Source organism: Acomys minous, assembly GCF_964271855.1.
Source record: "Acomys minous genome assembly, chromosome: 2".
NCBI lineage: Eukaryota > Metazoa > Chordata > Mammalia > Rodentia > Muridae > Acomys > Acomys minous.
The window spans coordinates 107,369,463-107,441,551 of NC_140484.1; positions in this window are offsets into that span (position 1 = coordinate 107,369,463).

Here is a 72,089-nt window from a genome sequence, read left to right on the forward strand (position 1 = left end):
TCTCAATGGGAGGTCATTTTGTCCTCAGAGACATCTGCCAGTATCTGAAAACACTCTCTACTGTCACGCCCTGGGAATAAGGAGGGCACTTCTGTGGAGAGAGATTTGGGGTAAGGCCCATGATGGACATCACAGCTCCCTATAATGAGGAATATATCTAGCTTCAGGCATCAAGAATTCTGAGGTGGGGAAGTTGTGAGTGACCTTATGTATTTTCATGGTTTGTTTGTCTAAAAGTCCATGGATAAGTTGCACTGGGAAGATGACTCAGTTTCTAAAATGCTTGCCATGCAATCATAAGGACCTGGGTTTGGACCCCAGGGCCTACCTTAGAGAGTGAAGCACAGCAGCACTCACCATCTATCCCTGCTGCTGGGAAAGCAGAGACAGGGGTTGCTGAGGTTTGCTAGCCAGAGGGTCTAGCCAGACCACTGAGCTCAAGCTTCTGGGGAAGACTCTATCTCAAAAAGAAAAGACGGACACAATAGAGAAAGACACTGACCTCAGCCTCTATAGCCTCCATGTGCCTGACCACACACACACATGAATGCATACGCACACATATGTGTGCACAAGGGAAAGTAAAATCATATACACAAAACTTTAGAAACAAAGACTGAAAAGTGAGATATTTAGAAGAGCCAGGCAACCGTTCCTTCAGAGTGTTTACTCGTTGTTAGAGAGTTTTCTGTCTGGTATCCAGAACATTTCATTTTAAGTTGTTTTACAAGTCATTAACTGTCCATAGTAGTTCAGCAAGGGCACTCCCTGTTGCTGTATCGTGTAGGGAAGATCCCAGAAGAAGATGGACGGAGGAGCCTCTTCCAGAGCAGGGTGTCTGTTGCTCTAATGTCCTGGGAATGCATGTTTGGCTCTTCCCCAAGGTCCTTCGTTTTTCTAAACCTTTTTTTTTTATTAAGAAGAAAAACAAAACAAAACAAAAAAATGCTGTTGTCTTACAAACAAGTTGGGAATCAAGTGTACAGAAAACCATACTTTCACCGTAAGTTGTCTTTAGATCTGTGACTCTTTCTACTTGTCTCTCTTTTCTATGTCTCTTTGTCTCTCTATGTCAGTTACTGTCTCTCTGTCTCTCCCTCTGGTGTGTGTGTGTGTGTGTGTGTGTGTGTGTGTGTGTGTGTGTGTGTGTGTGTGTTTATCTGTGTATCTTTGTGTGTGCTGGTTCATCAACCCATGTATGTGCATGTAAAAATCAGAGGGTTGAAATCTGGTATATTCCCTTATCACTCTTCACCTTATTTTGAGACTGAGTCTCTCTCTCTCTCTCTCTCTCTCTCTCTCTCTCTCTCTCTCTCTCTCTCTTTCTCTCTCTGAGCCTAATGCTCACAGACTCAGTTACACTGGCTGGCAGGTGACCTACCAGGATCTGCCTGTCCCTAGCTTCCAGCTCTGGCATTATAGACACACACTACCCTTGGCTTTGCAGGTAGGGGCTTGGGCTCTGAACTCAAGCCCTCATGCTCAGCAAAGGCTTTAGCCACTGAGCCATCTTCTCATCCCTTGAGATCCGTTCTCTCTTGTGATTAGTCCTTTTCCTTGTCAGACTGGGAACATTTATAAAGTTGAGATGAAGGAAAAGTTTAGTCCCAAAGCCCTCTAAATGTTTGGATGCTTTCTTAAGAAGGCTAAAAAGAACACAAATTAAAGACAGTTATAAATCTTATTCAAACTGTTCACATTTGACTCCATTCCAGGAAGTCTCTCTCTCCTCTCTCTCTCCTCTCTCTCTCTCTCTCTCTCTCTCTCTCTCTCTCTCTCTCTCTGAAAAAAGCCCCGAGAAGGAATGAAAGATATTTTATTTTTTCTCGTTGATTCTGGCAATCCTTCACTCCTACACGTCTGAGTTGTTTTCATCTTGCCAATTACTTTGCTATTTGTGAATGTGGCTACATGGCTTACATCAAGAGCGGTGATAACTCATGCTAATTATTCAGTTTGTGTATTAATGTTTGACAGGAGGAAGAAGAACCTTTTTTTCTTCTTTGATTCTGGTTATAAAATGAGGAAACTTGTAGACTTTAAACCACCAGGAGCAGAGTGCTTATAGAGCGCTCACCTTCACTGTCTGATGGACACAAATCTGCGTCAGCTTGGGTGTGTCCTGTCCCTCTTGCCTGGTCTGTGGTTTTCACTCCTTGGGTATCTGCAGTGTTCCTACAGCCTTGATACCTGCCTTCTTCCATTCTATTTAACATAAATTTCTACTCAGTTGGAAGTTCTGATGGTCACTCAGTATCCCTATAGAAATTTGTAATGTAAATTCAAATTGGTGAAAAACATGCAGAATGTCCTGGAAGTTCAGGATGATGAAATGGGATGGCAAAAGATACATACTGATCTGTAATGGAATGACCTGGGCTACGGAATGGAACAGTGAGTCTGGCTGAGGAGTAAGGGGTGAAAAACCAAATAGCTTACATTTTATTTAATATATAGGAATGTTTGCGGTGGGTCTGGAGTAACACTGAAGAACTTCTCTCTTCATTTCATGCCTCAGAAGGGAAATCCTTCTTTTCAGTGTTGAATGGGAGACACACACACAAAAGTACAAGGAAGTCATGTGGGGGATCAGACATTGTCACAAAACTCTCTGAAAAACAAAAATAGCTCTCTTTCCCAGCAGTTCACAGTGAGCATGAGGCTTACCATAACCTACACTCACCCAAGGACTCACAGAGGGGTCTAGGCAGAGGGGCCTTTGGGCCATGAAGAGGATATGGGCACAACTTTGACATCATGTTGAGATCAACGTTTCCTCTTGCTTGCTATGTTAAGTCTCTAGTCTGGGGTGTGATCTGTGCCTTAGCAGTGGAGAGCTTGTTTACCGTGAGTAAGGCCTTAAGTTAGAGCATCTCAGAATAGCAAATGAAGAGAAGGCAATAGGAAGGGAAGGGAAAAAGGAGAAAGTGGGCAGGGAGAGACAGCCCTCTGCTGCTCTGTCAGGTGTAAACCCATGATGTATAGCCACATGATTCAGTTTCTTCTACCTGGTGACTGAGCACTTAATACGCATGTTACACTTGTGCTAGAATTCAGAATATAGCATTACAGTGTATATGGAAGCACAGTATAAAGCCTGGGAAGTAAACGTGCCAGATAACACACTGTTCCTCCGACTCCTCTTCCAAGAAGCTGATTACCCCCATATTGAGACACAGATACTGGTAAAAGTATCAGATCACAATGGGAGCTCCCAACTTTTTTTCAGTGCTGCCTCTGTCTCTTAAGTGTGGAGATTGTATGCCACTAAGCCTGTCCCACACTATTAGGTATTTTTAATGGGATCATTTTCACTTCTGTTTCTCGGATGAATTCCTTCAATAAATTAGTGGCAAAGATGAGCCTCGGAATTTCGAAACTAAAACTTTGCCAGTGATGATTTTAGCTCTTTCAGATTGTTCCTCTTCAAAAAATACTCAAAACACCAATTGACAAGTTTAATATGTAAATTCCCTTGGGAACCATGATTCCTTCCTCTATTCAGAAGTCAATCTGAAAATTATGGGAATGTAAAATAGCAGAAAAGTTGAAGGGCAATGGTCCCTAGCCAGTTCCTATATTTAATATACTTAGAAGAGACACGAACTCCTGCAGAAAGGAGGTATCAGCTCAGCTTTGAATATCAGCTGCAGGTTTACTTTCCACATAGTTTAACGGACAGTGGGAGAATTGAGGCAACAGAGAGAAGGTAAGTTCCAGAGACAGTTTTTTTTTTTATTAACCCTAAGGGCTGAGTTTGGCTTCTACGTCGTCGTTTCTTTATGAGCTGGGCGCACAAAGAGGTTACAAAGTAACCTTGGCATCCTTTACATCCTGCCTTAGGTCTCTCAACGCATCTGGCTGTGCGTCCTGACAGAAGGAGATTGATCCTGAAGTAGATTGGTCCAGAGAAGAGGGTCTCTGCGAGCACTTTCACTATGGACTCAGGAGTCTAGCATGAGCCTGGTGACTTCTCTGCCTTCTTCCTGCCAGAGCCGCGGAGCCAGGAGCCAGGCTCTCCACACTCGGGCATCCAGGGCTATTGCAACAGCAACGTGTTAAAGCGCCACAACGGAGGATTAGGATAAGGAGACCAAAGGACTGACCTCTACTAAAAATAAAACTTGGCTCCCCTTGGGAATTCCTTCGCAGATTGTGCAAGCGCGTGTAGAATGCTTCAGGGACCAGCATATTTTCTGGATGCTTTTCCTCCCCCTTCACCAACAGCCTTGGTGGACTCTGCTGTCCACACGGAAGACCACAGCTGTTTTGTTTGAACAGGCTGGTCTCAAAGTTTGAGCTCGCACACAAAAGGCTTATCACCGACACCAGCCTTTCTCTGACAGCTGTTTTCTTTCCCAGCCCTAGGGCTTTGGTTAAAGGAAGAAAAAAAAAAGGGTGTGTGTGTGTGTGTGTGTGTGTGTGTGTGTGTGTGTGTGTGTTGAAGAGAAACCGGGTTATCAGTATACTCCAGTAGATACCCGTCTTGAAGACTTTCACACACCCCTAGACACACCGAAAAATTAGTTTGATAAACCTTAAAAGCTGGTGTGGAAGCAAAGCCCAAATTTGCTGCCTATAAAAGAGCACGAGATTTCAGTAAATTACAAGGGCTGCTTTGCACGGAAAAGCCCTCCTGTGATCATGAATTTGCGACAGTATCCCGGTAGCACTAGGCTGCCTCAAGGGAGCCAGCGCCAGGTATGTGCGTTCTGCATCCAGGAGAACTGATAAAATCAGGGTCCTGTCAGCTGTGTAAATTGAGAGGAAGAGGCGCCTTCAACGACTTCCTTCAGGAAGGTTCATGGGTTTTATTTTTGTGCTGGTGAACTGCTCCCCCTGGTGGTCCGCAGCCGCCATGTTCACAGAATCATTCTGCAGGGACCAAAGGTGCAGGTATAGGTAAATCCTCTGGAGAGCCCTCATCCATTCCAGCAAGATTCCTCCAGTGTATCATGGAGACTTTTTTTTTTTAATCTTCCCACCTTGTCACTTCCCCTGTCTATTCTTATTACCAGTGTCGTGTTGATTTGACAGACATGGGAAATTCTCCTTAGGCTCTCTGTTTTGTTTATTTCCCTTTAAAAGCAAATCTGGACATTTATTTATAAGAGGAAAACTACCCACAGGGGGGACATTTTATTGCGACATCTCTGGTTTTCTGTACTTCCTGTTCACTTCCAACTCCTCTCTCTCTGAGGCAGACATCTTGATTGTGGATAATTAATGCCACGCAGCTCCCTGTTGTATGTATATGCTGATAAGCTTTATGAATTCCCGGAGACCAACTTTCTCCCATTATTATATATTTCAGTGCTGATGTAAACAGTTCATATTGCGGTTTTCATTAAGGAGGTTTCCTGTGTGCCTTGCCGATGCAAGGACAGGTGATGAGGTTGCTGGGGCAGAGGTGATCGGCTATGTCTCTCTCACTTTGGAGCAATTCTGCAAAGTCAAAAGGCAGCCCTCCGTTCGAACACTTTATAAGCTAAATAAGAAGGAATTTTCAATATTTATTTAACAAGACATACTTTAAATAACCTACATATGTAAATAGAGTATTCTTAGCCTGTACCTTACTGCCAGGTCGGTTCTTGTGTTCTGATATATAATTAATTACCGGCTTATTCCTCTGTAAACCAAAGCAGGAAATAATTCAGAGATGCCAGGTCACAGGTGCCAGCCAAACTCTACTACCTACTTGTCAGCAGGATCTGCAAAAGAAATAACTGAGACAGTAATGTCTGAGGTGCCCGGTGTCAAATCTGCCTAGCAGGCTGCTTCTTATTCTCATTTGGTTGTATTCTCCCGATGTCTAGACTTCCCTTGAGTGCTACCTAGGTCAGTTGTGACATGAACTACCACGTGGCTTCCTGAGATTGAATTCAGTTCATCAGAGTTTTCAGCAAGCACCTTTATCCGCTCAGCCATCTTGCCAGTCCTTACATCTAGTTTTTGAAGATGTAAAATAAAGTGTATTGTTTTTTATGTCCATCATGTCACAAGTATGCTCATAAAGAAAAAAAAAAGACTAAATAAAATATTAAACTCCAACTCTGTAGAGTAACTTACCAGCTCAACATTGGCCACTGTGAAAACCAACTTGAAATAATTTGTTCATGCCACAAGGACATACCAACCCATTGAGTGACAAATCTCTGCTTTCAATATTGGTCACACTTTCCAACACTCAGCCTTCAATTTGCAGTGGATCCTTTTTGCTGTACTGTAAAAATTGATACTTTAAAACTTCGGGAACATAAACTACAGGGAAAAAACAAAGAACTTTGATAGTTTTGGATGGAATGACCATCTTGGGTACAACATCCATGCCTTCATTGATATTGTTTCAGTGGTTAAAATATGCATCTTTTCTATAGTTAAGAGAATAGGGCTTGTGAAATATGAATTACAGCAGCTTCTCAAGCGAGTGCTGTGGAATTACCAGAAGAAGGAAATAAGGTTAAAGACGGCTGCCCAGTTTCTCTCTTCAGTGAGAACTGTGAGGTGGAGGCTAAGATTATGACTTCAGTGCTAATCATAGAGGCCTCAAGAAATGTCATTTAGGGATTTGACTTGGAAGTCTATATTTCCCCATAACTGAGATGGTATGTTTTTGTTTTGTATTTTTTTTAATGATATATTGATTAGGTTGACATATACAAATCAGTAAAGAAAATTACCTCTCTGCTGAAAATAAATGTTGACAAAGCTAGTTACAGTGGCACAAGCTTGTGATTCCAGAACTCTCAGAGGATCACAACACTCAGTGCAACCTGGGGTTCTTAACAGAATAGGCACCACATCTACAGAAGAATAAACTGCGACAAAAAATGCTTGGAATATTCAAATATTACTGTGGTTTATAGCTCTGATTTTGTCAGTGTTCCTGTTAACAGTCCTGTTGAGGGTGGAATAGAATCCTTTGTTCTGTTTCTTGTACTATGTATAGATGCCATACTGGAAGTTTATATGAAACACACATAATAGGCTTTTGAAATGTAGAGAAGAAAGTCAGACTGGCCTGGAGTTTCAGGATACCAGGACAGAAGTGAGGATCTTGAGTTTTCTTGTTCCTTCATTTTCCTGTGAGAACTACATCTCAGCTTCAAGGAAGCCAGCATCAAGATGAACCGAGACAAGATGGTTTCTTCTGATTGTCTCCCCGCTCTTTCTCGGCCTTCCTCTCTGTTTCTCTCCTACAGGTATCAAAGGACCAGGAAATTAAGGAAGAAAGAAAACATTTAAAATATAACTGCTTTACCAAGCCAAATGCATGAAACTATGGGAGGATGCCCCAGGAGTTTATGTGGGGAGCAGGAACTTACACTGACACACAAGATCCCCAACCTTGGCAATGTGGAAGAATACACATGTGGAGCCATGGCAAGCACATCTGTACCTCCCACGTGGGCCTACATCCCAGCGCTGCTGCAACAAACAACACCTTCCTTTCCTTTACACCCATCTGTCAAGGAGGCCACCGAGGGCCTGGGCTTCTAGTCCTAACTTTTATTCCCTTTCCCCAACTAAAGTGGTCTTGAAGGAATACAGTTTTTTTTTAAAAAGGGAAGTTTAAAGAACTCCATAGTACTGTAAAAATGACTTCTCAATGACCAGATTCCAACAAAAACAATAATATCATCATGTCTAGAGCAAGAATTAAATCAATCTGCAAAAACCAAAACTACAACAACAACAAAAACCAAAGCAACAAATAAAGCAAACAATCTATGACATAAATGCTAACATTTTCTGACCAAGATTTTAAAGCAGCTATTATGGAATGGATTGTATAAGCAATGTAGGCCTCGTGAAACTAATTAATATAAAGGAGGGAGGGAGGGAGGATGGAATGGAGAGAGAAGGGAGGAATAGAAAATTTTTGTCCTAACAAAAATAATAGATACAATAAGCCAGTTAGAGAAAGTTTGAACTAAAAAATGCAAAAATCAGCATTAAAACGTAGCATTCAGGTTCTGCAGTAGAATGGAAGATACAAAGGACCACAGTGACCTGGAAGCCACAATAATTGCCCATCTATAGAAAGTACAGAGACCTTTTTCAAAAAAGTGGCCTGAAAAAAAAATGGACAGACATTCAAGGATCTCCAGCTATAACAAAAGACCTGGCATATGCATTATCAAAGAAGAGTAAGGGCTTGAAAAGTTTCCCTAATAAATGGTGAGTGAATCTTTCTAAACTTGGCAAAATATATATATATCATATTTATATCACAGAGTGAATTTTACTGGAATAAATTCAAAGAAATGCACACCAAAAGACATCACAGCTAAACTGTTGTGAACTGAAGACCAAATACCCACATATCAATAACAATGGCTGAAGGTGGATGTGTCCACCTAGACGAAGGACTCCAGACACGGAAAAATAACAGATGCTAATTTTGCAATGTTCACTGTTCCATTGATCCATTCATTTAACAATATTGAGACAAGATAGAAAAGACGAAGAATTAAGACGGAAGGAAAAGTGGTTGTCAGAGGACAGTGGAAAGGGCCCTGAGGATATATTACACACACAAAAAAAAAAACAACAATACTTCTTTGGACTTTATAAATCTCAATAATGGATAGACTACACTTTTGGCAAGACCTCTGGGAAAAACTGGGCAAAGGAGTAGTTGATAGTCTTATGACTACATAGTAATCTATAACGATCTCAGAGTTAAAATTTAGTTTGGCTCTTAATAAGCTAAAGGTTCTACCATTCTGGTCTCACCCCCCAGTTTGCTTGTCATTTGGTTTATATGCAATGTTGGGCAAATGTTCAGAGTCTCTTGCAAGTTGAGTGGGCATGGACAAGCTCTGCATTGCCTACTTTACAATGTGTGGCCAAAATGCTGAAAATGAAATGATGCTTATGAATGTGCTTAACTTCTCCAGCACTACAAGAGAAACTCTCATTCTTCAATCCTTCAGTAGGCTAAAGCAAACTGTCCATCTTTGTCTCTCACTTTCCTTGCCATGGCTTCCTAAACTCAACGTAAGAACCCCAGCTGCCACCCCAGCTGCCAGCCCATCTAGTCTCTATGATGGGCAGCTCTTCTTCTCTGTTACCCACATTCTCATCATTTTATAACTGAAGACACGTTAGTAAATAATACGCCGAGAAGATAAAAATCTACTTGTTTAGAATACCTAGAAAATAGTTAGTAAAAGAAAGATTTTTTTTTTGCTAATTTTCCACCACAAGAAGTCATTGCTATTAAACGCATTTGTTTACTCATTCATTTGCTTGGTCATATATTCATCTCATTTTTTATTCAACAATAAATACCCCAACCATTATTAATGTAAATGGTGTGCACTAGACTCCAGGCAGAGGCAGATGAATAAAACACCATAGGTCACAGGAAACATAGGAACAATAATAAGTGGAGTATGGTTCATGATTCTAGATATGAAAGTGTAACTGAAGACAGAAAGGGAAGCATTTAACTATGGACCCAACAGGAGACCTAGAAAAGTGCCAATAGCAGCAACTTGCAGGGCCAGGCACAAGCAAATTGCTATGGTGGGTTATGCAAATAATTATTCCAACCAAATAATATCTATTTCTGTAATCAACGCAGTCTAATTTAGTCTAAATTCCAGAAGATCCAGATGATCCCCAGGTAGCAGACATTTTTATAATGTCACTCGCTTCAGTTAAATCCAGGGTTACCTCTGTTACTTCGGTGTTTGCTTGACCTGACATAAATGTCATTCTTTCATCTTCTCTCACTTTCTCTTCTTTTCTTTCTAGCACTTTCATAACGTGAACATGCAGTTGATGGCTTACTGTGTTTATTGCCCATCTCCCTCTATTAGCAAAAGCTGGATACAGTTGACATTGTTTGTGGCTTTACCCAGAGTCTATAACATTTTCTGGTACATATACTTTTTAAAATGAACTATAAGGACAGTGTGAATTGGAGAAATAGCTATCACATACACAGGAAGTGGATAGAGAGTAGGAACAGGCAAGAGAAGTGGCCCAGGAAAGAGAAGAACCCTAGACAAACAATGGATCCAAGGGGCATTTCCTGTGGAAGATGATCCCTGGCCACTTAAAGCGGAGATGCTCAAGAACAGGTGTATAGCTCAGAAGTCAGTCTGACCGGGTCTGAAAGAGATTCATCAGAGCTATAAATAAAAAGATCTGCAAGAATACTTTTCTAATCCTGATGAAAATCTGAACAAAGATGTGACATATTTCAATACCATCCTGTGGAAAGAAATGGAAACTCAGCATCAAGTGGGTTTGCTTTGCTTTATTTAGTAATAAGCCGAACAATGAAGGGCGGCCAACCACTAACATGTAGGTTTCAATAATTCATTACGATTCTTAGAAAAAGTGAAAATATGATCTCACTTTTCTCATTAAAGCTCCCTTTCTGATGAAATGGTTGGATATAAATTAAAATAATAAAATAAATTTAAATTTATATGTGCAAAATTAAGACATTTCCAGAAGCTAAAGAGATCTTGGCAGATGTATCTGTCCCTTCAATACTAGTGCCTCTGTCTCCACCTGTGGTCCGCTGCCTCTTGATTGAACACCTTGGCTCATGGGCCATTCTTTATGTGAAAAAAAATTGCACAAGCCCATTGTAGGTCTCTTCTAATTTCCATTTGTGTTCCATTATTTGTTCAAAGCTCAACATCAAATTAAGCTATGATCTCATTACAATTTCTAGTGGTTAGTTTTATTACTATGTATTGTCCAGCTGAACAAACTCTCAATAAATAAGGAAGGGTTCATCTGTGAAAGCCTCTCAGTGTGAATCTTCAACCTTTTCGGAATTTGCTGACCTAGTAGTGTGTGTGTGTGTGTGTGTGTGTGTGTGTGTGTGTGTGTGTGTGTGTGTGTTGTGAGCGGGATGTGTACACATGTGTGCTTATGCCTGTGGAGGCCGGACTTCAACCTCAGGTGTTTCTACAGATAAGCCCATATTGCTTATTCAGAGAAGGCATCTTCCTGGGCCTCCACAATTAGACTAGGTTGGCTAATCAGCAATCTGCCAGAGTCCTCCTGTTTCTGCCTCTAACAATGCTCCCAACTCTACCACAGCCTGCATTTTTACCTTTCTTCTGAGGATTGAACTCAACACATGATGCTTTGCCACAAGCTCTTTCCAGATGGAGCGATCTTTCCTGCCCCTTGCTAAGCCGATGTTAAGCAGAGTTCCCCTGTCCTCATTCTCTCAGCCTGATATGATTTTGATGGAAGAGGTAAATCTAATTAAAGGCACAGGGGAAATGGAAGCTGTTTTCAGAGTTGGGGAGGCTGCCTCTGTGTATCTTTCACCACTGATTGGACTTGCAAGATGGAAAATTCCATCGACTGCTGGGCAAAGTGCTCTCAATGTTGTGGGAACATCTGCTTTTCTTTGTGTAAAATCTTTTCTGCAGGGTGAGTGAAGATTTTTATTCTAATTGAATTTGTAGTTAATTTGAGATAAAGAAGAGACTGTTTTTGTTTTTTTTTTTTGTTTTTGTTTTTTGCTGATACTGCTTAAATCTAGAGTCCCAAGCCCCTCTGCTCAAAGCTCACTTTTACTCAATAGAACTCTAAGTAACCGGTGGGCGGTTGGTATTTTTAGGACAGTAAGAAAATTCCAGATACATTTTATTCCTGATTGGGCCTTTCAAGTCCCCCAAGTGAGAGCTGGAAGGACAGTCAAACTTCTAACTTGGCATACTAAGCACTAGCGGACCTTGGCTTAAAGATGACTTGCCTTCTTGCACATATTTACCTGGTATTATTGGATCATAAGGAGTATATTTACAGTACCAAACCATGTGAGGAAACTAATGAGTTGAGCTATCCAATATTTTTGCAACACTTGCTAAGCAAATTAATAAATGATTCATCAAAAGCAAGAATGAAACATTCAGCATGTGAATTTCCCAGTGCTTTGGGCAGGACTTCTACATGATAGCCTTTCAGCTGTCAGCAGTGGCCCCTTGAAAAGCAGGGGCTTCCTGACTTCACAGTTTGGAATTTAGCAAGGGCAAAGTATTTAACTATGATTAGTTTGTTTTTTATTGATAAGGGAATAGATGGCCTTCACTTTAAAACATCATTTGGGTCTCTAAATGAGAAGCTAGAATTAGTACTGAACTAGAAGCTGGGCTCACAACCAAATTTGGGACCTTCACAGCTCATCAGGTAGTTGGAATCTACCTCAGTCCCTTTTCAGGGTCACTGACCAAGGGAATTTTCCACCCTCTTCACTCCCCAGAAGGTCAACAGAAATGAGAACATTTTATTATATCAACATTTCAAAATGTCCTCACCGTGTGTGTGTGTGTGTGTATGTGTGTGTGTGTGTGTGTGTGTGTGTGTGTGTGTGTGTGTGTGTGTGTGTCCTTGTATAGAGGCCAGAGTTTGATGTCAGGCATCTTCCTCTCTCTATCATCACCTTATTTTTCGAGACAGCATCACTCACTGAATCTGGAGGTAACCAATCTGGCAAGATTAGTGGGCCAGTCATCCCCAAGGATTGGCCTGTCTGGTGCCACTGCACTAGTACCACCATGTTTGTCTTTTATGTGGAGGTGGGAAACCTGTATTTGGCTCTGTCCTCATGCTTGCATAGTGAGGTATCTCCTAGACCACGGTTGCCTCCAGTTTTAAATTTATCATTTCTATACAAAAGTAGACCAAAGCTGAGATTTTCATTGTATATGTTTTAGGATGTTGCTCTGATATCCCAAAAGTTAGCTGCCTGCTGTCTACACCCTTTGCTCTCCAGAACACGTTTATCCATAACTGAACTTCTAACAGTCTATTGTGACTTTCATAAACCCACTATTCCCAGTTATCTGCTATCTACTCAGCAATTCAAGATAAGAAAGAAAGTGACTAACTTTTCATTGTTAAAGTTCAAATGGTTTTAATTACCAAGTTTAAGTTGTTATACTTGGTTTCATAGAAAAAAATAATTTTTTGTTGTTTGGCCAAAGTTCTAAGAAATTACAGACAATAATAAACATTGATAACAACAGTTCAGATTGAATGAAGTAAAAAGGATGAGGGCTGTCTCAGAGTGAAAGTGGATTGCTTCCAACTTTTCTTTATTATGGGTAATACTTCAATATACAGACATAGAACTAAATTTTTGAAGCCATGTCTAAGGCTTGGAAGGCCATTCCCTGGAAATAACTGAGCCAGGAAAAGAGACATTGCTCATTGCTGCACATGAGAGAGTAAGTCTACATCACCAGAATGATGTGAAAGCCAGACACAGTAGTACATTTATGTAATCCTGGTGCTACCAGGGTGAGATGGGGCGTGGAGGCAGTCGATGCTCTAGAAGCTCTTGGACCAGTTTTGCCTAAGATACAGAGCAGGGAACAACTAAGAAGAGACTCAAGTAACATGGGACTTGAGGAGTGACATACAAGGCTGAGTATGTGTGCACATTCTCACTCACATATAGGAACATCACCATACATGTACAACACACACACACACACACACACATACACACCAATTCTTTAATTTATAGCTATACTCTGTGCTACAGCAACTTTTAGTAAGTCCTTATGATAGATGGTTTTGGTAACACATGTGGATCTTTGGCCAGACTCAACAAAGATCTATCAAGTCAGAGGAACTGAAATGTGCTTTCTGTGTTGGCCATACCTTCTTCTTCTGACATCCATGGCAGGGGCACATGCCTTTGGTGGCTGGTCCCATGAGGATGAGTCACAGGATAAGTGCAGTTACCCCAGTCCACAGCCCTTGAAGCTAAGCCATGGCTGACCAGGAAATTGTGAAGAATAAAAACAAACCACCAAACAACAAGTAACAACAAAAGAAAACCAAACTGGCAAATTTACTTATATACAAAAATACCTATATTTACATCATCCAAATTTGTGATTTTTGATCTGAGAAAAATATATCAGTCCTATACACACCTCAGCCTAATCTCATCACTGGAAATATTCATCACTGAATGAAAAGGGAGGGATAGTCTCACAAAACAAACCAAATCACAGAAACTGAGTACATACAAAACACACACACACACACACACACACACACACACACCCCCACACCCACACACACACACGAGGGGGGAGGAGAGGCTCACTCACACATATGTCTGTACATGCTCTTATGTAGTGATTATATCTGAAGAAAAATAAGCCAGTCATGGCATGCCTATGAGACATTTCTTTGACTTCCCCTAAAGTTGATTATTTCTGATAAAATGAATCGAGGCCAATAATTTCCCCCTAGTTTTTGTTTATTTGTTTTGTGTGTGTGTGTGTGTGTGTGTGTGTGTGTGTGTGTGTGTGTGTAATTATTTCTATGTCACTTACATTTACATGTAACATTTTGGGTGTGATAATTCATGACTTTAACCCTAGCATCACGGCAGGCAAATCTCTGTAAGTTTGAGACCAGCAGGATTACATAACAAGTTCCAGAGCAGCTAGTGCTACATCATAAAATCCTTTCCCCCAAAATAAAACAAACAAGTGAAAGCCAAATATACATATTTATATATTGGCTGCTCAAAAGTTGGAAATACTTTTCTAATTTGATGAATGTTTTATATTACTACTAAGAGCTGTTTTTTGTTTAATTAAATTTTGTTTAATGGGTCACTAATATTTTAGAATTTTCTTACATTTTAATCTTCGCACTGAACCATAATTTTTTTTTTTACTTTCTTTGAGTGTGTCATGTGAGAAAGGGGCCCATCTCTGTCCCCCAGTCTTTAAACATGTATCCACTCTATGTGCATAGTTAGGCAACATTTCTAAATCATTGTAGAATCTTACATTGTAACACTTAGGTGACTTACTCCACTACTGTTGGATAATGTTCAGCCACGAAGAACTCATCTTAGTAATATTAAATAGTATTGAAATTTAGTATGAAGTCACTTTCAATTAAAAAATTAGATAACATCTAAGCTAGGCCATAATAGGCTTTGAGTACACTAAACTCTAACTACCTTTATAATCTATTGAACAGCATAGAAACTTGCAAATTATGGCGTTTAGACATGGGATCTTTGGGAAGTGATTAGTATCAAATAAGATCATGGAGTCAAGCCCCAATGAGTGAACCCTGGTGGCCCTACAAAAAGAGGGAAAGAGAGCAGAGGGGACCCACATTTCTGCTCTTTGTCTCCTATAGTTGGTGCCTTGTGCTTTCATGGAATTCTACCAGAGGATGGTTCCTGGAATTAGTGTCTTTTTAACATTGGACTTCCAGAATTGTGAGACAAAACCAAACCCCTATGCTTTATAAGTTATCTTGCCTACATGACATATTATAGTAATAGGAAACAACCAAACAGAATACGTAATGCATAATCTCAGCCATCCCAGCCTTCAGAACCATGACCCAAATCAACTAGTGTTTATAACTGAGCCAGCCTCAGTTAGTCTATTACAGTCACACAAAGCACAAAAAGACAATAGGTAGAGAACACCAGGCTTTCTTCATTAGCCACAAAATCACAGTGCAGACAAGGTTATGAGTTAACAAAGAGCAGGAATTAGCTTCTGCTCCTCCTGCTGAGTCTCAGAGTAACTCTACTCTAAGCGAGTCTTAATCATGCCAGTGAAGTTTAGTGTTTAATAGACACAACTTGTTTGCTGAATCTGAAACTTTTATTATAAAGGGTCACAAAAGGTTTAAAGTCACTTCCTTTACAAGCCACAAGCTCAATTTGAATTTGCACTGTTCATTTTTGAGACGACAAGCCCCCTTTTCTCTCCTGAAGAGAAAGAGGTTAGTTCATTGTCACTAGCAGTCAGAGAAATGACCTGCCCTAGAGAAAAGCTCCATCTTCTAGAACAGGTGACTTCCAACTTCCGACCCTTCTGCCTCTACTTCTCAAGAGCTGTAATGACAGGTCAGTGTTATTATATCTGACTCATAGTATGCATATGAATAATTATGAATAGTGACAGATTTTAGCTGAAAGCCCTCTTTACATTTAGACAAAACTCTGCTATGAATTATTCGTTAGTGGGTTACTCAACTAACAGTGTGCTCCTGATAGCTTATGAGAATATTTAATGTATCTTATCAATAGTACATTGGGCTAATATTATATTTAGAAGAACTGAAAATAAGCACTTTGACTTGGGTGAGCATGTTATGGTCACATTGTAGTGGGGACATGGTTCAGTACTTAACAGTAAACAATAGTTACCTTAAGAAGACAGGAAGAAATGTATCCAGTGGGATGATGTGTTAAGTGATAGTCCTCTGCAGATATTATAGACACTGCTCTGGAATATTTTGACAGAATCACCCCTTTTAACCAAGAAGATGGAAAGAGGAATTCATGGAGAATAACACTGAATAACTATACTCTTTAAAAGAAATCCTAGCTGTGCTGGAGACTGCTCATCAAGAGCTTGTCCTGAAAGCATAAGGATTTGAGTTTGGATCTTCTTCATCAACATTAAAAAACTAGGCCTGATGGTATTTATAATTCCAGTATTCAAGAAGTCAAGAAGTAGGGTCAAGAACATCTCTAGGGCTTGCTAGCATCGCAGCCTACCCTAGTCTATGAAGACTTCATCCATTGACCTAAAGCCTCTTTATATGCACACATGTTTAAAGGCAACTACATGTGTGCACATACCTAAACACATACACACATATGCATGCGCACACACACACACACACACACACACACACACACACGGGAGGGGGGAGGATAGCAGATATGTTTAAATCTTCTGGACCTATGCTACGTGAGAAAGATTCTAAGTTTGTGACTAGTTTGTCTCATTTGTAGCTGGAGGAAGCCCATGTCACACACCCGGGATCCTTTTAGGCAAGAAAATACATCTCTCCTTCCTTTTTGTTTTTGTGATTTAAGGACATTTTTGAACTGATTTCTCCTTGACTGTGAAAGCTGTCTTAATGAAACAGAAGCAACGGTAACAGAATAGAGATGATTCTCAGCAAAAAAGAATTGAGAATTTAGCAGGGCATGGTGGTGCATGCCTTTAAGCCCAGCACTTGGGAGGCAGAGACAGGTGGACTGCTGTGAGTTCGAGGCCAGCCTGGTCTACAAAGCTAGTCCAGGACAGCCAGGGCTACACAGAGAAACCCTGTCTGAAAAAAACGAAAGAAAACATTTGAGAATTTGCTGCTATCTTCCAAAGGAGAAAACAGTAGAAGCCACCACGTGGGAACACATAACCCAGAACTTGTCTCCTTCCAGCCCCCAGTAAACTTAGATGAAAACACAGGCCAGTCCACCTTCCAGGCAGTTACTGCTCTATCTTCACAGACATCTACGCCTTTAAGAAGCTTTGCTTCTGAGATTTTTTTTTTTACTTAAAAAAAATTACAGCATTTCTCTTTTGAAATAATTAAAGGGAAAGGAAGTCTAAGGAGAAGCAGAATGACATTCAATATTCCCTAATACCCTCTTGTTGCTTTAGGTGATTGGTATGCTTAATTAGGAGGGTCCTGGGTCTATCACCCAGCCACCAGGGCTTGACCTGAAGGCAGGAAGGAGCCGGGTGTAACCTGACCGGGTGCAGGTGTGTGCCTGCAGGTCAGAGGCTTGAGAAAACATGTGGCTGCTTGTATGCCTCTCCCCTAGCCTGCCCAGGCCTTTAACTATGGTAGTTGTTTCTTAGATGTCCACATTCTGCCATGTTTAAGGGATGCCAGCATGCTTTCTCTAGATTAAGATTTTCAAGTAGGGACAGGAAGTGCACGAGGTGAAGGCAACTTGCTTAAGGCCATGGAGTGTACGAGGGCAAGGGAGAGAGATTCGTGCTCAGCTGCTCTCTAGTTACTGTTTAGCTCTGTCACACAACAGGGTCAGGTGTCAAGGGACTCTCAGAACACTGGCAGTAACTGTAATAATTTATGGGGACTAAAACTTAGTCTCCCTTTACAATAATGCCTTAGTTTTTTATATACCCTTCCCTGTTTCTCAGCTTCTTCCCGTCCCCCACTTCTTCACAGGTTAAAACAAATTTGACTTTATAATCTAGCATGGTTCCTGTGTATCGAGGACATGGTGCTGAAACACAATAGTAAGTGATTTTTATCTGTGTTTGTTTCCTATCCCATGGGGAGGCTGACAGACAGAAAAACAGGATAGATAGGGAGACGTAAAACCCCTCTAAATATATAGCATGAGTGGGAAAATAGTGTCTCCCCTACAAACAATGGTAGAGTTGATTATCCACGAGTGATCCAAATATTTTCAGGATACATGCGTGCATGCACATGCACACACACACGCGCACACACACACACACAGATTATCTTATTTGACATTTTCAGAGAATTTGTCATTTTTTAAAAAATAAAATAAAATTATTTGCATTGTGAATATTCAAATAATTTGCAGGCATCCTTCTATTTTTTTTTCAAACTGTGATTCTGCTTGTGAGTCAGCTTTTTATCACTAACATGGAGGCCTGTTTTGTTGTTGTATCATTGGTGGTGCGTCGGGGAGGGGATCCTGGACTCGTTCATGCTTTTGAGCCTTCTGCTATGTAGCTAGAACTTTATCCCTAGAGCCTGTCTTTATTATAAATATGAATAGCAAACTCTTTTATCCTAAGCCCTGATACATTGACCATATTGATCTATCTCCTTTGATACTTATTTGAGCAGCCTCAGTGTTGCTAAGGCATATACACTGCTTTGGCTGAAACCTTCCTGAACTCCAATGGGTTGTCTTACTAGGACTCTTAGGAAGAGCTGTTTCTTGTTCTTGCTCCTCCTTCCTGGAAGGTTCAGTAGAATGAATGTACAGGGACACTTGGGACATTGAGGTTGGACTGCAAACTCACATATTATATGTGAAATTAGGCCAATCAATTGGCCCTAGAGAACCTTCATTTATATAAGAAGAGAATAAAATATGGATGCTTGTGGCTGGAGAGATGGCCAACACTTAAGAGCACTTGTTGATGTTGCCAAAGACTGGAGTTCAGTTTGCAACACCCACGTGGTAGCTCACAACTATTTGCTACTCCATCCCAGGGCACCTGATTACTTCTTTTAACTTCCTGTGGAACTCCACACAGGTGGTACACAGACACATATGCAGGCAAAAAGTCCACACACATAAAATAAAAATAAGGAAAAATGTAAAAAATACTTAGCAAATGGGTTGATAATAGAAAAATGCATCATGGAAATAAATGTTCCAGTGTAGGGTTTCCAGCTGACTGCATGGTGGAAAAGTGCTCATTTCCTTGCGCTTTTTTTTCTGATGTGAGAACTGACCTTTACCTTCAGGAGAACACTCACTCTATCCATGTGGGTGGTGTGACACTTAATTCTCAGTGTGTTCTTCACTGCATTTGGGCTCACCTAAGAGACACACCTCTGAATGTGAAAATGAGGCTGTTCCCCAAGAACGGAGGAAGGAAGACCCACTTTGATGAAGTAGCGCCATTTCATAAGTGAAACAGGACCAAAAGGGGAAATCAGGAAGCCAGCTGAGTACCAGCATTCACTGTCCTGCTTCCTAGATATGGGTACCAATGTATCTAGCTATTGCCCACTCCTACTGCTTCGCCGCCTTTGCCTTGGAGGACTATACTACCTCAAACTGTGAACCAAAGAAGCCCCTTCTCTCTTTAAGGTGCCCTTCTGGGTTTTTCCCCCACAACAATGAGAAAAAATTAATACAAGTGATTTCCTTCCTCTTTCCTTGGTATTTTTCCCCCTTTGAGAAAGTGTCTTACTCTGTGGCACAGACTTGCCTGGAACTTCTGTTTAGTCTAATCTAGCCTCAAACTCATGACAAGCCTCTTCTCCTCTACATCCTCCTCTTTCACAGGACTCTCAGTGTGGGCGGGCTTTAAGAGTGTATACCCTCCCCTACTTCCAGTTCATCTTCTCTGCTTCCTGCTTGCAGCTTCATTCTCCCACCACCTTGTCTACCCCCCCCCACCCCCCCACCCCCTGCCACAATGGGCCCATCCCTCAGCAACCATAAGCCCCAATAAGCCCTTTATTCCATAAGGTGATTTAGAAATGGTGTTTTGTCACAACAATGAAGTAACTAATACGGATGCATGGTGACTAAACTTACCAACAGCATCTAGTGCTCAGATTTACAGGAGGATTTAGTACCCTTCATAATTCACTCAGGTTGCTTTCTTTGCAGCTGTGGTCAATTTTAACAATGTTTGTTACAAATATGGAGTCTCTGGCCCCCAGATTATTATTACAATGTTAACTCTCTCTGTTTATTTGGGGAATTGAAATTTATCTATTGAAATTCCATTAGTTAGATAAGGATCTCATGTGTGTCCTAGTTATGATTGTCTTTATGTAATTCTATGTAACATTGATAAGCCTTTATCTTTTAGTTTATCTACTCCCTCATCTTCTTTCTACTTCTGTCACAATTATAGCCATTACTGTCACTTTATTAAGAATAATCACTTGGTTCTGTTTTGTCTGAAATTAATACAGATCTTCCTTTTTCTATAGTTAAAATACTTCTTGCTCATAGTCTGATTAACAGGTTGACCCAAATGCACACATTTCATGAAATAAAATAATTGCTATAGTTTGGATGATGAATGTTCCTCTAAAGGCTTATGTATTAAAAGGATTCAGTTCTCAAAAGAAAGAAAGAAAAGAAAAAGAAAAAAAAACCAGCCCGGTAGTGGTGCATGCCATTAATCCCAGCACTCAGGAGGCAGAAGCAGGCGGATCTCTGTGAGTCTGAAGTCTGCTTGGTCCACAGAACAAGTTCTAGGATGGACAGAGCAGCACAGAGAATCCATGTCTCAAATGTACGATCAAGAAAACAAACAAAAGCGTGGTTCTCAGGGTAGTAAATCTGAGAGATAACAGGACTTCTGAGAGATGAAATCTAGTGGAGGCTCTTTGGTCATTGGGTCCACACCCATAAAGAGGATGACCTTCCCTTTGTTGCCTCTTTTCCATTCCGGTCATAAGATGAGCCCTACCAGGTTATCCTGTCAGATATGCTACCCCCAACAAAGCATAAACATTGAGGCTAAGTCTTCCAAAACTGGGGTCTCCTATAATGAGAGCCAAAGGGTAACTCTCTATTGATTATCTCCAATATCTATTTCTACAACAGAAATCTAACATAATAAATTTACTCTAATGGAAGCTGTGCTCAAGTATATCATACATTTACACTGTTAATAAAAAATATTTTCAGTTTCTGTATTGTTTTCATCCATAATTCTGTCCAGTAGAGAGCTGAACATGAAATCATCAGTGGCTACTTGCAGAATACTCTTTGGATCTAATACGCATGCGCATGTGCGCATGCGCGAGCTCTTGGAAACATGTAAAAGCATCTTTTATTCTCCTTGCTTAATTGTTGTCTGGGAGGCTTACTGCCTCCTTCTGCTAACCTAGGCTTAGTCATGGAAGCGCTAGCCTCCGTCCAATCTAACATAGGCCTAGCATGTTTTCAGTTTCTGAGACTTACTGCTTAATAAATTCACTTTTACTTGTTCTTTCTGAGCTCTGGGCTGGCTGGTTTAACTCAGCTGCTCTGGCTCAAGCTTTTCTCCCAGCTGATTTATTTAATCTGGCTTCTCTCTCGGCCTGGAATTACTCTGCTTGGCCTCAAATTAACTCAGCAACCTGCTCTAATCTTCTGGCCTGTTCAGACTTCACTTGAGTTCTCTTTCTGCAACTCATCCCTGTATTAATTACTGTCCTGGTAAACCTGCCTCCTCTCTGAAAAACTGTCTCTTAAGTAGCTTCCCTTTCCTCTCTTTTCTCTTCTCTTCTTGTGACAGTTGAACATGTCCCATTCTGTCAAATCTTCTCTGATATGTCACCATTTCTGACACTCAATTAGACATGATTTTCAAACATGAGTGCTTTCTTCTACAAACTAACTTTACCTGCGTTTCAGATTAAAGGCATGTACCACCACACCTAAATCTAAGCTTTTCTTTATCTGTTACTTGCTCTACACCAGACTGGCTTTGAACTCCTATCTGTTTGTCTCTGTCTCCTGGATTAAAGGCATATTTATATTCCAGCTGGATCACACAGAACTAGGTCTTTGGATGTGATCTCTTGTCAGCTGGATCACATAGACCTGGAAGATCTTTGGATGTGATTTCTTGCCAAGACAGTCATGTTCTGAATTAACATTCCTCTACACGCACATGTTCATACAACATAAAACACACACACACACACACACACACACACACACACACACACTCATACAGAGGTCTGATATTTTAATTTTATCTGAGATTGCAAGTAACAAAACAGTTTGGTTCAATTAGGGAAAGAAAATCCCTCGGTTCTTAACATAACCATCTAATCTGTAGCAATCTATCTTCTCTACATTTATTTAGAGAAACCTTGAATGCTGGTGGGAGTGAGTTTGAGGATTAGTGACAAATCTCTACTATATTTCTTCGTCTCCACTTTTTGTGGCATAGGGGTTTCTTCTTCTTGCTTTCCTTATTTGTCCTCCTTCCATGTCTGTAGGTGACCTATTTACTCCTAGGAACCTTTAAGTTCCTGTATAATGCCCTGCCTTACAAAGTTTCACATTTGTGTGCCTAGAATTTGCTCGATTTTCAGTGCCTGTGCTTGGCACCTGTGAGGTCCATTAGCTTGGAAATTGTCCCTGCAGTGTGCTGGGCCACTTATTCTACTGGCTTAGCACCACCCCCTTCCATTTCATGTTTCCTTTTGAAAGTCTCATTACTTTAACATTGAACTTTGGCAGCTAACCCATACATTCCGCACCTTGTCTCTCAAATGTCTTTCTGCCTGTGTGGGTCACATCCTGACAGATGGACCGCTCTTTATTTCCACCATTCTCTTTTCTCTGCACACAGCATATATTACCTTTCTAGATGCTTCTCTGCCTCACAAATGCTTAATTTTTCAGAGCACATTGTTCTCCCTTCACCCGTTACCTTCTTCTCATATTCCTGTGAGAACAGCAATTGGAGAGTTTGTTTTATTCATTTTCCGTTCTGTCCATTTTCCTTTCCATTTGCTTCTTTGTGTGTTTGTGAGGTTTAGCGCTTTGTTATTACTATTGTTTTTCCTCTGCATCAAAATAGTACTTAGTTTTCTAATTATATTCGTCTGTCCTTATTGAAAAATGAAGTATACTAGGTTAACATAGAAGCTCTGTGCATAGAGTGGTGAGGCTGGTTGGTGGGTTTTCAATTAGGCCCCATAGGTAAAGACATGACATTGCGAATCTCTCCCTATAGTCACAACCTCTCCCCAGCTCTCCAGTTTTCCCTAGATAGCTCTACTTCTTTAGATAGTGATGTCTATCACACATATAGGTACATAATACAATATGTATTTATTATATGCCCAGAAAGCACACTGCCCTGACACACATGGAGTTATACTTTAAAACATGAGCAGACATATCCCATACCCCTTTGTCAATGGCTGTCTCAAGGTCCTTTAGATATATTTTGGATTAGACCTAATGGTTGTAGGTATACAGAATTTATAGTTAAATATCTTGTTAAAGAAATGAGGAATTGAGTTAAGAGGTGTGTTTGCATATGTGAAAGGAAGAGCAGGGTGCCTGCGTTGTGCATGCCGGGGAGCAGGGCTTGCTGATTGCTCTCCTGACTCACCGCCTTTCCTTGGGGCCCCAGGAAAGAAGCACCCTAATTTTGGCTCCCTTCGCATATATTTTTGGGCCGTGTCTTTACAGTTGGCTTAAGAATGGTGGAGTCTCCTAAACAGTTTCTGCTTTTACAAATGAGGAAAAAAAAATCTGGATTTCTGGTGGCCTAGGTTTTGGAGACTTACATTTGTCTTTATTCCTTGGCAAAATGTATTGTATATTTGAGGGTTCAAGATGATTATGCCTGTGATCAGTAAGCTACCCTGAACTAGAATTAATATTTAATTTTGGAAGATTTTCCATATTACTTTGATTATTTGGCAGTTAGCACACTTGTTAAAACAATAAGTTATGAAATACTTCCTAGGAATTAAAAAAAAAAAAGATACCAAATCCCAGCACTTGCAAAGTTCAGCTTTATTATGCTCAAGTCACAAGGCAGTTTATTTTCCTTTTAGCAAAATATGTTTCTACTATTGTATTTTCTGGAAAGAATTAATTAATTAAGGAATGATTAGTAATTAAGAAAAATTATGTCCAAAAACTTCATTCTAAACCCTACACAGACACATCTTTCAGCTCTCTTTTCTCAGTTCCTGTATATCATAATAGGGATTTCTTTGAGTTCATCCTATTTGGGTCTATTTACTTCAAGTTTGCCAGATAAAAATAGCCAAATCACTATGAATGTAACATTTATATAATTCCTGAATGTTTCATGGTTCTTCCTGCTGTGTGGAGTTTATTTTATTTATGTATAATAATATAAACGTACATGTTAAAAAGAAATATAATGAAAATGTGGAAAAAACAAATCTTAGCCATTTATGCAACAACCCATTTCTACAGAAATGCTGAGACGGTGTTATCAAGACCCATGTTTCTTAAAAGACAAAGTCCATCTTTGGTGAACAGTAAACCCAGACCTGAAAAATCTCTCAAAATTTGTATAGTGTCATTGGTTTGCTCTTTGATCACCTATGGGCACCTCTGTGCAGATGCATAAAATATTCTAGAAGGATGGTTAGACAATTCTAAAGTCAGACATGAATATGATGCCAAGAAGTCTTAGATCTCTGGATGTCAAAGGGCATGACATTTGACATTTATCTACATATGCCCAGAGTCTGATCTGCTTTACATAACCACTTAGAAGTATGGGTTAGGATTTGGGCTTTGAATTTTTCTCTACGGATTGCTGAAAAGGAAAAAAAAAACCATGTTTATGGTTCTCAGTCTGGTAATGGCAGAATCAGGAGAAAACTATGGAGTATAAATGAGGAATTCAATCCAAATCATGATTTTAAAAGGGGAAAAGAAATATGCTTCACTGATGTATTAACCCCTCCAATGGAGAAAAGTTTTTGTTTACTTAAAATCTAAAAATAAAGTATCACCAAATGAAGACATGAACTCAGAGGGGAAACAGGTTTAGGCAGAAAATTGAGGTGAGGCCTGACTGTTGCTCTAAGACTTTTATCATTCATTATTCTTTCTGCAAAGAGTTTGTAGTCCTGAGATTAGCATTTGTTATTTTCATATGCTCGAGCATTTTTGAGTGCTATTAAGAATGCCCATAGAAAATGCAGGTCACATGGACTATTTAGATTACACTGGCTAGGCCATATTTTTGAAACCTCTCTTCTATTTTTTTTTTTCAAGCTGAAATTTTGCAGGTGGTTGAGTGGTAGATGCAAACATCACAATGTGAATATGAGCCAATTAACCAACAACCACATTTTATGAGGTTGCAGCCACCTAATTGTTTTGTGTCTGCAGCTAATTATTTCTGGGAGATATTTCTGCATATGGAAAAGGAGTCTGTTATTATAATTGAGTGTATACAAAACAGAAATTCTGCTGTAAGTACATCAAGGGCACAGATCACATCTTCTCTGTGTTTTATAAACTTCCATAAATCACTCTGGGCCCATGGATTCTAAATGAATATGAACCACTAATGGTGATATGATTCTAAAGTTTAGAAAACAAGTCAAAAGGCTGGCTGTGGTGAATAATAAACATGATGCAAAATATCGACAAATTTCTAAGTGGTGTTGTTCTTAACTCATTGATGACTTCATTCCTCAGTTTAAGTTATTTCTGAGATAGACATATGTACTCTAATAAGTTTAATAAAGTTTGAAGTTGATGGCCTTAATAACTTGTCACTCACCCAAATAATTGGGATGCTACCAGGTTTAACCCACAAGGAACACATTATCTTAACCAGCACCTCTCATGCTAAGTCCCAAACTTACCCAATTTCTGCTTTAAGGTAAAAATTTAGAGGCAGCATATGTGAAGAGAAAATTTACCTATTATAATGACCTATGCATTGCTGGGCCTAAGGGAGCTCTGACAAATTAATTTTATGGCAGGAGCGAAACTTGTTCATATAAATTGCTCTGTCCAGACAAAGCAGTGGGCAAGTATGCAGTTTTATGCAGATAGGTTTTATTTTTGTTATTATTGCAGCTGCTCATTGATATTTTAATGCAAGTTTTTATTGAGTTATGCCCCAAGGCTCTTTAAATTGAGGGTTCAATTATTTCTAAAATCTAATAATTAAGTAAATTAATGAGCCTAGTCAGAAATCTGGCAACCTGATTGTAAGGACTACACAAGAAATATTAAATGAGCTAATTTCTCCCATTTTTACTGGAAGATTTTTTAAAATATCCCAGACTGTGCTGTGTAGAGATATGTGAGGAAAGTGTCATACTCACAGTCCAGTTAGTAGAGGAATAAATGTATGACAGAGAGATAGTTTAACACCAAGGTGGATGTCTCGGCAAGCCTTCTGATCTAAATTATCCCCACACTTAAACAACTTTGAGTTTCACCAAGTAAATTTTCTAAAACACAGATGAAGGCGATGTTTATGTCTTTTTTCTTAATGGTAGTGGATGAACCATGATATAGACCAAAAAAGATGACTGTCATTGTCCCTTGAAAAACCATACAATTTGGTCGAAGTTAAAGAAACCAGAAATGTTGACTTGGACAAGGATCATTAATAGAGTTTATGCTAAGTTTCCCAAAATACATAAAAAGAGAACTACAGCCATATACCGACTTAACAATGGCATTCTTTATGGATTTCCCTCTTTGTGAGGCAATGAAACCAATACTCCTTTAATACAAACCATACTTCAATATTTGGGATTTGGTGTTTCCTTGCCTTAGCACGAGGCTCTCTCAGCATGCTGGGAGACATCAGGTAGCCAAGGGTCATAAGGGGAAACAACCACTCCTCTGTGCTGTGTTGCTAAACTATGGTGATTCATGCTTGAAACTTATATTATACTCACCTTACAAGGAGTTTATCAAGACAGAATGCCAGTTTAAGTCCAGAGCACCCATGTTCTACATCCACAAGTCTTCCTTTTTTGCCAGTTGGCTGCTGTGGTGGTTAGAATAGATATGGCCCCCATAGATTCATATTTTTGAATGCTTGACCCCCAGGGAGTTTCACTATTAGGAGATAATGACCTTGTTGAAGTATATATGGTCTTAGTGAAGGAAGTGTGTCACTGTGAATGCATGCTTTGGGTCTCTAGGCTCAAGCTAGGCCTAGTATGGCATTCACTTCCGTTGCCTGCAGACGAAGATGTAGAACTCTCAGCTCCTTGTCCAGCACCATGTCTGTCTACATGCCGCCATGCTTCCTGCCTTAACAATAATGGACTAAACCTATGAAGCTGTAAGCCAGCCCCAGTTAAATGTTTTCTTTTATAGGAGTTGTCACGGTCATGGTGTCTCTCGAGAGCAATACAACTCTGACTAAGACAATGGCCATGGCTTTTCCCTAGCTCTGAAGGTCTGGTTTTCAGAGTCCAGTGTAAAAAAAGAAAGTGAGTTACTTCTGCCAGTTTTGGATCCCAAGTCATTTGTATTTAACCTCAGTTAGAGTGCAGTCTTCTAAGTCAGGGTACAAATCCTGATTTTGGCTTTGGGCTTGACAACCAGATTTCTGAGTCTATAACAAATAATGGAGCCAATGGGTTTACAAAGATGAAGGCTCTTTCTTTCTTTCTTTCTTTCTTTTTTTTTCCTTATAGATGTCTATTCTGTGATCCGTTAGCCTTGTTGCTTTGGATCTACAACAAGAAAGCCCATTAGAGAGTGAGTGTGTGGTAGAGTAAAACCAGTCGCCTTAAGATTTGGATACGAAGAAAATAGAGGAGGACACTGGAGTTCCAAGTTCTCCTTCAAGGGTCCTGTCCTTATGACCTAAAACTGAGTATTTGGCCTAAACTCCCAAAGTTCCCATCAACCCCTAACACTGTAACTCTGTGGGAAACACCTTCAGCAATGTTCTTTGTACAGACATTTAACATCCAACCTTTAGCAATGTCTTCACATTGACCTAACTGCCTGATCTTCTAAAGAGAATTCAACTCATATTCCCCTGAGATACTCTTATGCATCTCCTGGGTAGCTTCTCAGAAGGCCTATCTTGCCTGATCCATACCTAGAGAAAGGAGAACTGTTGGGCACTTCTTGATGCTTTTGAGCAGTGCCTTGATGTTGTAGTTACCTATGGCAACAAACTTTAGGTTTAATGGGTCACATTATGTTCTTCTAGTTCCATCACAGTGTAGAGAGGCACACGCAGATTCAAAACTCTGAATTCACTCAGCTAGAAAGAGCATGCGGGGAAATAAGGATGGTGACCTGACGGCAAAGCCCATATTGATTTCACGATGACTTCTTTTCTCACTAATTCACATTCAAGATTAGGAATAATTTTTAAAAACACAGGGAAAAGGTATAAAAGGACTTTTATCCAACATAATTTGGTGAAGTTTAGGTGTGTTTGTTAGTCATATAAGACATAATACGGAAACTGGAGTTCCAGGGCATTGTAAGTTTTTTTTAAAGATTTTATGGTCCGTACCTGGTTATTTATCAGACAGCAAATAGTGCTCTGTTCTGAAGATTTCCAGTGAATAAATTTAATGCAAAGAAAAAATTTATAATAAGGAAACCAAACGGTGAAGCAGAATGAAGAAAATTTAAAAATCTTCTTGTACACACAATAAAAACTGGGGTCTAGAGTCTCAGTTAACACCTTTGTCTACAACACATCAATCTCAGAAGTCTGCTTAGAGCTCTCCTGTCTCTCATCCTTCTGAATTTACTTTGGTGGTTGTAGTGGATGGGCTAGGATGAGTGGACTGGTATGGCTACCCTGCTGGGGAAGAGTAGGCCTTTAGCTAACCCTGTCAATTAATAACTCTGTCTAGTAGAGGTATGGCATCAAGCAGAGAAGAAGGCTTGTTGTAACAAGGTCATTCATCTGAATCAGAAAACGTTTACTAGGTGTGTAACTTAGGGGCTTGCTTCACATTCTCTATAAAACAGGGATAGTGTGACTCATCATTTTAGTGTCAAATTAAACAAAACATACTTCCAGACACATTTTGTGAAAAGGTGTTTAATGAAAATTTTCTAAATTCTATATTGCTGAGTTCTATACAACCTGTCTTTATGGTAGGATGATGATGATGCTTGAGACAATAGCAAATGTACCATGATGAATTTCATGTCATTGGGTATGGGATGCTTTGGCTGTGTTGCCTCTGTGGACCTTGTAGGCGAAATGATGCTCTTTTCTTTCCCATGTGGGAGATACCTGTCATGGTATGTGATCTATCGAAAACTGACTACAGTGGCTGTTTTCATATTTGCCATAGATCTGGCAAAAAAACATGTCATTATTTATAAAATTGAAGCAGCTTCACATAGTTGCCTAGACTGTCTAGGTAAATGTTCCCTTGGATGGTTGACAACACTAGCCATGGGATTTCCATTGTAGCATACATAGCTCAAAGTTATACTTAAAGCTTATTAGTGGAGAGTAATTCCTGGTAAGAAATCTCTGAGTATAATTTCTAGCTGCCATTGACCTCAATTATTTTCTCTACTCTAGTGAGCCATTTATAGTATAGACATGGTAGAGTTTACTTGCTTGGTAATTTAGATAGATTGACTATATTTTATTTTTTATGTTTTTGGAATACATGAATTTGGATAAAATTTTCACTATGATTAAGGATGACAACAAAAATAGCTTATTATTTCAATAATTAGTGTTCATTTAATCACGTCCCAGCTCAATGCCGCATCTCACTGATTGGGGAAGATCATGCACAGGCTGTCTGTCTTCCACTTCAAAAATGAAAATTAAATCTGAGTTGCACTAGTAAGCATTTTGCAAACAAAACACAAAAACTCTAAAACATAAGGGAAAGGATTATAAAGTGAAATACTTTAAAATTTAGACTCTCTTCTTCTCAAGCTTTTTCACCAAGTCGAAGAAATCACAGAAAAAAAAAGCTTACAATTATCCACAAGACAGATTGATCTGAAAATGTGGGTCCAGGGAGTTCTTCACTTGGGGAAAGAGCAAGTGGGCTGAACTCCTAATGTAAGAAAGACCTGGAAGTTTAGAACCAAAGATCATGGCAGATTCTAGAGATGGACAGTTACTGAGAAGAACTGAGTAGAGTAGTCTGCCCATTTAACTAGACTGGATTTTTGTTAATAAGTTATTGGCTGTGGGGAGAAAGAAACTCTACTAAATATCAATAAGTGTTTTTTTAGTAAATAGATCCTGCAGGTTCCTTGATAAGATCAGACTAAATAAGTCTAATAGACTCCATGTTCAAGGGTCTCATCAGAAAGACGTAGGTGCCTAGTTCAAATGAGGCCAAAAGGAAGGGATGTTATTATATTACAAGACTCATTGTCAGGCTATATAAATGGTTTCTAAAAACCAAAATAGGCACTTTTGAAGTAATCTAATTTGACAATTGAGGAGGAAGCTTTAATAATCATATCACAAAAGTCACCAAATCACTAAGAAGTGCAAAATTTTACTCATAAAATGTAGCCCTCAAAGCCTCAATTAACAGAGAAATAAAAATGAAAACACAGTATTACATCATCATGGCATTACTTGGTGGTGAAACTCATCACCCTGTCAAATGCCATCTGACAACAGATGATAAAGGCCTGGGACAACTTGAATTTGAATAGTCTGGTGAGGAGAGTGGAAATTAGTACAATCAATTTGGATAATCTGTCAGTCTCTAGAATGACTGTGTATGTAGAATAAATACACATACATGTTCATGACCCTGTACTTCCAATCCTAAAGTTTCACTCAGCAGAAACCCATCAATGTTTTCCAAAGTCCACAATCCTTTCAACGCTGCTAGCAATAACTCTTATGTGGAACAATCCAGATGACTGTCAACAGTGGAAGAGTGATAAGATAGTATGTTTATTCAGCATTTAATCCCAGCACTCGGGAGGCAGAGGCAGGTAGATTGCTGTGAGTTCGAGGCCAGCCTGGTCTAGAAAGCGAGTCTAGGACTCTGTCTCAAAAACCAAAAATAAAGAAATAAAACATAAAGTAAAATAAGAAGAACACAAAAAGCTTTCCAAACATAATGTTGAAAGAAAAAGCAATTCTAAAGTAATGCCACAAATTCCTTCATAACATTGCAGAATTCAATGGCATGTAGAATCATCAAAAATAGTGGTTCATTTTGAGGAGTAAATGAGTAAGAAAAATAGCAATGGGGTGTCCCAGAGTGCCTGCCATGTTCTATATCCGCAATGGCCAAATTGCAGCATACATTGGATCTGTTTTGAAATCATGCAAAAAAGCATATTTTAATCCAATAGATTTGGTGGGGCATGTCTTAAGGTTATTGTTAACTGCTAAACTATCTCTCTAGCCTCAATAGTGTTTTAAAGGGAGCGTCTCTCTATGTAACCCTGCCTAGGCCTGAACTCACTATGTGGACAAGGTAGGCTTCCAACTCACAGATTTCCTTCTGCCTCTCCTTCCTTAAAGGCATGTGCCACCACACCCAGTTAAGATGTGGTTTTGTTTTTGCTTTTGTTTTTATTTTTGTTTTAATAGGTACAACTTGAAAACTGGACTGGGTAGCATTGCAGCATCCGTGCAGCAGCAGATGGTGTTGGTCCTTTGAAGATAACAAGAATGGCCATCTATTATTAACTGAATCTATGCCCAGTTCTTGGTTCAAATTCCAAGGCAAATGTTGTCAATGACCTAGCTTAGAGAGAGCCTGTCTTGCCTAATTTCTTTAGTGTCCATCTGAGATGGAGGTACCCTCTCCAGATGACAATTGATGCTGTGCGCAGAAGTCAAACAAAGGGAAGAGTCTTGGGGCTCCCTTTTGACGCTGCAACAGCCTTGTAGCTGCCCTCTATCACTGCAGGAGAGGGCTCTGCAGTTTCAGTAACTTTTACAAACTTACCCCCTTTCCTGAGCTGAATTGCATGACAAAGAGCCCCTATATGGTGGCAAGTTAGAAATAGCCCTAGGCCTGAATTTATATGTGGGTTGATATGGACAGCGTGATTTACACTGGGATGATGTAATACTTGCCAGTAGAACTGTGGGAAGGGTTTGGAAAGTAACAATAAACAAACACTCTCCTTACTAGAAGTGATGGGCGTTCTTCCTTCTATTTTTATTCTTCGGAGAAGCATCAATCTGATGTAAACATGGGTTGCTTGTAGAACATTTTGTTTCTACTGAATTCCTTTAGAGGTGTGAGTAGGATGTATCATGGGAGCCCTGCTGTTCAGTTTCTTAAATCTCTTTGGGAGTGGCGATGGAAGTTAGTTGTCGGCCTATGCTTTAAGATATTCCAGCAGTTATTAATTTGTAATGATGATCAACTGTGTCTTTCCCACCCCTAAGAAAATGTGGGAAAGTGCTTGGGATCCATCTGGGTAGAAAGCACAGGCGAGGCATGAGATCATTATCACCCGTGACACATTGAGGTCATGTTTCTTCCACGTTTTCTAAGTTCCACTGAACCAGGGATTGTTAATGAAGGATTTCCATTGGATAATTTTGTTTTTTCTGTTTCAAGTTTCAAGATGACTGTCTGGATTGTATTAGCATTGCAACAATTTACCCAAGAGGGTTTTGTTTCTTAACTTGATTGGAAAGGGGAGTGAAGAGAGTGGCTGTCTTTGTGGGAAACAAGATTTCTTTTAACTCCACTGTTGTAAATGTGTGTGCAAGAAGTTTGAGAAGCCTTTCTTTTTTTCTCCTTTAATTTGTAGTTGAGTTTGTTTTGTACTCTTCAATCTGTGGTCTGTATAAATTGCCATAATCATATTTGTTAGACAGACACCAAAGTCAGCAGCCTTTTATTATTCAGAGTTACTGTCAGAGAAGCAAAAACAGTAAGTGACATATTAGAAACAATCAAACTCTTGATAGAAGAGAGGAAAATTCAGTTTTGAAAGGTGGATTTCTTTTGGCCTTGATTATTTATCAACACCTCATTTAGCTTTTCAGAACTCTAGTGCTACGCTCATTCTGTTACAAGCTTTTATTCTTTTGATTCGTGAAAATGATTTCAACGTATTTGTTTCATCAAACTGACAAAAAATAGCTTTAATAAATTCAAAAAGTTCCTTCTTTCCATTAGATTTTATCGTATTTTTTAAGAGCCGGTCCTCTTCCTTTGGACCTGGTGGCATGAGTGATCAATCTTCACGTCCCTTGTCACCTCTGTGTTCTGCCTTTCAAGTCAGTGAACTCAGAAGTGCATATTACTCAGCCCCAACTCACTGTTAGTACTGTCATATGTTGATGTCCCTATTTACATTTTGATGGAGTCCAGTGATCGTGTATGACATGAGAAAGTCAGTTTTCTTACATATAACCAAGTTGATTTCTCTGAGAGATGGTTGTTCAGTGTATTCAACTAGACTGCTTCCATCTCATCCTCATCGAGTCTCTGGCCATTCAGATGTGAGCAGCTATGAGAAAATGTTTAGTATCCTCAGTCTATAATTCCAGAATGAACTATTGGTGCATAGGAGAGTTCTCAGTTTCTTTGCCAATTGTTGTAAGAAAAAACCCTGGCAAAAACAAATTAAGGGAAAAGGGATCTTTTTAGCCCATGGCTACAGAGGCTACAGTCCACCACTGCGGGAAAGTTTAGAGGCCATAATCCAGAAGAAGTTGCTCTCTTTACACTCACACTCAAGAATCAGATACACAGCTTCCTCTCTCCTTTTATACCATCTAGGGATTCCAGCTAGGGAGTGGTGCCACCCACAGTGGCTGGCCTTCCCATTGAACTCAACACAATCAAGATAATCCTCACGGTATGCCCAGTGGCCCATTTCCCAAGAAATTCTAGATTGTTTTAGGTTGGCGACACTAATCATCAACATTGATTATATGACATATTAGCTATTGAACAACCTCAAGTGAGGAGAAATAGGCCTCATGGCTTGATGCACTCAGCGAAGGTGTGCAGGGACTCCAGAGACTATGGTGGACCTCCTTTCCCAATAAATAAAAATCAGGAGAAAAATATCAAAATTATTTTGATATATCATCAAATACTTATATCTATAAAATCAAACATACCCTGCACTTAAAACTAAGGGGATATTATTGTATTAGTAAACAATTTTTATAAAGATCAGAATTTTTTGTTTGTTTTCCAGAAAAATCTATAGTCTATCAGTTATTTCTGTAAGCAACCACTGAAGTCTGCAGACAACGTAAGGTGGAAGCCCATGTACCACAGACCCCAAACTTCTTCTCATGGATCATGTGACAAACGGAAAGGCTGGAAAGTACATGATTTTGCTTTTTCTCCTCAATATTCTTACAATGAAAAAAAAAAAGAAAAAGAAAAAAAAAAAGAAAAAAGAAAAAAGAAAAAAAAAAAGAAAAAAATGAATCTAACTGCCCCGGACAGTGGAAAATAACTGTAATAGTTTGTTGCCACAGACAAAGTTCATAGCACTGTTGGCAACTTTTCCATGGGCTAAATAGTGTGTGGAACAGAGCAAACTTCTTGGGGGAGAAGGTTATCGCTGGGACTATAGAAGCCTTAGGGTTTCTAGTGAGGAGTGGAAAAAGATCAATGACAGAAAAACTGTCATTTGTTGTAGTCAAAAAGTGACTAAAATCTCACTCAGAGAGAGGATAGGGGAGATGGTTTCCAACTTACAAAAGCTTAGACAATAAGGTCACAATATGGTTGGTTGTACAAAGCTTCTTCAGTCCATGCATGAGGGGAAAACGGTGTACCTGACATGTCCTTCCCCAGGTCTGTGGGTTTTGTATGTAGTCCCAGAATGTGTTTGCAATATGTTATGTATCGTGTACCTTTCTTGCCTCCACTGCACCGATATGGAGGAGGAAGTAAGGGGAAATTGGAACTGTTCATTATTCTAGAATTTCTAAGTGCTTTTGTATTTCAAACACCATAAATACATCCAGTTACATTTTCCTATTTAGGTATCTTTAAAAAAAAAAAAGAATATGTAGATTCAAGAGTCTAGAAATTTTAGAAATATTTCTGAGTAAACAAACTTCTCCAACATTGTTTTTGTACTACTTTTGCTAATTATATAACTTAGAAAGGGCTCCTGCCCTGAATCCCACATATACCAGCAGCAGGTAGATATAAATACTATTTAAATGTCATTACGCACAGTGTCAATTTTTGAAAAAAAAAGTGTCCATTTAGTTGACTATGCATAAAACCATTTCTTATTGAAGTACACACTTCATATAATAAAAACTCTTCAATAATAAAAACACTTTTTCCAAATTTGCATTTTCCAAACTATTCCAAAAGCATGTAAGTCTTACATGAATCCCACATTATTCCAGTGAGTGTGTACATGAGTGTAAAATACATAGAGCAAAGCTACCGATGCACCTGAGATGGGTTCCCCGCCTGCCCCTCATTGCTTCCTCTCCTTTAATACTGAATTCTAACTTCACTAGGGAAGACAGAGCAGGATGTCACAAGCTCATTATGTCTCGATTAGAGCCACTAGATAAAGAAGATACAGGACTAGCTTCCCCTGCTTGGCTGTCTCTTCATTCTTCAGAAGACATTGCCTGATGGAGTCTGCTGATGCGCTGCAGGCAGCTTGTGTGATGACAACCTCTGACGCCAGCAGCACACATCTGATACCCCAGTGGAAGAGCTTTCAGAGCAGCCAAAGTCATGCCATCCTAGTTGGCTTAACCTCCTTGTTCAGCACTTGAAAGTGTGTTTAGCACCGCCATCATGCCTCCAGTCTCCATGGCTCTTAGGACTAAGAATGGCTTTTGTAGGGCCTGCCAGAAGGTCTGGTAGGTAAGGGAGCCAGGTACCAAAGTTGATGACCTGAGTTTGATTAGAGGGACCGATATGGTGGAAGGACAGAACTGACTCCTAGAATTTGTCCTCTGTGCTCCACTCATGTGCAGTAGCACACACACACACACACACACACACACACACACACACACACACACACATGCATCACATGCATACACACACATGCACACACATATACACACACATGCATGTGCATGTGCGCTAATAAGTACAATTTTAAAAATGACTCTTGTAGACTAGACAGTCCTACACTGAGGTATTTACAGCTGGCTCTGTTCCCCCTTACATCTTGTAAACATGCTATAAAAGAGCTTGGTTTTAATTTGTTTTTTTTTTTCTCTCTCTGATTAAGGAAGAAAAAAGTAAGAAAGCAAGCCCTAGCCTCTGTGGATAGAATCCTGGCAAGCCACTCCCAGAGACTTTTGTTAACTTGCATCTGAGAATCCACAGAAGTGAGAAGTGCACTGGATGCAACCGCTCAATGGTTGTGTTAAAAAACACATGCCCACAGTACCAAGATCGCTTTGTAGAGCTATCTGTGTCACAGAAAGGTTTAATTACGAAGGTGCTCTCCACTTGGACCATTTTATCCTTGCACTAGGCAAGCACCCCACCCTCTCAAAGGCTAGTAAGAGGATTTGTCCCTTTCGAGGTACATAAATGTGAATTCATTTTTCTTAATTCTGTGCTCACTTTCAAATAACACTGCTAGGGTTCTTCACAGAGCAGTTTTTCTTTGTATTTCAGAAATTAACATAGAGTAGAAATACTGTTCTGTTATAAAAAAATGTTGCAACCATGAAATTTGCATGAAAATGAAATGATGTAGAACATATAATATTAAGCCAGGGCATACAACCTCAAAAAGAAAAAGAAAATGCTTGTTCTCTCTAATATTCATATCCTAGCCTACAATATATATACATATGGTATATAGTATACATATATATGTATTTACATGTAAACAAATATGAGTGTGAGCAAGCTGGGCCACTTGGAAGAGAATGAAGGAACGGTAATATTCAGTGGTGAGGAAGGACGGAATGCAGGCAGAAGAGCGTGAGCTGCAGAAGGGGATACAAAGCTAATTGTTTTCTTAGTTTCAACTCTGTCAAAGGGTTTATTTTTCTTTTTCTTTCTTGTTATAGGCAGATGCAAAAAATTAGTTGATACCAAAAGCTCAAACTGCTGGGCAAACCTCTGTGCCCTCAGAATGGCCACGTGAACTCTATAGAAGTTTGCTGAGATGTGAGGTTTCAGACGGGCATGTGTTTGTTTCAGTTAGTCCCTTTACCTAGCTGCATAGTTTTTGTGAGCTTGTTATAATAAAGTGGTTTTTGAATCGAGCATCCAAACAAATTTCATCTAAACCACCTATTTACGCAATACATAAATTTTTATGTTTATTTCATCAGCTTCTTAAAAAAATGAAAACTAGAGCCTATCTTAGCAAGGTCAAAAGATCAAAATCAGAAGGAAAAGTTGAAGGTGGAGTTGTGGAATCATGAGGAAGTTAAGGCTGAGGAATCCTTTGAGGCCTGATTTCCTAGTATCTAGAGGAAAGAGTACAAGAACACAGGAGCCAAGGGCTTGGAAGGATGCACAGACAAGCTTAGAGCACAGTTAAGAAAGTAGAGTTCTGTGTTTCTCTGGGCCCAGTCCACTCCAGGAAAAGCTAGGAGACAGCAGTGCTTCCCCAGAGAGCTAAATTCTCACCCATGTTTAGAAATCACTAGAATAAATAAATAGATGATCACTATTATCTACTTATTTATTTATTATTCTCTTGTAGGGCAGATGAGGTAGTTCCTCAAGAAGACTAAGATGTTCTCCCCATTAGATGGCCATTATGAAGCCTTATGTATCTCAGACTGTACAGTCCAAAGTGTAATTTGCAGGCAAGATTAAATTCAGTTTGCACTTCCCTATAGCACATTTTATTAAAATTTATTTCTGGATGCTTTGAATAGATATCAATGAGAAAATGACTTTGAAATAGTAACTGAAATTGGATTCTAGAAATTTTACCTAACGATTGTCTTCATGATAGTCTAGATATTTGCATTTCAAAGAATTGTCTCATTTGTACATTCCTGATTTTTCAGAAAAGAACTCTGAAAGGTTGGAACCATTTCACGGGTATCACAATTTTACGCAAAGCTTAAAATATGTACCCGATAAGAAAAGCAACCAAGTGGAATGAAAGGACTCACAGACTTCCGAAGTAATTTCTCCCAGAGTCCTCAGCCTAGGAAACCCATGGTGACCCTTGTCCTGCATTTTTCTGATGGTAGAGAGCTGCTCACAAATCATTTCTCTTATGAATTTTATATATTGATGATTAACCCTTGCTAGGAAGACTTATGCAACCTGTTAAGAATTCCATTACCTTACTCAATCTACTGTGTGTATGTGTATGTGTGTACATTGTGTGTGTGTGTGTGTGTGTGTGTGTGTGTGTTCGTGTGTGTGAAGATTAGAGCCAGAAAGACGATTGATTATGAGAGGCAAGGAATATAACTTAGTGGAAGGGGGCATAAGAGGGAAAATGCATATCACGTGGAAGTCAAGGGTGAGGTATTATTTAGGGAAAATGAAGCCGGATAGGAGGGGAGGTAGGGGTGAGGGGAGTGGGGGGAGTAAAACAAAGGGTAATGATACACACGTCTTTCTATGTCACAATAAATCCAATTAGTCTATGTTAACTTAAAATTAGTTTAAAGGAGCCAGGCGAGGTGGCTCATGCCTTTAATGCCAGCAGTCTAGGAGGCAGCGGCAGGAGGATTTCTGTGATTCTGAGGCCAGCCTGGTCTACAAAGTGAGTCCAGAACAGCTGAGGTTACACAGAGAAACCCTGTCTTGAAAAACCAAACAAAAAATTTTTAACTAATTTAAAGAAAAATATTTCAAAATGAGAAAATAACATTAAAAATAATTTGACATCAGTACTCAAAATGAAATATATCTGCATTTTTTTCTACTTTTATGATTAGTTTGCTTATGGTCCTCTTGTTATTATATATCTACAAATAACTGCCTTATGTTTTATGTTTCTTTTCCTTCCTCCAGACTTAAATTATCTAAGAACATAATAACTTTTTATTTGAGTAATTAAGAGTATCTCTCTAAGTCCACATGACATCAGCGTGGGTATGAATGTGCGTGCACACACATCTATATGTTTAAACCTACGTTTCATATATAAAGAAAATCTGCATCACTTGTCTTTCTGATTCTGGTTTCTTTAGCTTCGCATAGTTATTTCCATTCCCACCATATTCCTGCTAATGTCATGATTTTAGTTTTCTTTATGGCTGCATAAAATTCCATTGTATACAAGTATCACGTTTCTTTACTCATGTTTCTAGACATCAAAGCTCATACCACTGCTAGGCTGTTGGGAATAGGGTAGTAATAAACATGGATATGCAAGTGTCTGTGTTATGTATATTTGGAATATTTTGGGTATAAATGCAAGAGTAATATAACTGAGTCATATAGCAGCTTTATTTTTACATTTTATTCTGTTTGTTTGTTTTTAATAATTCTTTATCTGGTTTTCATAATGGTTGCTAAAGGTCATACACTCACACAGAATGGTTTTATTCCAGGATGCAAGGTTGGTTCAACATGCAAATCACTATATATACACACATATATATAGTATATATATATACATCCATACATAAACTGACTTAAGGACAGAAATAATAAAATAATCTCAATAGATGCGGAAAGATTTGACAAAATCAGTAAGGGTTTCAGTATAAAAGCCTTAAAGAAACTAGGAATAGGAAGAAGATTCTTCTCTATAGCAAAGTTTGTAAATGACAAACTTAAAGCAAACACTTGTAAAGAAGAAAAACTGAGTATTTTTTATTTTATTATTAAATCAGAAAGCAGACAAGGATGCTCACTTGCTCCACTCTCATTCAAAATAGTTCTTGAACTTCTCGTTAGCAAAATGAATCTGGAAGAAATAGAAGGGATTCAAAGTCAAATTATTCCTATTTGCAGGTAATATGGTCTTATTCTCAAAAGAACCTAAACACTCCCAGTAAAATAGAATGCAAAGTCAACACACAAAAATCAGTAGCTTTTGTATAGATTAATAGGTACCCTGCAGAGAGAGAGAGAGAGAAATCAGACAATCTGAACCTCACTCAGAAGGGCTTAGGCAAACAGACACAAACAACAACGAAAACCTCTGGGAATAAAACTAAATAGAGATAAGAATGACTTATACAGTAAAAACCACAAGACTTTAAAAATAGAAATAGAAGGAGACCATAGAAAAAAAAAGACATCCTCCTCTATGCTCTTGGTTTGGAACAACTAATACTGTGGAAATGGCTATGTTCCCAACAGTGATGTGCACATTAAACTCAAGCCTCCAATTGCAATGATACTCTGCACCAAACTAGAAAAACAATCCCCAAATTCATAGTGCAGTATAAAAGCCCTCAGCTTGCCAGGTGATGGAAACATACCAGAACACATCAGAACCAGCAATTGTGAAGGTCTCACAATGTTTGGCCTCAAATGATGAGAGAGCCACAGTAGCAGAAAAGACATTGGTTCTGACACAAAACCAGACATGGAAACTAATGGAACAGAATAGAGCACACAGAAATAAGGCCACGGAGCTAGAGGTGCTTAATTAAACTTGTTATGAAGGGCTGTTTGTAAACCTCCAATTTTGCTTCAAGATAGGCTTCCATGCTTTAATGTACTTTAATTTAGCTAAAGATGTTGAACATTATTGTGTGTATTTTTTCAGACATTTGCATATCATTGTTTTAAAGGTATCCATTCAGTTCATTTGGCTATTTAGTAGATGTTGCTTTTTAAACAAAATCTCAAAAGCTTCATTTTACCAAAAAAGACTGGGAAGCCAAAAAACCAAATGCTGGGGTGAAAGCCTGTCAGCTCAGAGAGATAGAGAAAGCAACTAGCTGACCTTCTCTCTTAGACAACATCCCAGAAAGCAAGCTCTTTCCCCAAGCTCAAATATGTCCCTCCCATCTACTTCCTGTATGTGTCTCTGTCAGTCCTCTTGACGTCCTCCCTTTGATTTTTCTCATGTTCACTCTCTGTCAACTGGTTACTTGCTCTATCTCTTGACCTGTGATTGACTTTATTTAATCTTATTCGAGCTGAAAGCTCTTGGATTAAAGGTGGGTGCTAGGGCTGAGCCACACCACAACTAGAAGCAGTTTTTTTTTTCCATTAAACAATACAGTCTCAGGATTCTCAGTATGATCAAATATACCACAACAGTTAGATTGTTGGATTAGTTGTGATTCTCTAGAGTAACAGAACCATAGAATGAGTGTGTGTGTGTGTGTGTGTGTGTGTATGAATTTATCAAATCCTTTAACTTCAAAATAATAACAATGGCAGAAGCACAACTGAACGGCTGAGAACACAGCTGTTGCTTGCCAGTTAGCTATCCCTCAGTGACTGTTTCTGTAGAGAAGCTGGTGGTAGCGTTGCATAAGAAGGGTGCTTTAACAGTTTCAATCTGACAAGCTCTTGGAGGCAGGACCATTGGTCCTCAGTAAATGATGGAAGCCTGAAATACTGGTTTTTATATCAGTATAGAAACCATCCTCAACAGCAACAGGGTAAACAATTCATCAGTGGGAGGTAAGCAACTCTCTTTTTTCCTGCCATGCCCTGTGCTGCATGTTTTTTAAATGCACCGGCTCCTGGAGGTGCTAGCTACACCTGGAATAATACTTCACACTAATTAATCCACTTAAGACAATGTTTCAGTTGAAGCTCCTGACTAGTGATTCTGATTTGTGACAAGGTGACTGTAAAACAAACCATTGCCATTATATACCCTTTTTATTATTTAAAATTTTGTATTCTTTATGCACCCTAGATATTGGATTTCTGTTCACTAAATAGTATGGGATTTTTCTCCCATACCTTCTCTTCACTGTACTGACTGACTACTAATTTCTTGCGACCTCACGTCCCACTCCTGCCATTGTTTTGTGAATGGCTGTGATCTGTTTCAGACAATTTTCGCCTATGCCTGTGTATCTTGACATGTTTTTCATTTGTGTTCCTTCCGCAGTTACAAAGTTTCTGATCACGCATTAAGGTTTTTTGATCCACTTAAAATTAATTTTTAACGAATTATTTTTGTATTATGTGAATTGGTGTTTTGCCTTCATGCATGTCAGACCCCCCCTGAAGGTGGAGTTACAGAGAGGTATGACGTGTCATATGGGTGCTGGGAATGCAACCCAGGTCCTCTGGAGGAGCAGACATAGTGCTCTTAACCGTTGAGCCATCTCTCCAGCCATTTAAACTTTTTTTTTTAACATTATAGGAGATAGAGATACAGGTTCAGTCTTCTATGTAGACATAACTAGTTTCCCCAGTATCCTTTGTTGAAGAGGCTGCTTTTTCTCCAGTGTATGCTTTTGATACTTTTTTCGAACGTGTGGTTGGCTATAGCTGCTCAGATTTATTTCTGGGCCTACTATTCTATTCCACAGTATATTTTATGTGTGTGCACATGTGAGATTTTGTTACTATAGCTCTATAGTATAGTTTAAAGTCAAGTATTTTGATATTTCTACTTAATAATTTTATTTGATCTTTGTATTGTTTTGGCTACTCATGGTCATTTAATTTTATGTAATTTTAAAGGTATTTTCTCTACTTCTGTGGGGAATGTTTTTTGGAACTTAAACTATAGATTGGTTTTAATAATATAGGCACTTTACAATAATAATTATGCTGATTCATGAACATAGTTATCATCCTATGCCCTAATGTATTCTAAATTTTTTTCTTCAAGTTGTTATAATTTTCACTATATAGACTTTTAACAATTTTGGTTAAATTTATGCCTACTTATGTGTCATATATTATATGAATGGGAATGCTTTTCAAACTCCTTCTCAGTGTGTTTAATATTGATGTATGGAAATTATACTGTTTTTAAATGTTGGTTTTGCATTTTGATACCTTGTTGAAAACATGTATCATGTCTTAAAGTTTTCTGTTAAAATATTTAAAATATATTAACTTTATGGTGATATCATCTGGAAGCATGGTTAATTTTACTAGTTTCATTCATATTGTGTCCGTTTATTTCCTTCTCTTGCCTTGATGTACTTACTAAGATGCCAACACTATATTAAGATTGATTTGAATACACATCTTTTTCACACTCCTTTTACTATTTAATACAATGTTGGCTACTTAATTGCCTTATACATTCTTTACTGATTTATTGTACGTAGCCTTTATTGAGTTCATCATGAGGAAACGTTGAATTTCATCAATGGCTTTTTGTGAATCCATTGATATTATCATGTGCTTTTGATATGGGAATATTGCGGTGTCTTAGACTATTGAATCCTGTCTCAAGGAGCTATTTGCCCCCCAAACTGTCTCAGGCCTGTGGCTTCTGATTCTTGTCTTTTATATTTCAAAAATGAAACTCACAATCCATAGAGGATGCGTTTTAGATAACTTTATTATAGATTCGTACACAGAGGCCTAAGGGAGGGAGAGGGAGGAGAGGGAGGAGAACGGGGAAGTTGTTATACAGCAGGAGAGGTCCGAGAAAACAGCAAGCCGTGGATCTGTTTGCTTGGGGCCTTTTAAAGGACTTAATGCAGAGACTGGGGTGAGGTCTGTGTGGGCAGATGAACCCGTCACTCCAGCTGGGTCACACATGCCCATGCGTCATCTCTGAGCGTCACTCTCACTGTCTTGTATAGCCTTGTATTGTCTTGTATAGGCAAAGAGCACATCCTAAAGGATGACGACAGGAAATGGAACTCTCGGCTGGCTTTCCTGGACTTCCAGAGAGGGCGTTCTCAGAACTGCTGCTTCAGGGCCCTGGCCCTACCTGTAGCAGAAGATTCCTTTTGATGTCTACTCACCAGAACACTGGAATATTCCCGGAAGTGCTTGGAAAGCAATTCTTGCCCTTTGTGAAATAGTCATATCCTTTAAATTCCTCTGCAATGAAGCCAAGTGACCAGTTGCCTTCAGTCAAGCCATTAACAATGAACACCCATTAACTAAAACCATCACCATGCTTACTATTATAAATAGGCTCAGGGATGCAAAGAAAGGGACTATCACTCCAACTGGAGAGGTCTGGACAAAGCAGTTTACACTTGATCAAAACGGTGGCCTAGGGAGACAGAACACACTGAGCTATCAAAGGCATTTGGCTTATATTCTCACTCAGGTGCTAACTGTGCCCTTTCCTCATTGGCTGAGGTCCAGCCTCACAATTTTGATATAGTTGGCCAGTCTGAAAAGAATTGGTGCATAGGAAGTAAAGGAGGAAAGGGATGCTGGTCACGGTTCCAAGGAGAAAGGGGGCCTTTTCTCCTTTGGGAAAAGTTTGGGAACTTGGTCTTAGGGGAATTAAATGGTAGCACACACAAGATTTCCCTGGAGGATGGTTTGAGCTCTCTTAGCTGTGTAATCCAGGGCACAGTGAAACCACCACGGTTCCTGGTCTACAGGTCTTCTGGTCTACTCGTGAGGAGAGAGAAAGGTTTATTGGGGATTAAACTGTCAAGGCTAGGGGGAGGGGTGGTGCAGAGAGAAACAAAATGGCAGAAAAGCAAGGAGAGTTTATAGGACAGTCAGCAAGGGTGGGGGTTTTTGAGTTGATACAGGCTGTTTGGATTGACTGGGAACTATGCTGTGGTAGTTGACCTTGGGGGAAAAGACTAAGGGAGAGTTCTGGTAAACAGAAACCGGCCCTTAGGCTGTTCATTCAGCCAGAGTTCTTCTGTTTAGGATATTGTCACCAGCAGAGCTATTTTGGGGACCACTTTAGGCCTAACAAGTCATTTTTTTTTTATCACTGTTGTCCTTGTCCTATTTGAGCATTGTCAGAAAAAAGAATTGATCAGATCTCCACAATTTTGAGTTCAGGTTTTGTTTTCTGTGTTTGCAAATGATGGGGGGATGACAAGAAAAGCCGCCCCCAGCATCAGTGCCTCTGGGAGGAAGGGTTAGCTGTGTGTCTGTACCTGTTGTCCACAGTTTTAAAATAGCACTTGCTTAAAAAACAGGGGAGGGGGTAAAGAAGCTGCAGGGTAAAGAACTGGCCGTTGGTGCCTCGATCTCAGCTCCAGGACCGGTGCAGTTTCTCCTTAGAGGATGAAAGAATCCTGAAGAGGAAAGGTTACTTCTGCAAGCAGCAGATCCAAAGATCTGCCTTCTGTTTTCCTTTGCATAATGAGGAAATGGAGAAAACAAAACTGTAAGTCTGTAAGCATTGTGTGTCAGGAACCAGGGTTCAGGTTGGTGGGGTGGCGGAGTTGCAGCTTCCACCTTTTTTCCAGGGCGCCAGCAGGCAGAAAAAGGCCTCTGCATCTGCCTTTCCTAACCTTGACCCTCACAGGGCTCCAGTGCTACACCGTCCCCTCTCTCTTCCATTTGCTTCCTCAGCACCCTCTCCCCACCTCTGGTTTTTTTTTTTCTTTTTTCACAGCTTCTGAAAATGCAATGGAGAATAAAAATGTGTTTGGACCTGCCGCCAGCACCTATGCCCTCAAGTCCTAAGCTGACAAAAATGTCAAGAAACTGACAGTAAAATATGCGAAGGCAAAGCCCTTGCGAGCAGAGTGAAACGCAGTGTACTGGGTGCTTTCACGGCACCGCATCACCATCTTCAATCAGAAATCGCACTTGGTGGCTTTATCATTTTTAACACTATGTGTTACATTGGACACTGTGCAAAGGATAGAAAGGACACTATCGGGGAAGCCCCTGTAGAGGGCACGAGATAAGTTGGATAAGGAAATAGAAGAAGGTTCTCTCTTCTCCTGGGCTGTGAAGCGTGGGGACATCTCTGTCACTTCCGGATTCAACAGGCAGAGGCAACCACCAATGCCACCGGCATCTACTCAATCCGCGGTTGGAAATTATACTTTCCATCCTTTTTGACTGCGCAGCTTTTATTTTAGACAACTCTAGGCTTCCCGGAGGTCTTCTCGTATCTAATCATTGTTCCAAATGATAGTGAGGAATATTACTTGGTTTTTGAGCTCCTGGTGGCCATGTTTTACCATCTCATTTTATTTAACTGTTCAATCCCAGAACGTAAGTTTGTTTATTTTATCTTTTTTTTTTTTTTCAAAGATCAGAAAACCGGTGTGTTTGAGAAAACTGCTTTTCTCAAAGTCACAGGTTTTTGGTAACAAATCTGGCATTCAAATAAATCTACAATTACTTGATCACAGCATCCCTCTCTACATAAAGTTCCTCAGGGGATGGAGTGGGAAGATGAGTGAGGAGGGAGGGGGTGGTCCCAACACTTGATTTCTTCAATAAACACATTTACAAGCTATCACTTTAAGTGGTGAACACATCTCGAGGCACATTATAAAAGAGAACTGCAGATATTCTGTATTTATGCGTTTGAAATTGCATCTCAGTTCTTTCCAATCTTCAACGACTTAAGACACTCGTAAACATGCCTTATTTCCTTACATCTTAACACGGTGGGAAAACAAGGTATATAGGAATGAAATGTCCTGTTTGGTTAAAGTAATAACCACAGGACTCTTGTAAAAACAGGAAACAGAATCAACATAAAACAAACCCATCAAAGCAGTCTGGCTACTCCCTAAAGACATTAGATACCAAGAATATATTTATAATTGATGGTTTTGAAGTGTAGCGAAGGTGCCCCCACTTAAGGCTTGGGGTATGCATAACTCAATTGCTCATAAAATTGACAACTCTTGGCAGAGAGAGAGAGACAGAGACAGAGACAGAGAGGAAAAAGGGGTGCACATTTGGAAGCACACAGGACTCAATTGCCCTTGAAGTTTGCACGCAACATTTGCCGTAGGCAATTAATCTGTATGCAGAGAAAAGGGAGGTCCCTGTAATGCTATGTGACTTCCTCCATGTCAACTAGCAGGTGCCTAGCTTAGCCATTAGTGGAATAGAGATATGCAGTTTCTTGCCCCTCTGCCTTAAAAGAAAAGTTCCCATCTCCGGAGAGGCAGTGGGAATCATCTACATGTCCCCGCTCTGATCATAGCTGTAAAGAGAGTCATAAAACTGCCACTGAAATCCAAATGTCATATCAGTGGAAATGGCTAAAGCCCATAAGGGCTCTTGCGATAACCCCTTAATGTTCAAGTAGATCCCTGAAGGAAGGGCAGGCCTAAGTTTCTCCTTTATGATGGGCACAGTGGGCTTGCGGGACACTGCCAGAGATTGCCATTGTCCACACGGAACTCACCTCTCCAGACAGTCCTTCATAAATGTCATCATTACTTTAAAAGCAGATTGTAGGGAAGAAAGAATAACAGCTTGGAAACAATTACCATATGAATGGAAGGATGTGCGCAGATACTGCACAGGAACAGCTAGTTAAAATAGAAACAGCGGAACAAAGGCAGCCTGATTGGAGTCTGAGGTGAGGTGACTGCACTCCTTTGCTTCAGCCACGGCTCACTGTGTTCTCACAAGGTTCCTGGGGCCACATATTCAAAGCTTCGCAAAACAGCATTATTTTTCGGAAGGTTTTTTTTTCCCTTATCTGGCACTTTGCTTTTTTTTTTTTTAAGTGAACTACTCCGATGTCAATAACTTTTATTTTAAGGATGAGCCCCTTTGTTCTTATTTGAGCCACTAACTGGTGGTAAAGAGAAACATTAGTGATCAAATGGAATGAATCAGCAAAGGTTTGGTTCTATCAGACACAGCCCATGGCATGAACCCATCTCACCTAAAAGTAGAAACTCAGAGTAAAACACAAACATGTTCTGTGGGCTTTTCTCTTAGAGAAAATCAACATATTGTATTCTGCATGCCTTGAACCTGTAAGGATCTTTCTTTTTCTTTCTTTCTTTCTTTCTTTCTTTCTTTCTTTCTTTCTCTCTCTCTCTCTCTCTCTTTTTGTTTCTTTAATTCCTTCTTTCCTCCTTCCTTCCTTTCTGCACACTTTGTAAAGTTACCTGAAGTCGAGAGATGTTCTGTGTCTTCACTTTGAGCACAGACACTCAAGGGTTTGTTTGGAGTTAGGGTCACTGGAGTGATGACTCACAGGGCTTCCAACACCTTTGCCCTCTTTCAGCACTCTTTCCACCAAAATCTCATGCAAATGATTTGATCGGGAGACTAATCAGAAATTACCTACAGTTTTGTCTCTCTTCACTAGTTTTCTTTCTATTACTCAGCCATCAGATAATCTGTGTCTCCTGGTCCACATATTGGGTGCAGCTGACAAGATCTGAGAAAGGAAGGGCATCTGGTGGGAGTCAACTGCTCTGAAAACTTTACAGTGATCACACACTGGAGAGGCCTCGGTCCTCTTTCGACATATAATCAACATGCTACATCCCTGATGAGGTTCACTAATCCTTTGAAAAACATGTCTTCGGTAACCCATCCTACTTTTTCTTATAGTGGCTGCTTTCTTCTCAGTGTTTGCTACTGCTTCACTGGAAACTGAATACAGTGCCTGTTGAATTTTTGAGTCATTATCATCTTCTTCATGGACCCATGGAGGTTTTGTGAGGTCTGAATAAAAATAGCCCTCACAGACTCACGGGGAGTGACACTGTTGGGAGGTGTGGCCTTGTTGGAGGAAGTGTGTTGGAGAAGGGTGGACTTTAAGGTTTCAGAAGCTCAACCTAGGCCCAGTGTCTCACTCCTCCTTCCTACTGGCCGAGGTTCTAGATATAGAAGTCTCAGCCCCTCTCCTGCACCACATCTGCCTGCAGTTCTCCATTGCTTCTCAACATGCCCTTAATGGGCTAAACCTCTGAAACTGTAAGCCAGCCCCAATTAAATATTTTCCTTTAGAAGGCTTTCCAGCTGGGCATGGCGGCACATGCATTTAATTCTATCACTTGGGAGGCAGAGGCAGGTGGATCTTTTTGAGTTTGAAGCCAGCCTTGTCTACAAAGTGAGCTTCAGGACAGTTACACAGAGTAACCCTGTCTCAAAAAAAAAAAAAAAAAAGTTCCCATAGTCACAGTGTCTCTTCACAGAAGTAGAAATCCTAAGACAGGCCTGAAGGAAAAATGAAGTGAAAAAGAGAAATTGTAAAAAAGAATAAAAAATTAAGGTGAGGGAAAGAGCTCATCACCTAGAGAGCTTCCTGTACAAACATGCGGACCTGAGTTGAGTGCCCATGTAAGAAATGATTCTGCTGGGTTGGCTTTCTGTATGAGGTTCCTTTATAACTCATCTATCAATCACAGAAAAGCAGAAGGCCCTTGACCCCTGTTTTCCCTAGCTATTGTCTGGGCAACTTCTAGCTTATCTTAAGGCTGAAAAATGACAGGTGGTCTGCTATGTGACTGAGCTCATGTGTCAAAAAGGAGGGGGGAATCTTAAGACCCAGAAGGATGGGGAACTTGGGGTACAAACCATGCTAGGGAGGTAGCAAAGATGGGAATTCTCTGCAAAACCAGTTTATTGGGTAGGGGAAGAGAAGAATTTTTGTGACAACAGACTCTAAAAGCTGCTGTTTTGTGCCACCTCAGTGTATCAGCCATTTTTGCCTCTTTTTCCAGGCTGACACCTGACTTACAAGGTTGAAAAACAATAAAGGGCTTCCATTTTGATAGCCCTCTAACTATGAAGTGGGGATCATTGTTTCTCATGCCTGCACCCAAGTCAAAAGATGTGTGTGTAGCAAGAACCTGTAATCCCAGAACTGGGGAAGTGGAGACTGAAGGTGCCCTGGGGCTTTGTGTCTTAACTGATTGCCTTCTTCATACTAAGATGGCTTAGCATGTGGTGCCAGTCTGGTTGTGGAAGTTCCTTTCTGCTCTGCAAAAATTAATAAAGGGTTTCCAAGGCCAGCCAGCCCCTCTAGGAAAAGGCAACTTGTTGTGTTTGCATGACAAGGCCTTCTGGTCAATTCAGTCCAATGCCCAGTCAAGTTGGTGGGACATAATTGAGTAAATTGGTTGTTCAACTGCCTGCATTGTTCATGTCACTCTAAATGTAGGAGCCCTACAAGTCTTCAGTGAGGGGAGAGCCTCATCTGGGCCCTGAATGGGTATGTATGTTCAGCAAGACAGAGCTGCTATGGAAAACTGCCTTGTCATTTTTATCTTTGATCATATTAACCAAGAGTTTAACATTATGGAAAGCTCATGTATCTGGATCACTAAATTTCTTCGGAAAGCTAAAGAGGATCCAAGTGGTATGGTAACGGGAGAAAGGAGGCATTGAAGTTAGGGTCTGAAAACTTGGATGGAATTTTCATTTTTGTCATGTAGCAGCGGAGTTACTTTTGCTGGGTTGATTATCTATTGTCAGTAGTAAATGGTCCCTCTCTTCCACAGGCCATAATGAAACATCACTAAAGCTGGGTCACAGTTAGAATATACTGAGTGTGGTGGTTTGGATAGGTATGGCCCCATAGACTCATGTGTTTGAATGCTTGGCCCACAGGGAATGGCACAGTTAGGAGGTATGGCCTTGCTGGAGTAGGCGTGGCCTTGTTGGAGGAAGTGAGTCAATACAGGGGCAGGCTTTGAGGTCTCCTATGCTCCAACCATGCCCAGTGTGGCACACAGTCCCCTTCTGCTGCCTGCAGATCCAGATGTACAGTTCTCAGCTCCTTTTCCAGCATCGTGCTTGCCTGCACTCTGTCATGTTTCCTGCTAAGACAATAATGGACTAGACCCCTGAAACTGTAATAAAATATTTTCCTTTGGAAGAGTTGCCATGGTCATGGTGTTTCTTCACAGCAATGGAAACCCTAAGACAGTGAGCAAAAGAATAAATCTCAGATACAATCTGTAGTGCTGTAAACCCGAAAGCATTATATAGACCATGATAAAGCTACACTGACCACCATTTAATTTAATTTAATTTTTATTTTTATTTATTTATTTATTTATTTATTTATTATTATTTTTGGTAAGACTGCTTTTCTCTTGTCAAGATTGATTTTTGCCTAGCTTGTCTTGCCCACTCGGTCAGGAATTCATTCCCTTTCCTGTTCCTTACTGTCTCATTCTCCCAATCTCTCCTATTTTTCTGACCTGAAGTTCCTGCTCACTGTTACATTAAGATAATATGAGTCACAGATTTCATAAATCTACAGCATTACTTTAATCTGTAATCACAGATTTTTATCTCTTATTAGAAATAAGAATATGACCTTTCTTATAAAGACTAAGCACTCACATGACCAGTGCCTTTGGATGCCTTCTTGACATCTTCAGATGTCTTCTTGATATCTTAAGTGGTACAACCACAAAGCATAAAGGTAAACAAAGCCAAAACACCCTCCTTTATCTCTCCTCTTTGTCTCTCAATCTGCAGCAACATTGATTTTTCACCATTTTGACAATTCTCTCACCCCCAGCATTATCAATTCTTATTCTTTCTCCCTGAACTCCGAGTCACATATTTGTCTAGCTGTCTTTGTCTACATTGTTACTACCAAATCCAAGCCACTGATTTCTCATCCTTTAATTATCATCAACACCACAGTACCACGTTTTCTGCTCTGATATTGATCTCTTGTAACTTGTCTTCTGCACTTTGACTGAACCTTTGCCTACAGTTGTCTATGCAGCTTGGATTGACAGTCAGGATCTTAGTCTCTCATTGTGTTTTGGGCACCCCTTTCCTTTGCTGGTCATACCCAGTCAGAATCAGCTTTTCAGACCCTTCAGGCACCAATGTCATCCCTCTACAGAATCTTTGTGTAAGCATCTCCTGTGCATGGAGCATGCTTTGCTTCAACCTCTGCCCAAGTCAGCCCTTATTTCAATTCTGTCCTAATATACCTGTACCACTCACTGTTTACTGTTCTTCCTTCATACCATGGCAGCCCTGCTTTCCTTATAATACTTTCACAGAGCCATAACTAGAGACATATTTCTACATGTACTCTTGTCCCTCTTCCCAACTATATTATAAGCAATGGAGTCCCTTGTGTCAAAATGGCCCTGGTTAAACTAAATAGGTCACAAGACAAAATCAGAAGCCATGAACTTGGGAAAGGGATGGGTAATAATGGGAATTGGATAGAAATGGGAAGGAGAGGCTCAGGGGAGAGTAATCAAATACATTGGCATATGTATAAAATTGGCAAATAACACAATTATAAAATAAATAATCATACAAGGGCCTGAAGAGGCATTATACTTGAAACCCAATATTTAGTTTCTAGCAATGGAAATTAAAAACAATTTTATTTATATCCCCAAATTCTTGTATCATTCCCAGAGTCTTTTCTGATGTCCACCTTCAGTGTAATGCATTTCCTAATACATAACCATTACTTAGGCATTATTTATTAGATGGATATATGAGTTCTCTAGTCTGTGCAACTTCTAAGGAAAACTCTTTCTTCTTCATGATAGATATGTTTTAATCCATGTGTTCCTGGTCCAGTCCTCTTAAATTCATACAGTTAGGGTCTCTAACAAAAGATAAGATTATTCAATGATACTAAAAGGAATTAGTTTCTAGCATGGGCTTATTGAAACGTGCGTATAGCATCTTATCCCACCATTTGCAAAGCTCTAGCCTATGGGAAGGTATAAGGGCTGTTGGGAAGAAATGAACACTATGAACTGGTCAGAATATATATCCTGTCCATGTGTTGAATCATCCTTGTCAAAAATTGAAATGTGGTTCATCTTTTGAAGGTCCTTTATCTTTTTTAGTCTACTCCCTAATTTGTCATTTTTAGAACGGATGTCCTAACTCTACTGATGAAAGAGAACTTGCATAGATTGTAAACTCAATGAGCCATTAAATAGGTGACAATAATCTTGATAGAAGTTTGGAATATTTAATTAGCACAAAAAATACTCCTAGGCAGTGCGCTCAATTACTTCCAGGAATACTCCCCAAAATACCAACCAACTATTTTGCATGTCCATGAAATGATTTCAAAGACATTTAATAGGGAAAAAGGAGATAATATTTCATCTTTTAATTGAGGACCTGACAAGCTTTTGCATGTCCAGTAATAAAGTCTCAAAGTGAATTCAGTTTAAATCCTTGAGGTATTTCTAAAGGTGACATTTCTATCCTCAAGGCTAACATTATAGGAGAGTGAGGCAAAAGCTATGAAAACCACTGGACTAGAGAGAGGCCATCATATTGCCTGGTGTACCCAGTGTGCTCCTTAATGGTTTTTGTACATTGTCTACATTGTATAAAGACCTGTAAGAGAAGTAGAAGAAACAGAACTATCAGAAGTGTGAAAATCATATTGATAGAAAACCCAAACCATCAAAGTTTGTCTTTCATCGTAAGAACAAAAGCTCAGTTGAAGTGTAATGGCAAGTTTGTGAGAAAAAGAGGAAGAAATAACTGGTGTTTTAGTTAAGGTCATGGATGTTCTCTCTCTCTCTCTCTCTCTCTCTCTCTCTCTCTCTCTCTCTCTCTCTCTCTGTGTGTGTGTGTGTGTGTGTGTACATGTATGCCACATACTTTGCATAGAAGTCAGAAGAAACCTTGGGTGTCAGTCATCTGCATTGTTTGAGACAGGGTCTTTTTTATTTTTTGAGACAAGGGTTCTCTATGGAACTCTCTTTGTCGACCAGCCTGGCCTCAGACTCACAGAGATCTGCCTACCTCTGCCTCCTGAGCACTCGGATTAGATAGGGTCTCCTATTCAATTCTGTGTACTGTCAAATTACCTGCCCTGCAAGATCCTAAGGATTCCCCTTTCTCTTCCTGGCTCCTACCTAACCACAGGAATGCTAAGAATGTGTGCTAACACTTGTGATTTTATGTGGGTTCAGGAACTCTGAATTCAAGCACTTATATTTGTGTGGCGAGCACTGTACCATTTAGTAATCTCCCCAGCCTTCTTTACCTAAATTCACTCATATCTCTATCAGTTCAATAGCAAAATCATGATGAATTTTAAAGGTAGGACTTTAAAGCTCCTCCCATACTTTAATTTCTAGGCCAAGGAACTGCTCAGGATTGCAAAAACAGCAATGAAGTATTCAACTTTCCACATGTGTTCAGCACTAGACATTTGTAAGATGTTTTATGAAACTCCATCACCTATATTTTTACATTCTGAGGCATGGCTCATATAATTAGTGACCAACAGAATAAAAAGCATATTCTCTGGGTCATGCAGCTGAGACTCAGCCTTCAGTGTCTCCCTTCTGTGATCATAGGACCAACTGAGACCTGATTTGGGATAGATGCTATTGCTCAGTGCCAAAGATTAACACTAGAACCTTCTGTCTTAAGATGATGAGAATGCTGGGACAGAAATGGGAAATTTCAGCTTCCCACAGCTGCCCAGTATCCTGATATTGCTTCACAGGATCACCTGTGAACACCTCAAAGTGCTACACAAAATAAGCCATGATCTCAGAAACTTATTATTGATTTATATTCTTATTCATTTATCAACTGATAAAATAACCATTAGTGAAAACATAGTGCAAGGTCAGCCCTAGTGTGAGCACACAGAGGATTCTAATCTTGGCAGACCCTAAGGAGAAGCTTCTTGGACTATTTTGGGTACGAGAGTTGAGAAGGGATCAATTATGACTTATTTCTTATTCCTGCTCTAGAGATCTTATATTTTCAATGTTATTTTTGTTGTTGTTCAATTTTTTTTAATAATTAGAGTTCCTGTCAAGTATCTACATAACCAGCGTTCCAAAATGTTTGAAGGTTTTTTTTTTAAAGAAAGCAGTCATTTTGATATCCTATGTAAAACAAATTCTATGCATCCATTCTGCAAACTTCTATGGCCTCACACCCTTAACAACCTGAAATAGACAAAACTTATTTGTAGAGTATGAATCCATTTTATCCAAGTACTTATGGTTCCACCACTGCCTACTGAAGAACGGGATGTACTTCTGGAATGTTTTCCTCTCTGATCTGAGAACTCCGGTAGACATAATTACATTAATTAAAACTGTTGGATCAACACATTTAAATTACAAGTCATTGAATAGCCTATGTTTATTTAATTATTTTCAATAAGACAATCAGCATCAATAGACATACCACTCCTACAAGAAAGTCACTGACACCGCAGAGCTCGTGGGAAGGGCTAATGCATGCGCACATGTGCAGATCATGGATATGAACAGCTGTCTTTTCTCATAGTAAGAATTCTGAAGCCTGGCATGGTGGTGCATGTCTTTAATTCCAGCACCCGAGAGACAGAGGTAGCCAAAATCACTGAGTTCGAGGCCAGCCTGGTCTACAAAGTGAGTCTAGGACAGCCAAGGCTACACAGACAAACCCTGTCTCGAAAAACCAAAAAAAAAAAAAAAAAAAAAAAAAAAAAAAAAAAAAAAAAACTGACTTGCAAAACTCTGATCAGGAGACTTAGCTAGCAACCTTTCTTCTGTCCTTACCTCTCATTGGTCTCTTCAAAACTATTTATGCTAACGAAACTAATTGTTTTGCATGGCTCCATGGTCCACACAAAGGTGTTTATTGCTATTCTGTGACAGGTCTAGGAGGAATGTGGGTTAAAGAAAATAAAGGGGTGTTCTAATCCTCTTATCCATGGTGACTGGAGACCTCAGTTTTCAGTATGAGAAAAAAAGGAAGCGTAAGAGGTTAGATGAAAATGCTAGATTCCTAAATATGAGTGAAGAGTGTATGAAGAAAGTCGTTATTCCACAATTCTGGGAAAACCCTTGATTTTTCCGGATAATACACTATAGTCTAAGTTGTTTCTCAAAAGAATAAAGGTTTACTGTATGTATAGACCTTAAAAGATTCTTATTATATTTTGATTGAAAAGTAAAGTTACAAAGCTGTGTATTAAATAAAAACTTAGAACATTTTGGCTTTGTATATATGTAACTTCCTTTCTTTGAAATATTGCAAAGTTTATATATCCTAATTCTAATTTATTAATTTGTTTTGTTAATTGCATATATTATTTTAATTTGGGATATTGATTTCTCATCTCTAGGGCCATAGATTACTGTCCTTTTCAACTTTCTTCAGAGAAAAACAAAATTAAAAAAAAAAAGATTATTTTCTTGCTATTCTTTCAATGATTTTTTTTATAAGTTCATTTTAAGTTCTCAGAGGGTAAGATTCATAAACATTTAATGTCTTACGTGGCGTCTTCTAAGGGATTTATGATAACACGTGTACCAATATTTCTTCTCGGTGCCTTGGCAACATTAGAGGTACATGACATGCTAGCAATCATGTTTATTAAGACAATTCTTAAGGACATTTGACGTGTGTGATTCCTTTTCTCACTTTTATCTAAGAAGCATGTTTCTTTTATGATCCAGAATCAAATCAAATAAACAAGAACTAGAAATGTAAAAACACAAGAGAAAACTGAAAAAAAAAATGCTGAGCGCACGTCGCCATCTGGATCCAAAACATTTCCAGGGCGCCCATGTTCCCTGAACCAGCGATTCTTTCTTGACCAAAATGTGAGCAAAACTGTGGGACTTCCTGTGAATTTCCTTGTGGTCCTCCAGCCAAAACAGCCCATTGCACAACGAAGCGCCGCCTCACTTCTCTTCGTATTATTATTTACAGATCGAGCACAAAGTATTTTGTCGCTGATTAGATAGAAAAGGGAAATTCCAGCCAACGGCTTCTCAGAATGACTTTTATTGTGATGGATATTTTTTAATGAACCTAATTTATGTGAAGGTTGTTCCGTTAAAAGAAAAGTTCACAAAAATACCATGCATGATTGATCTCAAGGCTGTGCTGTGATCCAAAAGCAACACACACCAGCCACCAAATGGACGTTTTATGGGCTTTTGTCTGTTTTGCTCTAACGCCGGAAAACATTCTTTAATTAAAGTTTAAAACCGTAACTGATTAATTTTTCTGAACAAACAATCCCTGTAAACACGGAATGTCAGCATCTTAGGGCTGTGTGGGTATAAATTTTACTCTCTTTGCGAAGGCATTTTGGGAGAACTCTGCGGAGAAGCAGAAAGTGACACGTTTGCAGTGGAGGTGAAGTGTCATGACATTTAGCATCTTCTGTAATCCACCTCTCATCCAATCAAAGATCAGAAAGACAGTCCATGCTTGTGACACTGCTGGTGTGGACCGGCTTATTACCCAGGCCATACTTAGCTCTTTGGCAAGTACTGATTGTAAAACGACTGTAAAACTGATTGGAAAAAGACCCATTCACTGGGTCATCCTGTTGCTACCTGGTTTGTGGACGCTATTCCTGGGACTTTGCCTGTGAACACAGGTACCCGTAATTTAGAATGAGCATCTTTGTTTGTTTCCTACTCCTGTGACTTTCACAGCCTTGATTCTCCTCAGCAGCAACTTCATGGTGTGTGTGTGTGTGTGTGTGTGTGTGTGTGTGTGTGTGTGTGTGTGTGTGTGTGTGTTCTGTTCCTTTAAAATTGGAGGGGACAGTTTCAAATGTTACTTAAATGGGTATATTTCCAGGAAAATGGAGGAGTATATTCAAGCTAAACCTAAACATTTATGGTTGAACATTTGTTTAAGCCTTGAAGTAAGAATACCCATAACTGAGTTATTTCTATTAGACACTGACAGTTTTTCCAATAGTAAATTACAGTGACCATTGTTTCTCCGAAGTCTTGGAAAAGAAGTAACCTAATGTCATTTCAACTTGTCTAGGTGACATTTGTAGACTGAGTTTGTGCTTCCAACATGTCTAGCTCTTTACACTTACCCCAAAGTCCTGGTTTCCTCATACAGAGCAATCCTGCACAGTAGGTCTCCACCTTGTTAGACAGAAAGGGGACGCACTTCTACTCAAAATAAACATTTTCATACTCCCAGACCCTTGTAAATTCTCATTGTAATTACTTCACTCGTATGTTATGCGGTGAAGTAATTTAAAATAAATGTTTCTTTAAAATTAATCACATCCTTAGTATTTATTTTAGGCTTTATGTGTATCTGTTCTACAGGACACATATGAATGCATGTGTGTGCACATGTGCCTACTGAACCCAAAAGGGCATGGAGTTACAGGCAGTCATAAGGCCCCCTGATGAGTGCTGGAAAGCAAACTCGGGTCCTCTGGAAGAAAAGCAGGTGCCTTTCATCACTGAGCTTTCTCACTAACTCCTAATCATATATTTTATTACTGCAGGAAGAGAAAGAACTGTGAAGAAACTTCCAGAAAGTAAGAGAACCATTGATGTTTTATTATTAATCTCCCAGTGAAGTGGTAGTTTAAGTGGAACACCATTTGAACTTGAGTAAAAGGAAGAGAGACAATGGAATGGGTTTGGAAATGAACATTTGTCTGTGAAAGGGGTTTATTAGAGAATTCTTTTTTTTTCTGGTTCATTAGCAGTGTGCATATTTTGTGCCTGGGTTCTGGTGGAAGAAAATAAAGATTTTGTATTTCCTTCATGGCAGAAATGTAGAACATAAAAGAAAAAGAAAAAGTTATCTATGCATGTCATCTGGTAAGATGACTTTAGGTCCAATGTCTCCATGCCTTGTGAGATAAGAGAACTGGAATTTATGAGTTTAGAAATCTTGGCAAAGGCCAAACACCAACACGAGATCCAGCGGAGGTGATCCTCACTTGCCTTTCAGCTCCCCTTGTCAGCATGCTTCCTCCCAGTTGATGGGATTAGTCAGACATGGTTGTGGGAGGGGCCTAAATGAAAATCCTAGAGAAGAGTCAGGCCTGCACTTTCAGGTAAGAGATTTAAAAAAAAAAGCCGCATCCTATGGCTGGGCTAGATTTGGAGCTTGAGAATGTGCAGTTCTGAGATGGGGGTCACAGAAAGGCTTGGTTTTCCCATTGGGTGAGGGGATTCCTGGCTGGCCTGGGCCATGTTTCCTTCTCTCAAGAGTCCTTAGGATATAGGTTGTTGAGCCTCTGTGAACAGCTGCTTTTAATCACGCAGCATGAAGCCCCAGCCTGAACTAGTTGGTCTACTTCAATGGAGGACGCTAGGGGAGTAGCCAGGAGCATGAGATTAAATCCTCTGACATCTCTGTTGATCAGGCCTTTCCTTGGCATAAGATAAATCAAACATACAAGAGGTTAAGAGACTGGCTAGGTCTTGATTAAACCGGAAGGCAGATCCATGGGCACTGAAGTGGGCTCTGTCGTGACGACGAGCATTTCTTGTCATTAGTAAATGCCACAAAACAACTATAAACTCTGGCCTTGCCTTGCTTCAGTCTAAAACTCTACCAGGAACCACTGTGTTTTTAAGCTCATGTCGTCACTGGTAAAACTGGAAATTCTCCTTTGACAAGGTACCTAGAATTTAGCAGGAGGCATGGAGAACACCTGTCTTAGAAAACAAAACAAAACAAAACAAAAAACCCCAAGACAGAAAAACAAACAACAAAAAAACACCCCATCTAAATCCAGGGAGACAGCTCAGCAGGAGAAAGTGACTGTTGAACAAGCTTGATCCTTAGAGGCCATGTAAAAAGCTGGAAGTGATGGTTTACATCTGTCATCCCAGCCCCGCTACAGGAGGATGGGGTGGGGGTGGGGAGACAGGAGAATGGACAGGGACTGCTGGACCAGCCAGCTGCCATGAGGTATGCAACACAACAGAAAGAAGAAAGACCCTGCCTCAAAAAGATGGAAAGTTATATCCAAGTTAAAAAGGTTTTGTCCTCTGACCCCAGCCGGTATGGTGTCACACATACATGTCCCCATTTACACATGCATACATGTATCTCACCAAAGTGAATAAATAATTACATAGATACATAGAACCAGGTATAATGTTTTCTTCCTAAACCTTACTTTTCTCTGGTCACTTGAAAACCACCACCACGGAAAGACATCACTTTGCTACCATGTTCTCCTTTCTGCCAGAGACCTGGAGTACACAGCCACAATAAATAATCCTGAATGCAGGCAGCCCCATTGTCTCCACAGTCATAACCAGAAATGCCAGGCTACATGTGTATAGAATATTGAACAGGAGGTGTGCACATCGTGTATTGGATTTACTCACTAAATATATGCTTGTTTCAGGGACATGATACAACACAGAGTTAAAAAGATTGGGATTTTTTTTTTTATTCTGGCATCACCATTTTCCAAAACCTTAGATAAATTACGTAACCCTCTAAACCACAGCTTCCTCATCCACTATGTTAGGAGAAAAAAAAATAGTAAGCTCTCCATGAAGATCTAAGGGGGAAATGAAATGTTGCACAGACCGTGCACAGTGCTGGTGCCTTCGCTAGTATTAATTGTTGCTAGAATTTGGTGTAGGCTGAAAATATTTTCCCCCAACTCCTGAAATCATTTGTGTTTTTAAAGTGGCATGGCCCCAGTGGTGTATGCATATTTGCCCTTGAATATACACCGGGTATTGCACACTATTGAAATCAGTGTGTTCTCTTTTAGGTTTCTTACCCCGGCAGACTGGTGGAGAAATAACAGCTGGCGTTTAGCTCTGTGGGCCTTGGGTTCTACAAATCTTCCCTTAGCCCCGGTCGCCCCCGAGTCACAGGCAAACACACAGGGCATCATATTTCTTTATGTTGAGCTGAAAGGGGTGTTCATGTCGATAAGGAACCTTCCTCCCACCCCACTTTGTCTGCCCTGCACTTAGGAACCAAGGTTGAGTTCAAACAGAGGTCAGGGAGATAAAAGCCCGAGGCTTAGCCACCAATTCACTAGTGTGGTGCCTAAAACTTCCGTCATTTATTTATTGCCATTAAATGGGAGAAGCTGGGGCCTGTGTCCTGACAGCTACAGACAGAAGCCCCGCTGTTTATTACATCCCCTTCAGCTGGGCAGCAGAACAGGCCCAGGCCATTTCCCCTGACACCTTGCCAGGCCATGCGCTGAAGGCTCAGTGAAAACAGAAGTTTCCACGCATCTTATGAGATCTTTTGGTATAGTCATTTTTTTTTGGGGGGGGGGCGGGGAGGGATGTTGAAAACAAGAAATATATGTAGCTCAGGTTGGGGGTGAGGGGGCGTGTTGTTCGGCGAGTGAGAAGCTAGCAAGGCAGTTGGGAGGAAAATTCCGACTCCTAAGGAGACTTCCAGACGGAGGGGAGATTTACTGCAGTTAACACAGTCTATTTGTGTCAGAGGAGAAGATAAACACGAGGCTCCTTCAAAGCGAATAGTCACTTAGAAGATGCTATGAGCATTCCTGGACAAGAGTACAGCACGGCCTCCGTGCCAGCTGGTTGTGATCGAGTTGGGTCCACTGAGGACAAACCTTTTATCCCTTCATCAGTTCTGTGCACTGGCCCCGTTTTTTTTTTTTTTTTTTTTTTTTTTTTTTTTTTTTTAGTGTTGGAGCGCAGGAATCCCAGCCACGCGCACAGAAAACACAGGCGCCTCGCAGCATGCTAGGATTTCTGATTTCTTGCACTGGCTGCTGGGTGTTGCCATTTGCCGCCCTCCGCCAGCGCCCCCAAGCTGTTTGCCCCGCTCCCCCCTCCACTTTGGCAAAGCTAGGTTATTGCTGTTACGATCTTTTCACTATGACTATAAATGCCCAGGGAACAGATTTGTGAATCGAATCTTAAGAGTCTAGGGCTCCTCCTGTCTGTGTTATGCGTATAGAGATGTGTGCAATTGTCTATTTAACTTCCGGATCCGCCCCCGGGGGGGTGAAGCCTAGGAGGCTGACATATTTTCACGCCTCTGATGACATACTACCAAAAAGAAAAAAAGAAAAAAGAAAAAAAAAAAAAAAAGAAGGTCTTATTTGTCTGCAGAGCATTGAATCTACAACCAACATACATGTGGTTACTATTTGCAGAATTTGGCATTTTCTACGAAAAGTATAAAACAGGCATCGGGTCGGCTGTCATGTTTTGACAGGGTTGTTCTTTTTATCCAGAATGCCACTCGCCTCCCCCTCCCCTGCTCCCCCTCCCCCTCCATAGCTGAACAGCAACCCTACCAGATTTTGATGTTGATGTTGTTGTAGTTTTTAATTTAAGTGGACTAAGAAAATAGATGGATTTCAAAGCAGTAAGGCTGGACTCGTCAGGATTATGGGCCCAGAGGAAGCAATCTCCCTGGAGAGTGGTCCCTGACGGGGTCTCTCTTATGACCATTGCTCAGATTGTCTTCTGACCTTGTCCCAGAAACGTGAATAAGATCAGGGACCAGATAAGTGAATGGTATGACTTGCAGTTTAAAGCCATTTTGTTTGCAGCGAGCTGGTGCCTGAGAAGGGAGTACCCCAGTTCCTTGCATACTCTTCACATTGGTGCTTTCCTGATCTCTCAAAACTGCGTCTTTCCTATATTCACAGCCTGAAGAGGAACAAAGTTGAGAATAAGAAATCATTTCAGCTTTTCGGGACAACACACGTGCAGCTGTCAGTCTCAGCTTGGGTATAAACTTGAACATGAGGTTTTAACTTCTCAGTGTGAGATTTGTAGTGGTGAAGCAGCAAGGGTTTGACACGCACGCACACGTGCGTGCACACACAAATCCCAGTAGGTTTGATTCTGAAGAACGTCTACCGGTTTCTCTTCGTTTGTGTCAACGTACTTCATGGTTTTGTTTGTTACTAAGGCGAGGAGGGCCAAGGCTGAGCGCTTCTCCAAGCCAGGCCTTCAGGTTCACGTGAGCACGAGGCCGCTGAGTATTCGCTTTTCTTTATTAGCAGAAAGAAACAAGTCGGAAAAATTAGCTAATACGTATCTTTTCAAGAAACACTTGTTCTCCCTGTTAACTAGTACTATCTTGCATGTCTGATTGGGCAATACAATTTCACTGAAAATTGAAACTTTTGGAATGGATGTCCATGCTTGCTGGCAGTGACAACAGTACAAATCCACTGTTGTATTTTCTTGGACTTGACCCAGCTCAAACTCATGTCCTTATATTTTTCAGGATACAAGAGACAAATCAATAGCTGTGCACTTACCATTAAAATATAGTTCACATAGACATAATATCTATGTATCATACATGTACACTGTGTATATACATCTAGAAATTTTCACTTCAGGGAACTCTTCGTGATGTGGAGCAATTATCTTCCTTCCTTGCTTATTGAAAGCAGGCAGGCCTTCAGAAGTAAGAGTTTAGTTTTTATAACAATCAATAAAGATATTTGCTCATTGCAAGGAAAGTTGTGATGAGAGTCTCATAAGCAATCCCTGCTTTGGTCAAACTCGAGTTTCTATAGCAAAAGTCTTGAAGCCAAGTAACTTAGAACAGAAAAATTCTATTCCGATCATGTTTCTGGTGGCTTGAGGATGTGAAACAAGTTGGCGTCCGCCTGGTGATGCTCTACAACATGCCAGAGAAATGGAAAGAGAACCAGCTCTGCAGAAAACTGGAATGCCAGCAGCTGGCAAAGTGAGAAGCCAAGCAAGAGTGAGGGTAGCTATCGTAATAAATGTTTTGATGCTTCGGGTTGAGCTGAAGGCAACTGCACTGGGCCAAGTTTTGCTAAGATTTGCTACAAGAATGACAACATAATCTAAAAAGGAAAATGTTAATTTACTTAGGAGAAGGTCCCTACTAAGCCCTATTCAATTTTTTAATTATTATACTTTAATTAGTGTGTGTTTGTGTGTGTGTGTGTGTGTGTGTGTGTGTGTGTGTGTGTGTGTGTGTGTAGCAGTGTGTCACAGCATGCTTGTGGAAGCCAGGGGACAATATAAAGGAATTAGTTCTCTCCTTCCACCATGTAAGCCCAGCGACTGAGCTCAGGTTGTGTGACTTGATGGTAAGCATTTCACCTGCTGAGATGTCTCACAGGCCTCAATCCCTGTTGTTTAAAGTCTCACCACTTCCACACCACCACACTGCTGAACAAGCATGTGGCAACATGGGCTTTGGGGCAAGTCTCTCAAACTGTATCCAAGGCATACCGTGATCTTATTAAATTACCCATTCTCAGGAGACATTTCACGTCACACTTCACAAGACAGTGCACAGCAGAAGTTCTTCACTTAGGAGTTTAACGAGCACAGGATTTCAAAATAAACAGTGCAATCATCCAACAAGTGAGCTTCATTGTTAACACATATTAACAAATGTGTATATTAAACCCTTGTCATGTAAATCATAACGAACAAACAGTTTACTTTCCAAGTGAGATAGAGCATTCAGGCTAGAGAGGGAAGAGAAACACTGTGCAAACCAACATAATTAAGTATGGAACAAAATGTCATTAGGGGAAAGAATAGTGTTCTGTGAAAGAGAAGATCAATGAAGGGACATGATTTAAAGGGAAGAGCAAGCAAAGTCCTGCCAAGGAACTGGCATATGATCTAAGAACTAAATATTAAGTTAGCTAATGGGTACAAGAAGTGTGTCCCCGTAAGAGAAAATAACATGTCCATATGTCCCTGGGTGGGGAAAGCCAACTGTATTTAAGAAATGAGGTGCTTGGAAAATAATGAAGGGGAGAACCATGTACAGGAGCCTCAAGACACAGGCAAGACTGAATCACGAAGGTTCTTGGGGACATTTAGTCAGGGCTGTCCAGGCTATGTTGCAATAATGAATACGTTTTCAAATATCTGAGATATAGCCAAGTAAAAGCTCGGTCTCACTCACTGGCCTCCTAGGATGACATGACAGCGATGGTGGATGAAAGCCCTATGGGGGCTGGGGTGGTGAGAGACATACAGAGGAGCTGCCCTGGTATCGAGAAGCAGCAATCGTCACGTCAACATTACTTCTTTGTTGAGAACTGATTCACCCATCCCAACCAGCATGGGAAGTGATTTGAAAGTATGACTTAGTTGTTTTCCCAGTCAAAATAAATGGGCGATGAGACTTGTCCTGACCGCAGTAAAAAGGGAGAGATGTTACACTACACTCCAAAGGCAGCTTGTCAGACTGTAGCACTGCTGTGGCAGTAGCCCTAGAAAGTCACAAGTTGAGATTCTAACGCACAAGTAATTTTACCTAGAGGTTAGACATTTAGGGATATGACCAGTCTGAGAGTAAAGTACTTGCGAATGGATTAGTGACATTCTAGAAAAGTTCCGAAAGATCTCAGTTTCCTTTTCTGTCACCAAATGACACAGAAAGAAATGTTCCTTATAAGCAAGAAAGTGGACTGTGACTTGCCATTGAATCTTGGTCTTCTAGGCTCCATATCTGTTAACAGGAAAAACATTTGTTGTATATGAGCTCTCCAGGCAATGGTATTTTGTTATAGCAGCTGAGGAGACTAAGACAAGCATAAAAAACTTAACATTTTCTGTGGTTAGTCTCTCATGGTAAAGAGTGTTTAGGAGCTCTGTTGGGCTCTGAGTGAAACAATTCTTTTTTTATTTCCTTCACTTTCAGGAAAATAAGTTATCCATGTGTTTCCAGCACAGGACTGACCTTGCTTTACTGAAGAATCTCAAAATCAGAAAATGCATCCTTGTGGAGGATGAATCCTTAAAAACAAAGTAGAATGGAATCAAATAAGTGAATGTAAAAACCTTGATGATGAAGAGATAGGAGACACCACAAGCTCCAAGAGATAAAAAGAGATGTTTAAGATAAAAAGGAACTGAGAGCAGGGTGGTGTGCATCTACAATTCCAGTCCTTAGGAAGTTAGGGTTAACGTTAGGTTTAAGGTTATGAGGGTTGTGAGTTCAAGGCCAACCTGAGCTACATAGTGAACTCCAGGCTACTTTATGCCATATAAGGAAAGCCTGAGTCAACAAAATAAGAAAAGATAAAAAAGGAGAAGTGATCAAAACATAGAAGCAAGTAATAAGATAACATACTATAGAAGCAGCCCTAGTATATATGATAGAAAAGAACAACTTAAAATTGAATTTAGGAAACATCATCCTTAAAATAAAAATGCATCACAGCAGTAGTGTCCTGCTTACCACCCTCACTGATTTCACCACGTACCTGAAAATACCGAGCCAATGAGATGGTGTCACCTATGTGACATCAAGGCATGTTTTCCTCTTTCAGTTAACCATCACTGAAAATGCCATCACAGGCACACCCAAAGGTGTCCCTCATTAACTGCCCACGAGCTTCTTAAACTATGTTAAGAATTGCAAATAACCACTGTAAGGATTCATTAAGTTAGGTGAATGTAAATAATGCATTCGTGACTTGATTAGAAAATATGTATCCAGAATCCAGCCTCAATTGGGACCTAGTGATAAAAGAGGAAGAACACCGGAAGGTAGATGAGGGAGGGGATATTTTGAAGAGGGGATGAAGGAGCATTGATCACAGGTAGCATCGTGTCCTTTTACAAAGCAGATGCTCCTTACAGTTAAGTCTCATGAAACTGAACAAAAGCTGTATTGGGGTGCAGTGAGTGTTCTACATGCTAAATAAATAAAATGTTTCCCATTTCCAAACCCAACACCCCCATCTTGTTATCTTTCTTCCTCCTTTGCAGCATCATCTGAAAAATTTTCTCTTCTTAAGGTCCTTACCCTGAGTGGAAGGTTATCACACTTGCCTGGTGTTCCTCCAACTCCCATGTTCATCATTCTGTAGCATTTCCTGCCTCCTCCTCTCTGACTCCCAGTCTCATGATCCACCTAGCTCCTGTCAAAGACTGGCTGCCTTCCGGCTAGTGCATGTTCAGCACAATCTCGGATAAGTCAGTCGGTTTCATGGATGGAAAGCTTTGGTCAAATCCATTGTGAACATCCTCACTGACACCTTAGAGCTTGTTATGAAATGTCCTAGTTAGAAGGGATTTAGTGGACAGGAAGAGAGAGAGAGAGAGAGAGAGAGAGAGACAGAGAGAGAGAGAGAGAGAGAGAGAGAGAGAGAGATTATAAATCTCTTCTATTATGAACCTCTTCTTCAAGGCTGAGTTTGTGAGTTACAAGACATTTAATGTCCACTGCCTGTGTGGTGGTGAGCAGTGACAGTCGGCTGGTGGGTGATTTTCAGGTAACATATACCCATAGGCTACAGCTCCTAGAACATTGCCAGTTAAAAGAAATACTGTTACTTTACATAGTCACTCCATATAAGTAAGGGAACATCAAAACAACAGAATCTTAGGTTGAGTCTTCTCATGGGTATGGTCTTCATACAAAGCATCTTCATGTAGCTGGGAAAAGGTCGGATAAAATGGCCATAAGTTTGTCATCATGCATTCCCACTGTGAGCTGTTAAGGATAAATAGGAATATACATTGCAACAAAATGTCTCCCCACCCCACGGGGCTGTCTGTTTAGTTTTGCCGTGTATCTAGGTTCCAGAGACAGTTACTCACATGAGCTTCTGTAAAACCCATCCTCCCTTCCTCACTGACCGAATCACTGCTTTGTTGGAGCTGGCAAGTGCTCACACTTGCACACTTAAGTGGGAGGACAGATGGTAATCATAGGAACCATTCAGCTGGTCACTTCTGGAAACTAGTCTTTCCCAGTGTATCATGGCACATTAGGAGACCAGAACAGAGTTTTCTTGCAGCATCTCCAGCATTTCCACCTAGGCTGGAAATAATTCTCTAGTGTGTTTTTCCCATGGTAACATCTTCTTTTGCAGCAAGGGGTGCACCAACCTAATATTTGGATTTTTGTTATTTTTTTAATTAAAAGGGCTAGAATAGTAGAATGGATTAAAAAACAAAAAGCTTTGGGCCTAGGTACCAAAACTGCTTCCGACTCAGCCACTTGATGGGTTGCTGCCTGCAGCAGAACTGCATCCAATCTTCCATTCTCTGGCTCCTTTGTCTCGGACTCAGCTCTGGAACTTACTCTATAGCACTGACCCCTTAGTGCTGTCTAGGGATAGACTCATTAGTGGATAGCTTCTGTAGATGGAAGTTAAAATTATGATTGGAAAAAAAAATCTCCATGGAAGAAAGTTTGCCAGAACTCTCCCAAGTGCCATCCATCTAGAAGAATCCATTTAAAGGGGGGGGGGGAGTTAGGCTGTTTCTGACCCAGCCATTTGTTTTATGCACTGCCAGCAATACCATCGTAGCGGAAAACATATTTTACAGTGTGCTGGGTGGCTGGAGCAGCGCTCGGAAAAACATACACTAATTCCAGGTCAGCAAGAAAGATCCAAAGCACCGAGACAAGACCCACACTGACCCCTTTTAACTCGTGAGTGAAATGTTATTTAACTCACCCAAGAAATCACAGAAAATGAAACTAAATCTCAAAGAGGAATCAAAATGCCAAAGAAAGAGTAACTCTCTTTGGGGCAGTGCTGTGAACTCAGTTTGCTCTTCTTGTTGCTTTTAAAATAAGATTCTAGAGTACTGGGTCCATTATTATTATTAATTTTTACAAACCCAACACATTGTCCAAGTGGATATTCTAATTTGTTCTTTCCTTCTCATGGTTGAGAGAATATTTGTGGCAACCACTAAGCTGTGTCTGTGACTCTCAGGTAAACATTCCATTAGCTGAGTCACCTCCCTTGTCCTCATTACTATTGTTATCTGTCCCATGAGTTAAAAATTCCCTAATGCTTTTGTACTCACTTGCTCATTGTTCAGTGTTTGCTTTCTCTAAGATCTCAGTTCATCTCTGATGTTACACTAAACTAGTGTGTACCTGTGACCATCTAAAAATGTCATGAAAACAATGCTTTCAAAATGCAAGGACAGCTCTTGGGCTGTCCCTTATATATATTTAAATCTACTAAGCCCAGTGACATTTTGCCTGATTCTTCAAACTTCTCATGGTTCTGGAGTGTTTCCATTTCCCATCATTGTCACTACTAATTCCTCTAAATTTTACTCAAGCTGTGATCAAAATAGGTTACTACTTACAGCCTAGGAATGTTGTGACACAGACGACCTAATGAGACATAGAGATCCTTTAGATTCAGTTGTCCTGTGGGTTTCCTGTTTGTGTAGCTTTGCCTTCTTTTGGAATCACCAGTGTCCTACCTTTCCTTTCCTGACTTGGGACTAAGACTTTCTTCAATCCTTCTGAGGAAAGAGCTGCCTTTGTCTTGTGACTATCTGCTTGCTTATGAACAGTCCCTGGAGATTTTGTTAGCAGTCAGAAGCAAACAATGGTCCATAGTGCTCCATGGCTGCTGTGCAGTGGAAGGCATCAGGGAGGCTTCAAAGGATGCTCTGATCATTCCTGCTGACCGGCTTCTTTCTGGCTGCCAGTGAATGGATGTGTCAGGAACCATTTCATGTAGTGGAAAACAACAAACCAACAAAGAATCTAACACAGTCAATTAGAGAGCTATTAGGATGCAAAGACTCTTTAATAGAGTGAAAATTCAGGGGAAAGAAATCTGCCTCTGGGCCACAAACTGACATCAGTGTTTTATCAAACAACCTAAAGACTCAGTGCAGAAGACAGTGGGAATTCTTATATTTGTGAGGCAACAGAGACAAGCATTAAACGTGACAAAACAGTGAATTACTTATCAATTTTTCAAACAAAAAGTGTGTTATAGACTTTATCACCATTCTCTGAAAGTAATGCGAAATGTTTATAACAACCAACATGAGATGAAAGTTACTGTGAAGCATAAAGTTTTACTGTGGTCATTCAAGTTCTCCAAAGTTCTTAAGAATCCACAAATTACATTTCTAACTACACAGCACCCAGACAGATGGATAAGTGAAGTGTCATTATGACTACCCAACTCTGGACTATATGATTATAAATGTATGAATGATATTTTTCAAAGTAATTAAAAGTGTGGGTGCATCTACTACTGGGAAATGTGAAGAGGATCCTATGTATGTGTTTCAAATGTAGAAGCTATGTGTGTGTGCTTCTACAGCCACGAGCAATTCTTCCCGTTGCACAGGTAATCAGACTGCTCTATCTTAAAGTCAAAGCTCTTACTTTGTCTTGGAGAACTCATCTCTAGGGAAGTTATCAGATTATATATGGTAAAAGGTAAATAATAACAATGGAAAAGTGAGAAGGATAGAAACGTTGATATAAAGGAGAATTATTGTATGGAGCATAGTGGCACATGCTCATAATCACAGCACATAGAAGGCTAAGACTGAAGGACTGGCATATCTCCAAGGACAGCCAAGACTGCACAGTGAGATTCTGTCTCAAAAAAAAAAATATATATATATATACATATATATACATATATATATATGAGTCCAATAGCTCTACACCTAGATTTTTCATCAAAGAAAATAATTCAAAAGAAGGAAGTGACTCTCTTGACACACATTTTCTTGTTTTCCATAGGAAAAGGGTGAGAACTACCTCCCTGTTCACTGAGGTCATGGAGTCAGGGAGATCATGTGACCTGTTAGATAGAGCCTTATGACCACAAACACCAGAGGTTAGAGAGTCTCAGAATAGCCAACTACCCACACTGAAACAGAACATCTCCCCCTAGAAATATTTAAAATGTGTATGCGACTTTGTTCAAAGACTGAAAAAGATGTTGAGAAACCTGAAAACACCAGAATTAATTAGACCAATTAAGTTATATAAATGCTTAGAAGCGGTATACATATGTATAATTAATTTATTCAATATTATTTACCAATATTAAGCTGCATATGTAATTTTGGTGTCTGCTTGTATTGTTGAATCATAACCGGATTAACAGAAAATAGAAATTTGTAATTTGAAAAAGGTTTCAGATGAGGAAGCATCAATTAATTAAAGTCAAGAGATACCGGAGACTAACACCTGAAAATCAAGAGAGAAATTATAGTTTGAGGGCTGAAAGCAAAGGAGCCTTCTTGCTGATGGACACTTAGGTTAAAATCTTTCATTTATCTCTCTGCTGCATGAGAATCCCAAGACTCTGATCCAGCTTTGAGCTTCTGGGCTGTGGCAGTGCATGGAAAACTAACTGAGAGCGTTAGAGAAACGTCTTTGAGCTCAGTGTGATGCGGATGGCCCTCATCCGCTTTTATTCTTACTGCAGACTTCAGAACCTCGCTAGCAAAATAGGGAAGTGAATAGAGAAGTCCACCACAGATGTCCACCATCAGGATCCTATGGACCCGTCACTTCCCGTGATCCTCTCTGTTCATTCTCAACTTCAGTGTCCACTAGAATAAGCATAGCTGTCTTGTTTGCTCAACCAGAAGTGAATGTGGTGTAGTGTAAAGAATATTGTTTTACAGTCAGGAAGGTTTGAGATGTGTTCTTCACCCATCATACATTAGGCTTTAGCAAGTAGCTTTCCTTTCAAGGCATCTGTGTTTTCCCTCATTTATAGTATTGCATTGGAACGTGTCTGCATGAAAGGACTTCACTGGATAGGATTACAACCCAATCCCTATATGTCAGTGATGAAATGGAATTACTGGCAAGAAAAGAGAGGTTGCTGGACAGGAAGTGGTTCTTGATCCTCAGAAGTGGAACCAATGTGTGGGCACATGATTGACAATGGGGAGGTACCACAAGCTTATCACGCCTGGAGAGTAACTGAAGGATGTTTTCACCATTCCGATGAACAACAGCAACAGCAACAACCTCTGAGGAGGAGAAAAATGTTTTGTTGTATTGGGGTTTTGTCTCACAGTTTCAGAAGGCTCAGACCACAGTTGGAGGGCCCCATTGCCCTTTTTTGCCTGTGATGAAGCGGGACTATCATCTTGGGAGTTTGTAGCAGAAAACACTGCTCACATCGTGGTGGCCAGGCTTCCAACGCTTTCTTCCAGGGTAGGACTCCATGAACCTAATCAACTCTCTTCCAGGATGTCACAAGTTCTATGTGTTCTACCTCCTCCAAGTGGTGGCATGGGCTGGTTATGCCTTCAAGGCAATTATCCATGCCCAGTGCTTCTCTAGGGGAACACTTGAGCTCCTGGTCTCAGGTCTTCCTTCAAAACTCCTTTCTTTCTCCATTATCTCAGCTACCATGCCGATGCCTACCTGAACTCGCCTGTTTGACTTTTTCCCTGGGTGCCTTCTAGGACGACTTTTTAAGAAAGTTGCTGACACCTTCCCTTCCTTGTTCCTTAAGCTCTGCCTTGCACTTGCCTTTTTTGAGCATGGTTAATATAAAAAATACACTTTCCCGGAGTCCCTCCTATAGCTTCCTTGTCTTTTGAGTCATGCCGTTTCTGATTCTGTGGTCCCCTGGTGTGCCTCCACGATGAAGAATGTGTTTAAGAACATCAGTTGTCTTAGGTCATTTTCTTGGAACTCACCTCTATTCTTTAATATTTTCTGCTTCACTTCCTTTTCTCCAGAGAACATTCTCTAAAAGCTACATGATATATACGATTTCTATAGGTAAGAACATCTCACATACAAACTTTCATTTCTATGAGTTTGACTTTTGCCATAAAGTAGCATAAATCGTCATGAGTCTCCCATGAGGATTAAACAAGACAATCTTCACTATAGGCCTCTACACAGAGACATTATCTAAGCACCTTGTTTTTCTGTTTCTCTTTTCTCTTTTGTCATGTTATAAATGAATCTCTAGGATTGTTCCCCATAGGATTGGAGACACTTGACTC